We start from the raw sequence: 71,167 nt of genomic DNA on the forward strand, positions 1-71,167 counted from the left end.
AAATGGCAATTCAGGAGTCGGGATGGGGAGAGGCTTAGAGGGCTCGGGAGCAAGTCCTTGATGAAATGTTGAGTTTTTCTCCATTCTGACACCCTAGAAGGAGCTTCCCTGGGGCAGATTCAGGATATTGGCAGACTCGGCATGTGTGGAATTACGACTCCTTCCCCCCGCAAATGCAGGGAGTACGAGTCTTGTGGTGCAAGGGCCGGCTTTGGCTTCACCTGCCCAGCACGTGCAGCCGGTCTGGGAGCCGCCGGCCCACAGGCCCCTGCTCGGGCTCCGACAGCACCAGGCACTGTGTGCCGCGAAAGCCTGGCATGCTGCGGGAACCGGCTCTGCCTCCAGAAGGTGAGCTTGATCAGAGCCGCTCTCTGCGCCAGGGCCTTGTCTGGCAGCAGGGTGTTGCGGCTCAGGCTGATTCTGGCGATGGCACGCAGATCGCTTCCCCCAACTCCTGCCGCTGACAGCCGGCCAAGCAGATTGATGGCGCTGGCTCAAGTGGTGAGGAGGGGAAGAGCTCGTGTGCTGGTTCTGTCATGGAAACTGCCTAAAGATTCCCCCAGACTTTGATGCATGGTACACACCGGGTGAGAAAGGGTGCTGCGGCACAGCGTGGCACGACAGTTAGGGACAAGCCTTGCCTCTTGGGCAGATGTGGGGCTGGCGGGAGCCTTGCTGCAGCCGCCCCACTGTGGGGCTGCGGCTCAGCCCAGGGATGCGGCAGGAGCAGGACGGTGGAAGCTGTTGATGGTATCGGGGCCTGGAAGAAACAATTCATGATAAGGCAAGTCCTGACCTGAACTTGTGCCCAGCAGTTTCAATGAGAAGGCAGCAAACCTGCTCGGTGGTGTGAGAAACCTTGGCTAACTTCCTTGTTTAGTTTTCCCACAGCCTTGTGCTTCCTGCTTGCCCCAGCGCTGGAAGTACCAAGATAGTATCGGGGGGGTTGTGCTGGTGGGATTTCTGTCCAGGCAGGAGCAGGAAGTGCCAGCCATCCCCTGGGGGGCCTGGGGGGCCATGGCAGCCCCACGAGCATGGGAAGGGCTTGGGGAGGCTGCTCTGGAGCTGGGGAGGCCACCTGCTCCCTGGGGTTCTGTTGAGGATCAGATCCCATCCAGATGATAAATCTGAGTGAGGGGCACAGGATACCTGGGGGGGGGGAGGACTGCTATTCTGGATATAGGAGTTAATTTTCAGGATGATGCTCCCTGCCCAGTGGGAGGGCATGCAGTGCCTCCATGGACTGAGATTACTGGAGGGGAAAAGGGTGGGATGCAAGTCTGGCTCTTCCTCCCCCTCCCCAGGTCACTGGCTGTAAATTGGCGCAGCCTTTCTGGGCATAAGGAAAAATACCAGTAGCTTGCCAAGCAAAACAATAGGTCTTTCCACTGTTGAGCCACGTCCAGACAGTCTGGGCCTGTGTCCAGCTCCAAGCTGGCGCTCGGCTCAGCCTCCCCTTGCTGGAGCTTTAATAGGAGGGAAAGCAGAAGCAGCAGAGAGTAATGAAACGGAGGAATGTCTGTGACATTTTTCTAAAAAGGAAAAATGTGGAGTTTCCAGTCAAACTGAAAGACTTATTGGGTTCGCTGGGAGGCTAAGTCCAGCTCCTTAGGACAAACTGCTAGATAAGGAAAACAATTTAGTCCCAAGTAATATTCACTTCAGGATGGCGCAGGCTCCACCAGAATCTGTTTTGACTGCACCGTGTTCATTTATTTTCTTCCCAGCCCTTCAGCAAATGTGGTCCTGCCGGCCCCCTCGGGAGAGCTGGGACAGGCGACTGCGCCCTGCACCACAGCTGCCGGCACGGGACCCCCGGGAGCCGCTGCAGACCCGTGCCAGCGCAGGTGGGTGCCACCGCAGCCCAGCTCTGCCCCCAGCGCAGGCACCCCGCAAAACCCAGCCCGACGGTGGTGTAGCCTCAGCTGGGTGAGGGAGGGGAGGCAGGAGGTGGCCCAGACCCTCTGCCAAAAGCACCAGCCTGGCACGGTTTGGTCTGTGCACCATGGACCAACAGAAGCCGTTGGGGAGAGCGACTGAATGACACCGGGTGTCCAGGTGCTGCCGGAGGCAGGGCAGGGAAAATGAGCCCATGTCATGCTGGAGGCCAGAAAGGTGACAGCTTAGACCCTGGCAATTGACAGCAAATGTATGTAGGAAATTCTGGAAGAAAAGCCAATTCTTCCTGTTAAAATGCGAGTCACTTGTATGGTGCAAAATTTCACCTTTTCCCCCTGAAGTGGAGAATGTGGGGTCACCCCCCATTCCCAGGAGCTGCAGCTGTCCCCACCTGCCAGAGTCGGTGTTTGGAGTAATGGTAATTAATTTACTGAGTGTGGTGTTTGCTGGCTCCCTGTACATCAGCATGGGGCAGTGGTTCGATGCTCCTGGACAGCCAGCAGCACCTCAGCACTTACCCACCCTGTGCTGGGGGAAAGGGGAGAGAAAGCTATGCCTTCATAAGAAATGGGGAAAGCTGTACTAGAGGTATCAGTGCAGATGAAAACAGGAGTTTTGGCAGAGTGAACAACTACATCTTCAGGACAGAGAAGAGCCTCAGGAATTTTGGGGTAAAGAGCTTATATCCCTTTTGCCAGGCTGCCCCGCTGCTCCCCTCTGCATGGCTTCTGGCCTTCCCTGGGACCACTGGCAGCGATGCTGCTGGTGGGGAGCTAAGGGTGAGAGGAACAGGATTTGATCCAGCCCAATAGTTTCTATAGAGGTTATATTCTTGAAATGGTTCTCCATCCATACTGTTAACCTCATCTGCGCTGGCTGAAGTAGTACAGTGGGGCTCTGGGAAGGCAAAAAGGCTTGAGCTGTGTTAGACCTGTGAGTGAGTAAGAAGACCTCTAAATCTGGGGGTTTATGAGTGCAAAATGCTGTCTGCTGCTCAGACCCTGCTGCCTTCACACCACAGGGTCCCCTGCGTGTCTCCTCTTTCCGGGTTGCTTGCTGCAGTCGCGTAGCATCTCCGTGGCATGCTGGAGAGGGTTTGCCCAGCATTTGCCCATGCTCCTGGGCTTGGCGCTGCCTGAGGTGTCCTGTGATCTCAGACCTGGCAGCCACGGGCAGCTGCTGCCTCGGCTGGCCAAAAGCCACAGGTGTCTGGGAAGACTATTGATTTCCTATGTTTGACTAATAAGTAGGATTTTATAGCACACTCACCAGGTTAGTGCAAGGCTCACTGTGGTTCTATATATTTTATTTAGGATCTGGCTGCTGGCAAGTTTTCCCTGCCATTGGCAATTCTGGGGCTATTTTACACAACTGTTTTCCAGCCATGGCTGGCACACTGTGCTGCACCGGCGGGGGGGGGGCACACAGAGTGAACAAGTCCCATGCCCTAGGGAGATTCCGTCTGCTTGGGAAAGCAGAGGGCAGCCCAGGAGAAGAAACTCGGTGATCCTTGCAGGAGCAAACAGTTAATTACAACAACGGCCAAACATCATGTGCACTTTCCCTTGCTGATCTGACAGTGCCGTGCAAAGCAAGGACAGGTAGCTCTTGATGGGGAAAAACATATCAATAGTCCAGTATGATCAAATTGTGGACCTGGTTAGGAAGCGTAATGCAGTTGGTGTTGTGTATTTCAATTTATTTGAAGGTGTTTGACATTTTGCCCAGAGAACCTGTAGCTAATGGCACATATTATGTGGATTAAAAATTGGCTTAATGACAGATTTCAAAGTATGGTCATAAATGGCAGCATCGCTTCCCGTGGCATTCCCAAGGAGCATTCTGACGTGATTTAATATGTGATTTAACAACAGTGATGATAAAAACCTTGGCTGGTAGTATCTGCAGATGACATGCAGATTGGTATTGTTGTAAGCAGCGAGGGCAGAGCTGTGAATCTTCTAGTTCAATGGTCACAAGCCAACGTGATGCATCACCAAGGAGCTAAATGTGAGGTAACCTGCCGAGAAAGCACGGTGGGGATCCCCAACCCCTGGGGACGGGGTGCTCCCGCAAAGCTCTGAGTCACCAAAAGGTGTGGGTAATGTCAGCTGCTTGCCTGTGGGCACTCGCTGTGGGGCTGCCTCCCAGTGCAGGCAGAAGGGTGACACCGGAGAGGTGGCAGGCAGGGGTGCAGGCAGGGGCTCGGCAGTGCTGGGCCACTGCCACAACTCTGTGCTGGGTCCAGTTGCCATTGGTGGGGCCTCGGGCTGGACCCTGGTATTGCTGCTGTGGGGGCCAGGTGCTGCTCCCCTCTGCTTTTGCTCTCAGGCGGCATTGCTGCTCATTTTGCTGTGCTGGGTCTCCCCATGGGAACTGGAGCTGGGGACTGGTATCTGGCCTTGTGGGCATCCCTCTCAAACTGGGGGGTCTCAGAATGAACAACCCTCCTGCAGCCTGGCTATGGAGGCAGGCTGCGGCTGCAGGGTCCCATGGGGCTCCCTGAACACATTTCTGGCTGCTGGGTCCCCCTGCCTCCCAGGGCATTGGTGCTTTTGGTTTCTCAGTTCCAAGGCAGCCCCCTTTCCTGCAGGCTCCTGGCTACATGAGTCTTGCCACGCTCCCCCAAGGCAGGGCTCTGCTCTTGCCTGTGCCAGCAGCCCGAGCTGTCGGTAGCAAGAGAGGACTCAGGTTCAGGCCAAGGATGTGTCTGAGGAGAGCCTGTGTCTTCATTTGTTATCGCTTTTGTTCATGATTCCTTCTTGCCAGCACTTGTATTTGCAAATCATTTTCTCGCTGACAAATGGATGCACATCACCAGCACCCCGCAAACAAGACACGGATGTAGATAAGAGCCAGTACCCTGTGCAGAGACACTGATCCCCTGATACCAGCCTCTCCATGCATCAGACCCCATCCTTTTCACAAGGCAATCGCTCAAGCCAATGATTACTCCATCCACATCACTCCTTCCTACATCAGCACTTGTTTCAGGAGAAAATCCAGCATGAGAAATGGTACTTGTACCACAGGAAGAATTGAAGCTGGGGTAGTGCTGGCATTGCAGGCTTTGGTTTCCATAAAGACTGGCTGTGTGGGTGCTGTGCCTTGACCAAATTCAGCTCTGGGCAGTTTGGTATATACTTTCCCACCTCTCACAATCGTCCCTCCCTGTCTTGGGCTATACTGTGGATTTGTACAGTATTTAGATGAAGCTTCCCAACATTTGGCTGAATTTTGGATTTTATTCCTCTACAAACCCAAGCACTCGTGTGACTCCTTTGCCAGTCAGGGTTGGTGAAATTCTCAGTGTTTCCAAAGCCTGGACCATGTACATGGGCAGAACACTTGCCTTTTGCAGTGTGAGCTCCCTAGTGCAGGGGGAAGTGTTCTCTCTGCATTCCACTCATGCCCCTCAGCTGGAGAAGAGGGTCCGAAGCTGGATCCCTGCCTCCATCTGAGGTGTCCCTTGTTGCGGGCAGCAGAGTGGAGCAGGGCTAGCTTCACAGCCTCCATCAGCTGGGGGGCCAGAGAGGAGGATCTAAGCATGAACAATATTCCCTCTGAGGGCAATTACTCTCCACAGGCAACAGCTACAGCACAGATTCTGGCACCTCAGACCCTGCTCTTCCTCCCTGGGTTGCTTGGAGAGTTTGTCTGAAGCAGAAAGTGAACTCCCTTGCTGGAAGCCCATGTAGCCTCAGTGATAGCTACAGGGATCTCATCAAGCAGGAATTTCTTGGCAGGGGATAGGACCTGTCTGCCATATGGTTTCCATGTTCAGAGCAGAAGGTGATCTGTGGAAGTGGAAGGAAAAAAAATCTGAACTTCTGTGGTTGATTTTCACTTGAGACTAATTGTTCAGTGCAGCTCTAGGGAGGGACCGGGGACAGGTCTGACCCTCAGCCTGCTGCAACTCCCAGGGCGTTTCACACAGGAATGCCTCAGGAGCTCGTCTGCAAAGTATTTTTATCATCAGGAGATTTTATATTTTGACAGCTCCGATATCTGTTTGAAGGGCTAGACAATAAAAAGTAAAACCCTCCAGAGCGTAGAATGTACAAATAATTGTCATGTCCTGCCTGGCTCCAGCCTCCCACTGCCCTCCCTGCCTGCACCGGCTGCGGGAGAAGTTCATCCATTGACAGCGTGTCAATGGTGAGAGCACTGGCTGGGAGAACATTGTCTGGTCATTGGTGGGATGTCATCTTCAGGGCTGCGTCTAAAGATAGACACAAAAGAAAAACCTGTTTTTTTCCCCTGGTATAGGAAAGCAGGGTAAAGCCTATTGGGATGAGATGCCTTGTAAGATGGCCTGATCTGCCACCTCTGTCTTTCTAGCATCCTGTTCTCCAGCCTGAGGAGGTGGAACACATGCAGTGACCATATCAGAGGATTTTTGCACTCTCCCACCTTTCTCCTGAACATGGTTGTAAGCCTCTAGAGCATGTTCCTGGGAACATAATACTACTTTCAAATACTACGACTATCTAACTAGATAGATGAACAAATCTGATCTGTCTCCCTTAACGGTTTGTCACAGTGAAATGCCCATTTACTTAAAATTTGAGCCAGGAGTGAAGCTTATATTATGCACTCAAAATGCTGGAAGCATGGAAATTGCTCAGCTGAAATGCCAGGAGTGTTCTGCAGCAGTCGTCAGTGCAGAGGAATGGCTTTGTTCCTCGGAGGGGGAGCAGAGCGTCCCCTCTGCTTGTGGAGGACAGCAGCAGATCCCCAGGGAGGGCATGGTGCATCAGGAGCTCTGGAGAGCACAGGCTCTGAGCTGAGTTCAGCGTGTGAACCTGCCTTGCCATCAAGGTATGCTGGGGGAGAGAGCGGTGAGCAGCATGTATCGTAAAACCGAATCAGAGGGCTTGGGCTCGGCAACACACTCCTCTGCCTGAATTAAGATTCATTCTGCTCTGGGAGGGCCTGGTTTGCAAACTGCAACTTCCAACTGGCAGCAACAAAGAAGTATAAATGGCTAAGCAGACGCAGAAGAAAAGTCTCTCTGTGCCTGACAGACAAAGACACTCACTACTCCTGAACAAATATTTAGGCCGTTTCTGTTGCCAAAATCATCACAAGTGTCCAGGACACATGTTTGCAATAGAGCCATGACCCACAGTGTCCTCAGATCTAAAGCCCTTGGAGGGTGGCTCAAAGCCTTGCTGAGGCCAGGGGACCAGCCAAGCCATGTGCCCAGCGGGGAAGGAACACAGACCCCTGCGCAGCAGTGATGGCACTGGAAATGGTGTGTCATGGATAAGATTTTATGTGTGAGCCTGGGAGTGACTGCTGAGGGGGCACTGCTGTCAGTCTCCCAGCGGTCCATTGCCTGCATCCGTGGGGAAGGTCAGGCTGCTGCTGCCACGGCGGTATCACCCCCGTCCCCCGCAGGGCATTACTGCACGGCTAACCTGGCGAGCCGGAGTGAGTGCAGCAGGCTGCCCGTGGGTATCCAAAGTCAGCAGCAGAAGCCAGCGATAGCTTGCATGGGGCAGCTGCTCTGGGCAAGTGCCGGCTACTGCTCAGTGCCTTGAAGAGTGCACTTGGACCTTTGAACCCACTTTGGTAAGGAGGCAGCGGCCATGCTGCGTCTCTCCTTCCCAGCATCCCACAAGCCAGCGACAGCTGATCTGTCTCATACCGCTTCCATGGAAAATGAGTCACCGTTCAGTTGGGAAGTTCATGCTTGTTCTCATACACAAAACATTGTGCCCCAGCGTGTTGCTGCCGTGCTCTGAGGTACCTGCCTCCAACGTGGGGCACGGTGCCCTGCTGTGATGTGAAGCCACAGCTGGAAGCTGCTGCACCTTCTGCGAGAGGAGGAAGACTCCCCTGTCCTTCATGTGGGCTGTGTAACAAGCAAAGTGGCATCCTGAGTCTGTCTTTAAATGTCTCATTCCCATTCTGATGAAAATGTTGCTAATCACAAATAACTAAGGGGAGCCAAATAAAGAGCAGTTGGTGTATGTGAATTCTTTCGACGTCTTCGTAGTGTTTCTGTAAAGGCACAGAGTGTTTTAAAACATGAAATGTAACATCAAAACAGTGAAAGTAGATCAGAATGTTCTGTCTTGAATTTCAAACAATACCCTGGAAATTTCCAAGTCTTTCCTGTTTGTCCCACTGCTCACTGGACTCCTCGGTTTGCCATCCTTCTGCTGTTTACGATGGCAAAGCTATTTGATTTTTCCTACTCACAGGCATCGATCTGGAGGCACTTAGCATATTTTGCTAAAATAGTCTCTCTCCAATAGTTTCCTAGTGTGCTCAGGCAAAGTGGAAACATTCTGGTGGCTGCAGTCGGCCCCCTCTGTCCCGGAGGAGGCAGGAGCCCTCCTGCCGTCCCCTCCCGGGCGCTGGGGAGGCAGAGCCCAGCTGAGCTCTCCTCCTGAGGAGCTCTGGGCTCCTGCCAGAGCTCAGCTCCGGTAGTTCAAGCCGGGGACCCAGAACCTCTCATGACTCGAGGTCAGACGAAAGCAGAGCTCCCTCCTCCTGCTCTAGTTCTGGCAGGCAAATTCCATCACTGCACAAATATTTTGGCAATCAGCGATAATGGGAAAGGAAATGCAGAAACGTCCAGTCTGTCAGGAATTCTCTAAACTAGGACACTCTGAGCAGAGCAAGCCGGCGAGCGGTAGGGCTCAGCTCAGCCCTTGCTGTCCCTGTGGCAGTGGCTTTTCCCATGCCATCCCACAGAAAGCCTTGCTCCGGCCTGGCTGCTCGCTCCTGGGTGTTTATTGCCTCGGAAGTGCAGCAGTGTGTGATTTGTACCAACAGGCTGCTCTTTATGGAAGTGTTTTATGCTCTAAGTGGTTACAGCAGTGTGGGATGGTGTGTGTATTTTGGTATCTATAAACAAAGCAGCTCAAGAATGCCTTGATACCAAAGGTTGTTTTTGGCTTTCGATCAAATACTTAATGTCTAGTTTTTTGCTTTTTCTTTTCTTTTCTTTTTTTTTTTTTTTAAGAAAGAGTTCAGCTGCTGAAAGTAGAATAAAAGAAAAGAAAACTGTGAAGCTTCTCACTCATGTGATTCTTTGAGTTAAGAGGAGTAATTTCCAGGTCTTTGGAAGCACTGAGGCTGGCAGCTTGCAGAGGTGGGGGGAACCAGCCACAGGTGGGGGCTGCAGGGGAAGGCAGCCCCCCAGACACAAGGAGAGCTCAAGCTCCCTGCGAGCTCCCAGCCCACCTGCAGGGAGAAGTGGGGTTCCTCGTGGTGGTTCTGAAGCCGGGACAGTTTCAGAGCGAACCCCCTGGTCTGAGGACTAACACGCTCATTGCTGCAGCGTGTCCAACCCGCCAGCTGAGCTGGTCTGAGGAGCACTGTGCTGCTGGTGCTGGTCCCACCATCATTCGAGGCCCCGGGGACAGCCAGTTTTCTCCCGCTGCTGCCGGCACATGGTGGGCAGGGCTGGGCAGTGGGGTCGACCGGAGCTGGGGGGGGAGGTGGGGGTGGCAGGGAGGAGGGTGACACCCTGTGCCCTGCAGGTTTCCTCCCTGAGGAGCAGAGGACAGCCTGGACCTACCCCAGTGAGCAAGGTGGCATCCCCAGTGGTGCTTGGTTTGTCTCTTGAAATGGATATTGTGACACCACACAATAATACCCATTACCCTGGTTTGAGGAGCTGGATTCTTGTGTTTCATGCTATTTTGGTATTCATTTCAGTTTTTATCATTTTAAGGTTCATGCGTTTCTAATTGTTATGAATACCATGCTAAAATTAATAGTTCTATGCTTGGTTTATTACATTTAGTAAAATTATGTGCATGTAATGTTTGCCAAGAAAAGACACAGCACAGACTTTAATCATGGGAAGATGATAATTTAGTTGTTACACTTGTTGAAATGATGGGATTAATTTTTTAAAAGTTTGCAAACTAGAGCAGAAATGTAAAACATTAATTTAGTTAGACAAGCAAGCCAGCAAGTGACTGATCTTCCCAGGCCAGTGGAGGAACACTGCCATCATGGCAGGGGGCAAAAGTGGCACTGGTCAGTTTTATATTTGTGGGAGTTTTTATTTTTCAGGCCAGATAGTCCATGACTTTTTCTGATGAAGTCAGAAAATTTTAAAACTGCAGTGCACTTTGTGTCTCACTCCTGCCTTTATGGTTTCTACCAAAGAGATCATGGGTTTATCTTCTGCACGGAGAACAAAAAATGATTCACAAATCAAAAACTGCATCTAGAGCAAATGTTTTTGGTACCAAAAGAAACCAACTGACATTCTAATCCCCGCCCTTCGTCTCCAGGCTGGATGCCTGTGGCTGTCCAGATGTGTGCTGGGGGTTGTCGCTGCTTTACCTGTGGCTGGCAGGCAGGATGCGGCGACAGTGCTGGTGCCACCGTTACAGGGTGCCATTTCACACCATTGAGACACCTCCCCTGAAATCCTGCACTGAAACACCGCCCATAGCCTTATGTTTTTGTTTGATTTTTTTCTCTCCTGAAGCCCATCTGCCCTTCTGAGGTGGGAGATCAAAGCGCTCAGCAGATCAGCCAGCACTCAGGGCTGCTCCCTTACGTGGAATTGGGACTCCCGCGGGTGGGTGCCCGAGGTGTGCCGGCCAGAGGTGCTGGCTGATCCGCTCCCTGAATTGCGAGGGTGGCTGTGCTAACTTATGCAACAAGAATCTTGCTTGCTGGGGTGAAGCAGGGTACTGCTGAGAATAATTGCAAATTATTGCAGAGACCGTGAGAGCCGGCCCCCAGCAGAACTCACCGCCCTGACAGAGAATCTCAGGAAACCAAGACTTTGGCCACATAGAATCCTGACTTTTCTCTTTTAGTTTCCAGTTGTCCTTCTTTGTCTCACAGAGAAACCCCTTTTTGCCAGGAGAACTACCTGCCAGTAAGGGAGGGATCCCGTCCTTTCCTCCAAACCTTCAGGCCTTTGTGCTTGTACCAGATGCTTTTTTTTTGAGAGAAAAGGAGATGGAGGGAGGGAGGGAGTACAGGGAACTTCGCACAAGGTCTTGCAGCAGAGCTTAAAGCTTCTAGCTTTGCACAGGTTTGCCTTTACTATACTGGGTATAGGTACTATTTCACACTTGCTGGAGAAAATCTGGTCATAACTTTGGCATTAATTCTGCAGCGCGTTTTGTAGCAGATTGTCAGGAAAGAAAAGAGAAATGTAAAATAAGTCTTGTTTACTATAGATGATGATGGGGCAAAATAACTCAACAGCCAGTTCTCAGGAGTTTATGACAATAATCATGAATATGTTTTATAAATGTGTAGCAATGTGAGTGGACTCAATTCTGGCTGAATTTAAATAATATGGCTTTGTGCAGCAAAGCCTAAATCAAATGGCTATAATTTATGCTGAAATGTACTACAGGATGCATTTATTCACAAGTATGTGCTGATTGTAGCATTGTGCCTGATTTATGGTGTTTTACTTTTTCATATGAAAATCCCTACCAAAAATAATATTTAGAGTCTCCTTTTATTTACTGAGCCCCAGCAGTTTTCTGTAGGCACCATGGCAGAGGATTGCTTATCTTTCTCCTCTGGTTCCTCAGCAGCCGGTTTGGGGCTGATGGCTGGATGTGGCTCGCAGCGCAGCATGGCCGTGAAATGAGAGGAGTGATGCATGCACTGTGGGAGCAGCTCTGGAGCCTGCATCACGGTCCTGCTTTAATGCAATAAGTGGGCATCACATTTGGAGCCTGATTAAGATTAGTAAGAGCAAAGTCAATTAAAACCATTCCCCCTCCATCTCTGGGGCATCAGCAAGCAATGGTGGGTATCAAAAGTAGGTCAGGGGAGAGCAGACTTTATCCCTCACCCCTGTGATTTGGTTGGCAACTGATGGTAATTCGGATGTGGAAGGCATATGGGTGTATTTAGACTACAGAGCTGTAAACTCGAAGGATTCACGTCTGCAAGCTCTTTTCTGACATGCGAGCGGGTTGAGATCCAATCGCCTCTGACATCTTTGCTGATTTCCCATACAGCAGACTGGCCGGCGATCCTGCAAGACCAACGTGCGGGTCCTGCAGCTTTCAGATCTCATTAAACTGGATCCTTCATGGTTCCTGCCGCAGGGTCGGGGCTGGTCCCAGAGAAGGCACCCATCAGGGCCACGCTCCCGCCTTCACCCTGGGCCGCCGTGGTGTGCAGCTCCCTCCCAGTGGGACCCCTGCGAGGGTCTCCATGGTGGTGCTGAGCCCATAGGTGCTCCTCTGCCCTGTGCCAGCTCCCGGCAGCCCTCCGGGGCACACGCAGAGGGTCAGGTGTAAAGAGAAAAATGGAACCGGGCACCAGCTGGGGATCCCCGCTATGGGATCGGCGCACAGCTGACAGCTGGGAGAGTGCCCTGTGCCTCTGCAGGAGGAGCCCAGGCCTGTGTCCCTCCTCTGGTGAGGGGCCAAAGGCTAAACCGTAATGCTGCCTCAGGACATGCAGAGGGCCAGCTGGGGTGTCTCAGGGTGTCAGTGGATCCCCAGCTACGCGGACCGGCATCTCCAGTGTGGGTGTCCCCTTGTCGGCAGTTTATATCTTTAATTACAGAGGCTAAAGCAGCTGCTGGTTGTGCTGGGCCGTACAGAGTTGCGACAGCAGAATTGGTGCCAGTGCTGTCATGATGCTCCCCAAGTGACTCGGGTTGGTGCTGGGCACTGGGGCGCTGTCCTGGTTTTGGCTGGGATAGAGTTAATTGTCTTCCTAGTAGCTGGTATAGTGCTATGTTTTGCGTTCAGTATGAGAAGAATGTTGATAACACACTGATGTTTTCAGTGGTTGCTAAGTAGTGTTTAGACCAAGTCAAGGATTTTTCAGCTTCTCATGCTCAGCCAGCAAGAAGGCTGGAGGGGCACAAGAAGTTGGGAGGGGACCCAGCCGGGACAGCTGACCCAAACTGGCCAAAGGGATATTCCGTACCATGTGACGTCATGCCCAGTATATAAACTGGGGGGAGTTGGCCTGGGGGGGATCGCTGCTCGGGAACTAACTGGGCATCAGTCGGCAAGTGGTGAGCAATTGCATTGTGCATCGCTTGTTTTGTGTATTTCGTTTATTTTATTATTATTATCATAATTTTATTATTGCTATTATAATCATTATTAGTTTCTTCCTTTCTGTTCTATTAAACTATTCTTATCTCAGCCCAAGAGTTTAACTACTTTTTTCCCCAATTCTCTCCCCCATCCCACTGGTTGTGGGGGAAGTGAGTGAGCGGCTGTGTGGTGCTTAGTTGCTGGCTGGGGTTAAACCACAACGGGACCTGATGGCAACTGCCACCTCCATGTCCAGGCTTGTCACCCCACCAGCCAACCTGCCCCGTGTAAGGTCTTTGGTAGCCGTTTGTTAATAATGACAGGCCTGTGTACGACCCCCTCTCCCCACATCTCACATTCGGTGTGCGGGCAGTGCTTGGGAGCTGGGGTAAGGCTCGAACAGGCAGCTGTGAAGTGACGTTTCCTCATGCGGGACAGCATGACCCTGTGGCCCAAGCAGCGTTCCTTCAGCAAGCGTTGTGCCTGCAATGTTTTGATTGGGTGTGACAATGCCCCCTGGCACAATTAAACTGAGAAGCTTCATTTATCATCGCTACCGAAGGCGAATGTCAGCCCCTGAGCACCCTTTTCTGTGCTTAATTTTTTGGAAGTCACAGAAGAAGTTTCTATCATCAGATGAATGGAAAGGTTTGGGTAATCCTGGCCTTGTAGAATTACCTCGAGAAAGCGTCATATCTCTGGCTCTGCTAGAAAAAGACATAATTCAGAGACTAAAAGAAAGATTTATTTAAAGCATTTGAAATCTCCAAATAAATCATTTCATCTCATAATAGGTCCCAAACCATCCTGGGAGTGTGCACATCCATTAGGAGAGAGTTAAGATCCAGCAGTACTTCTTCCTGGGTTAAAATTAGTTGTGCTGAAAGTTTATCAGTGATTTATTCTGCAGAGTGACTCCATTTGTAATTCTCCTTCCTGAAAGTTTCAGCACCATTGTTTTTAATGATAAGAACTTGTTGTAGCAACCTCTGTCCCTAAACATTTGGAAATTCTTTTTTAAATAAACATGCAACTTGCAAGCAACATGCAGCTTAAATGTGTATCTTACTAGAAGCTGGCAGGACCAGAGCCTCCCGGCTCTCTTGCCAATGTTTGGAATACAGTAGCATTTCTACTCGTAGTAATGAATTTCTGTAGAATGAAGGGCCACAATATTTGCTGTTTTTTAGGGGAAACTCTGCTTAGTTAGGCAGAGAGATGGAAAATGTTCCTAATAAATAGGACACAGAATGAAGCAGGTAAATATTTAGGTTGTTAACATTGCGTCTGCCTTACACAAGGCTAAAGCTCTCACCCTTATTTTGAAGGAGGGAAGGAGACATTTCCCAGTGCTTCCAAAGACAGGCTTCATGGCGAGTCATTCAAAGAGCAATTGATTTTAAACTTGCTCAAAACGAGACTGAGAATTTCCTCTCGCCCCTTGTGCATACCCATCAGTACAGGACGGACTTGGAGAAACATCTGCGGTTTTTTTATTGCACAACTGCAACAGGGAGATTTCAATCAAATATTCTACTTGAAGTGTTTTGCTGAATTTTGGTGTTGAGCTCAGTCCAGCTTTGTATTTGCAAGGAAGGAAGCTTGGTGAGAAGAACAAAGCATGGAGGGTGGGAGGGAGGGAGGCAGAGAAAACCTAGGCTGCAGAAACAAAAAGTGGCAGGTGAAGAGGTCTTGTACCTCTTGTAGCTCACACAGAAGGCGGCGACTGTTATGGTATTCAAGTACAGAAGAGAAGTGGCGGGTCCTGCTGGTCCCTGTAATATACCTCTACCGAAAGACTGGGCTGGTCTCCTCGGGGTGTTTCTGATGGCAGACCCCCAGAGCAAGGTCTGCACTGCTGTGGTGGTTGGTCACTGGGGTGCAGCTGGGAGTGCTGGTGCCTGAGGGACTTGAAAGTGACCCTCACCTTCTGAGTGGAGAGCCTGACTTTGTGAGGGTGCCCCCCAGCACACCCACGGGTGACAGGATGACCCTCATCTTCTGCATGTGTCCTGCAGCTGCCTTGTGCCTTCTGCACCAGGAGGGCTTGTGGCTGCCTTGCTCCGACCGGTCTTTCGTTATGAAAGGAACTTCTACTGCTGTCTTTAAGTTAGTGTTTTCTAATTAGTTCACTATTAATTAAGGAGTTCTGATGTTATGATGTGAAAATTAGCTGGCAAACCAGACTGCCATTATCCAGAATTTGCGGAATTAAACTCTGAATTCCAAAATAACTTCTTCATTAATAATTTTGATTTTCCAGACATTACACAGAAACACTGGTGATTAGCAGAAGTGTGATGTGTTCTCATTCATAGTATCCCTAATTAGCAGTAATTTAGTTATTAACTCTTTGGTGCAAATGAGCAGGGATAGAACTGGGGAGCGTTGACTTCTTTTTGCATGGGAGTGTTTTGCCCGCTGCTTTTAGGTCTTGTGCCCCAGGGAAGCTTCGTCTGCCCAGACCCTCAGTTTGCTGTGGCAGTTTGCAGGAAAGCCCCTCTCCTTGTGCAGGCAGAGGGTCAGAAGGACAAGCTGCTTGCAAGGTGACATTTCCTTATGCTGGGGGAATCCTACATGGGGCCCCCCATACCTCCCAAGATGCGAGTGGGGAAGCGTGGGGAAGGCGAAGCGCCAGACATGGCCAGTGCCGCTCGTTAGCTCCAGCCCGGCAGCTGGGGCTGAGGCATTACCTGCTTCATTCATAACTCAGTGAGAGTTCAAGTGGGCAGGAAGCTGGCCCTCTGCCTGGAAGAATTTGTCACAAGATTAAAGAATTAATGAGAAAATACAATATATTAAAGAATGAGAGATTTTGCTAACCTCTTACCTTGTCTTAGCCTTAATTGCCTTTAAAAATCATAGGATACAATGAATTATCATTGATTTTTCTCAATACCTTTTATTTCTGCAGAAGCCAGATAAATTGCAGAGAGAGGTGATGGTTCAAAGGGACTCAGGAGATCTATGAGGTGGGCAGGATCACAGACATCACCCCAGGGCCCCGGCTCCCTCTGTGATACCACAGAGTGTGTGGCAGAGCTTTGTTCCTCCTCTCTGCCTGCCCCGGCGCTTGGCTGGACCCGCTCCTGCGGGGTTTGGCACCAAGCAGCCGCGGTGGCACCTCACTCGTGGTGGTGTGAAGTGCTGACAGCAAGTGGGCTGCTGCCGCCACGATCTGGGTGGGGAAGACGGTGTGGGGGGCCAAGGATGATGCTTTCTGTGCAGATTTACGTCTCCTCCTTTGGCTGGTCCGACAATTCAGGCAGCCCTCTCCAGGCCAGTGTCTTCCTTTTAAAGTGCATTGTCTCGGCTTTGTTTTTCATCCTCAATCTGATACTTTGGGCAGCATGACTTCTCCTGGAGCTGGTGTAGGACAGAGCTGGAAGCTCTGTGTTACCCCCACAGCCCATGTGTACTGTGCGCTTCCACAACCGTGGCCCCATGGGCAGGACGGGAACCCACACTCGCAGCCTGGCCTTGGCTGCCACGAGACCCGAAAGCTGCCAGGGCAGGGTGTTCCCTCCAGCTCTGGCTGCCTTAGGGCCAGGGGAGCAGGGCCTGGAGCTCGGGGCCCTCCTGGCCTGGCCTGGCCTGGGCCCTGTTTGCCGCTATTGCGGCCCTCCCCAGGCCCTCATGTCAATGCAGGCCGGGTTTCTGTGGCAGAGCCCCAGAGGATCTCATGGGGACCGCACAGGGACAGCGTGGGGACGGCGTGGGGATGGCGTGGGGATGGCATGTGCAGTGACCTGGCCTGGCCTGGATGTGCCAGGGCAGGGGATCTGGCAGCCGGCCGTGTCCAACTCTGCGAGGGTGTCCTGCTGGTGGCTCCACCAAACATCGTCGCTGTGCAGCGTCCCCACTCCAGGGTTTGGTTTTATCGATCCAGAAAGGAACACTGCTGCTATGGCAATGCAATTATCATCCTGGGGTTTTCCAGTTGTGGCTGGTGATAAGTCACCCCGCTGCAGAGGCTCAGCCCAGTCCTGTCCTCTGCTCTCCAGAGGACCCCTCCTGTGTGGGGCCTGAGTCAAAGTCACCCTGTAAACCCACCACATGGCACCCAAAAATGCGGGGCCTGCCTTGGTGAGACTGCCCCGGGGCTGCTCCCATCCAAACCGGCACCAAGACGCATGGTGGGGCAGGCAGTGGCTGGGCGTGGTGGCTCTGCATTTCAGGCACAAGGAAAGGCACCAGCAGTGATCTGGCTGGAGCAAGTTCCACCGTGGGGTGAAAAGGAGAGAGGGGATTTCTTCAAGCCACTGGTCCATATTAACAAATTTTTAGTTGAGGTTCACCTTAGAAACAAGCAGTGTTGGGAAATTCAGTGGGGCAGGTCCAGATGGATAGAGAGCATGAAAGATTTATAAAGACTTTTTTGTGGCAATCAATACTGCTTCTTATTACAGCTGCGTCCTTCCAAACTCTTCCTTGTTCATTTTTCTACCTCTGCTAATTTGACCAAAATTTAATGGATGAAGTACCAGGGAGGGACCTGGTTATTTTAGAGATGCTGTGCCCCATTTCAAGGGCTAAGCCTCGTAATTAATCTTTTCATCTGATTCCTTTCACTGGTGATGGGATTTTATTGCTGAACCGTAGCATCTAGCAGTATCAGTATTTATCTGTATTGTTCATGCGCCTGCAGAGCACAGCCATGGGGTACCTCGGCTGTGCTCACACACACCACTACAGTGGTCCTCGTTTGGAGAGCTGACTTTGTAGGGACAAGGGATGTGTAGTGGAAATGGCAGAGAGAGAGTAGAAAGTGCAAGGAAGCATGGGAATATGGGTCATGGTGTCAGGCTGTGTGCTCAGTCTTGCTGCTACGGTTCCGGTGAATTTCACAAAAAAATTGCAGAAATCAAAGAAGAATGTTCCCATGGCTTTTCCAGTGGTAACAAGGAGGTTCTGCCTGCAGGAAAAACAGTATGGGAAAATGCAGGGAGGCATCTGAAAATATACCAAGCGGTGAGAAGAGCTGGCACCGCTGGCTCCTGGGGGATGAGTGAAGATCTTGCAGGGAGAGATCATTTGGCTGTGAACAGCCTTGGAAGTGTTCAGTAAATGTTTCTCATTTTCACTGTAGTTTTGAAAAATATTTCATTACCATACACACAAAATATGACCTTGCTGAGGAGGATGTTCACTGGCAGACCTTGGGAAGGCCACTGATATTGGACCTTTAAAGAGCCAGCTAACATAGGCACCCAAGCATGTTAAAAGAGCAGGATGAGATCCTTCCTGGACTGTTAACGGTAACTTTGCATACTTCTTGGTGCACTGAGGACATTCCAGGGGAGAAAAGTTTGTGCAAGAATTGGCAAAAGATGAGGAGGGTGAGCTGAACTGCTAGAGGTTTGTCAGCTGACAGTCTCGGACAAAATTATTGACAGGCTGAATGAAAGGTGTTAAAAAAAGCTCTTGAGAAAGCAGCCTGAATTTCACATTTCAATGAGGGTTTACGTCTGGCTGGTAGACAACGGAGCCATCGTGGTGATGGAGAACAGGGCAGGAACAGGACTGCTGAGGGATGAGCACGGCAGTACCGAGCAGGTTGGAAAGTGCCTGGGCAGAGAACTGGGCATGGGGCCGGTGTCCTTACATCAAGATGCTGCAGGAAGCTCAGCAGGGTCCACAGAAGAGGCACTGAATTGAATTCAGGCTGCAGCAGATGTGTGCAATAAGGAGCTCCGTCTTGTTAGATTATTTGGAAAAAGGCATGCAGGGGCAGGTGAGGAGTCTCCAGGTTGCTTCCTGGTGAACAGAGCCCTTATCACAGAGGAGTCCTGTTGAAACTTCAGGCACAGACACGGGATTTATATCAGGAACTGACACAGAAAAGCCCTCAGGTCTGATCTCCTGCTTAACACAGGCCAGATGAGCATGAGGATCCCTCTGGCCTTATATGTATGATCTGTTACTAGAAAACACCTGGCAGCTTGACTGGCATCACTGGGAAGGGATGGGGGTAGGAGCGTTTCTGAACTGAAGCTCTGCTCCCAGTGCCGTGCACAGAGGTAGCCCCAGGCAAAGAGTAACCTCGGAGTTTACTAACCTCACAGAGAGAGGCACGTACTCTGCCCAGAGCATGGCTTTTTGAGGGATGAATAGCAACAGGGTAAGCTCACAGTTTCAGTTCCAGCCAGCATGAACTTGTGGCTGCCCACCTGATGGCTTACCTGGCTCCTGACCGGGGAAATCTTGCAGTGACGTGCCTGGGCAGCCTTCCAGGTGGGACTGCACTCCCCACAGGCCAGCAGCATCTCCAGAAGTGCCTTGTTTGCTATGCTGTCCGTGGCCCTCCCCGCATCAGAACCTCTGCTTCCTGCTAGATATTCATGGTGGCTGCTTGGAAAGCCTCAGTCATAATGGGATCACTTTCCTGCAAGCTGTTTCAGAAGACATCATCCAGCCAGTCATATTTCTGTGCAGCATCTGTCAGGCTTCTGCACTTCAGCAAGCTTCAGACAGGACCATTTATAGTTTCAATAACGCTTTATTCAGAGACAGGTTATGATAACTTCCATCTCTCTGTTTTGCAGATATGATGTAATTTGAACATGCCTATGGAAGTTTGAATGAAGGAATTGTCTTGTGTATATGATGAATATTCTAATTGAGAATAATATTCAATAAAGGCCAAGACAGGTGCTTTCTCCTCCTTGGGATTCCTAATTGCTGATGTGTGACTGGAATGTGTATGTCCTCTTAAACATCTTTCCAGTGGTTTCCCAGATTTATTACTGTTCCATCCTACTGAACATTTGCATAAAAAGAATTTAAATTAGCCATTGCATTGGTATTTGATATAAGAGGGATCTTGCTGCCACTTGCAAATTCCATATGCAAAGAAGGCACCAGTCAGAGGGTAACTTAAATTTTACTCTGGCTTTGGAAATACCTTAGGTCCCTGCATCTGAGTGGTTCAGAGTTGTCCTGATGTAGTGGTTACTCCTGACACCTTTCTGGCTTGCACAGATAGTTAGATGGTTGCAGAAATCCTTCCATGGTCCCCAGACTTAGTCACCAGAGGCAAGTGAAATTGTTTTGGAATGGAAAAAGGAGATTCAGAGCTCTGGCTAATGGTGTTGCCTGCCTCCAGCAGATGTTGGAGAAGAGACAGACCCCACTTCAGCTTCCATCCTCAGAAGTGTTGACCCAAAAGCCTGTCCTGGAAATGTCTATCACCATACTGGAAACAGCTGGAACATGGCGGTTGATTTTAGCAGTCTGGATTTTGCCTGCCTGTGACTCTGTTTCCCTCAGCTTTTCATCCTTTCCTGCTAACCTCTGTTCTTTGGGAAATGTAGCCATGAAAAGACAGCAGAGAGGGAGATGAAAGTAACCCTGTCCTGTTTGTCCTCCTCATGGCCCCAGCACCCTCCTCCAGGCTGCTTCTTGCTTGCACTGTATAAAAGCATGGACTGGAGCCTCTTGTCCTCCTAGTTTCTTGGCCTCCTTTTTCTCCACCCTCTTGGTTTCCCTCATTTTTCTGGCTGTTTTCTTCATTTGCAAAGCTCAGTTTTGTAGTTTTTCCCAGCACTCTTCCAGTTTGCCTGGCAATTCTGCTGACTGTGCAGGCGAGCTCAGGTCTCCCAGTAGACCACCTGGGAAACAGGAAGCGCTCTGAAGCTCTGGATTAACTGAAAGACCATACTTAGTTCCCCCTTGACTTCTCCATTTCCATCTCCTGGTCTGATTTTGGGCCTTTAATCCTAGCAGTCATAATCGTGCTCACACATGAAAGTGGCTCGAGGCGAGCTGGAGAGCCCTGCACGCCAAAGAGTAAGTGTATCTTCCTCTGGAAAAGCCTGGGATGTACATTCAGGCTCTCATACAAATCTTCCCACTTTGCTGATGGCTGATTTGCCAAAAGCTCAGCTTTCTGAGGCCCTGCAGAGCAGGGTTAGTGCTCATGAGGCAGCTCCTCGGTAGCCTCGAACCTGCTCTGGGGCTGGCACCGTCTGGCCCCTCGCTCCTCAAAGTCACAAGCTACGTCTCTGATTTACGTGCAATGTTTTGCTCAGCTGGCTAAGGAGCGAAGTCCTGCACAAACACAAGCAGTGTGCTTGTAGACCTGTGAAAGTCTCCCAAGTCCCGAGTGAGAAATGGATATTGCATCAACAACCTCTTCACAAAATCGAAATAGAAACCCAGGATTTTGCATATGCTGAGGATCTGACAAAACACTTCTGGTGCCACATCATTCTATAGAGAGGAGCTGCTGGCCTGAGAGACGGATGGCGTGAACACCAGCCAGTGGCCACCAGCCTGTGAGACCTCCTTGTAGCTGCTTGTTCCCCGACCTGAGTGCTGAGTGCTGGCCACTCAGTCACTGTGCATCCCTGTCCCCGTCCCCGGCACGTGTATGCACCGCTGTCACAGCTGCCTGAGCTGCAAGAGTAAAGTCTCTTCCTCTGCATGGCTGAGAGGTATCGCAGAATTGCCTTTGTGTCTGCAACACGGAGCTGGTTGCGCTGCTTTTGAAATACTACCCTCCCTGAGCAGTGGCTGGAAGTGCACAGCTCCAGCCTACAAGCAGCTTACAAAATGAAGTGTAATTTAAACTAAAAGTGAGGAACCGGGAGGAATGCACGGGCCATATACAGGCGTCTCTGCAGTAAAAGCGCCTTCTTTTCCTGTGCGGTTCTGGATGTGATCCTAACAAATATGTGCTCCCACTGTTTTCATATTTTCTCCTTTCTCAGCCCCATTTCTGTCCCTGGCCAGCAGCACGTGGTTGCAAAGCACCCAGGTGTGCCGTGGAAGTGGCCCCGGTACAGGGCCTGTCCCAGCCACCCAGGAGGTCCAGCGCAGCAACTACAGGATTTCTCAAAGTGGGTCACCCAGAAAATGCATCCAAGAATAGCTCTCAGGAAATAAATACCCCTGTCCCCCTGACCTCCCGATTCCTTGGCTCAGCTGAGGACTCTCCTTTCAGACTTTTGGACCTGTGCCTTGTGACTTTACGCAGCCATTGCTGCCCGCACCCAGCCTTCCTGCCCTCTTCCAGCTACGCCGCCAGACCAGGCAAGAAAGGCAAAGACTCAAACACACACAGATAGGGGTTTCTCGCTGAGATGGGGAAAAAATTCAAGCTGTAGAATGGGGAGGAGAGGGGTAAGATATCTGTAGCTCCTGCTGTGGCACATATCCTCTGGGTGTACATCACTGATGTGTTTCTGCTGATCGTTATGTGATGGAGCGGGCTGCTGCCGCTAGTCACTGAGGCTTTGGGAGGCTCAGTTACAGTGCTCTGCCTTGGTGGGCACTGTGCAGGAAGGCAGCAGGGAGACAGGGGGACCAGGAATTAAGGTCAAGAAAACGGGACTAGGATGTTACAGCTCACGGACGTCCCTGCGGCCAGCGGTGGGGAAAGTGTCTGCACACGGAAGCCCGGGCCCCAGCCGTCCCTATGCTGCAGCCCAGCTGCTTGCCCAGTGCCTGGGCAGAGGCCGATACACCCTGGACAGGGTGTCACGGCTCAGCCGGGGTGGGAAACCCACGGTTCTAAGTCAAGAGCAGGAGACTTTCCAAGAACCCTCTCCAGCCTGAAGCTTCTGGCTGGCTGCAGGAAGGAGCAGGGAGCATGTGCCCGGCATGCCCTGCTGGGCCAGGGTGCCCGTTCCCTCCTAGTGCCTGCAGCCCCAGAAACAAGTTAATGAGCAGTAATTAGAGCATTCAAAGGAGTAGGATTTCTTGATCATGTATGCATTAAAGGGAAATGAAGCAGAGCACAAATCAAATCAAACATGTTGCTGTCCTGCGAGAAGTGTGCAAAGGCTAAAGGGTGCCGAGGCGCCGGCTCCGGTGAGAGGAGATGGCCCTCTTTCCCATTCATGTATTTTGTATTATAAAATGACTGCGGTTGTCATAGCAACATAAAGGGAGCAGATCTCATTACTGAGGTCTGGCCACATTATTTTCTCCAAGGAATTTCTTCTTTTCATTATTTTTCTCCAAAGGTCAGTTATCCTCTGAGGCAGGGTGGGAGATTCTGCGAAAGGTGAAGCATATTCATGGCAGAATTCCCCTGGTGGAATTTACAATCATTTTGCTTTTTTTATACTTGTAGAAAGATTTCTTTTAGTATAACATTTTCTTTTAACCCTTTCTGTGTGAAGCCTGGGTGCTCTGCACATCAAACCAGGCTAGTGACTAAGAAGCTTTGCACAGGGATTTTCTACAGAAAGCATTGATTAATGTCAAATCATGCTTTTATTATAATATAAACCGAAGTGTGTCATACTGCATGCGAGCATTTCTCTGACTTTTTGTTTGCCTTTAGCAGCTGCACAAACTGTAAGAACTATTTCAAACTTTGTTCTGAATCTGTTTCTCTTCTTTTTGTAAAGCTGTCGCTGTCAGCTGTGATCTAGCCTGCATCCCGGGGAGCAGGCTCTGACCATCACACCCGTCTGGGAGACGGAGACTCTGTTCGTAAATCACATGTTCTTATTTAATTTGTCACTTTGAATATTCGGGTGCTCAGGTCAGCTGGAGATGCAGGAAAATGTAAGGACAAACATGGTGTTACGCGCTGGTTGCATGTGTTGGTGTGACCCCCCCAAGAGCAGGCAAGTACCCCACAGTCCTGCCAGCAGGGACTGAGTGGCAGCTGGCGTCCCTCGCCCTCCAGTTGCTGTTGTCACCTGCAGTAAGCAACCCTAGTGTGCAAGTCAACACCATTGCTATAATCCTGTATGTAAATGTAACATGACCAATTTTGACTGCTGCATTTCATCAATTCCAGAATTTCACACAAACAGCCCCAGTTCCTTTTCAAAGAAATATTTCCCATTACCTTGTCATTAAAGCTTTTAAACAAGCATTCCAAGTCTAACTGCCAACACATATTTTCTAAATATAATCTAAAAGAGGAATGATAATACCTAGCCAAAGAGAGAGGAATGCAAATTGTACCTCTGTGGTATTATATCCATGAGGTAAGATAAAAGACCTCTCTGGCTCTCCAAGACATTACTTATGAGGTTGCCAAGGTTAAAGAAGTTTTTCCAGCTTTGCAGAGTTTTCAAGGATCGCTTGTCCTGAGATATGAGAGAGACAAAATCAGATGCACTAAAGGAGAGAGTAGTTCTGTATTTTCTTATAGGATGCAGAGAGCTGCAATATCTCCAAAAGTTTTGTAAGAGGATGTATGTATTTTTGTGCATATAACTGTACAGAAAGTGTTTTGTATTTCTGTTCACATGTATTTGTAAATAATTGTGTGATATTACATATATAAAGGGTCTTGAGTTTCACTCATACCTGCGTCATGTGCACAACTGCCATGCAGTTGGAGGGAAGGGATCTCTGGTCTCCAGTGTGCCGGAGGATGGCCCATCAAGCTATACAGCACAGTCTTAAAGAAGTAATTAAGTTTGATATCCTGCTGTTATTTTTAATTTCTTTTATTTAACGTGGGTAAGCTTAACAGTCCTAATATAATACTGAAACAGCACAGAAATTTATCATGTCTCTTCCCCATTATGAAGAAGAAAGTGGAAGGAACTAGCAGTAAGCAGGAGAGGCTGTGGAGAGCATATGGTCGTCAAGTCTTTACTCATTAGTGGAAATCTGCCTGAAAATGGGATCACTTTTTGCTATAAACCTCAGTCATGCCAAAAGCCAGGATTTCCCAGAATGACTTCTTTGTATGCAGCAGAGCACCATAGCGTGTGTTCAGCAGGCTGCCCAAGAGTTAAGCAGAAGATGAGGTCTGGGAAGGCAGGAAAGTCTCGTGGTGGAGGTGTGGGATGTACAGAGCTGTCTTCCAGGAGCACAGGCTGGACACAACCCAGGTGTGGGGCTGCTGGCATCGGTGGGGAGGTTCACTGGTCTTATGGGCTCTGCCTTCAGCTGCTCGGGGCAAGAAGTCCTCTGCTTCCAGCCTGGAGGGCTCATCTGTCACCTGTTTGCTGTCTTCACAAAGAGGTGCTAAGTACTTGCCAGCCCCCCGATCCACAGAGCACCGATGGCATGGCTGCACTAATGCCGTCATCCCGGCGGCAGCCGGGACAGCACGCACAGCGAGAGGGGCTGTGGGCGATGCCATGCGTGGAGGCTCAGTGACGCTCGGAGAGTCTTTGCCAAACACATTGACTGTTGGAAGCTCCCAGGGTCTCTCATGAAGTCAGTGTTAGAGATAGCGTCCTCATAATCCTCTTAAAAGGTATCCTTGGCATTGCTCTGAGCAGGGTGGACGTGTCGGAAATCAGCTGTTCTGCAAGGTGAAAGGGAAGGGGGGCATTTCTGACGCCTCACAGACTCTCCTCGGCTGTAGTGCCAGGCAGACTGCGTATTCCTGCTATACAGAGTGGAGGCCAGGGCAGAGGAGTTAATAATACTGACCGACTCCAAAGGTGTCTTTTAAAAATTAATGAATGCTAATGAATCCCCCTAGCTGTAAAAATAATAATAATGCCTGGCCATTTTACAGCACTTTTTATCAACAGTACTCATAATAATTTAGCGTATATGTCAATATTGTCTGCAGCAGTGTCAAAGACATTACCATGGCCAGTGCTAGTACATGCATGGTGACTTCGATTTAGATGTCCATTTCCTGTAAATCACATTTTGCATGCAAAATGAGTATTTGCATATGCAAATTAGTAGGCATCTAAGTGGCCACGTGTGCCTGCTAATATCTACTTTGCATGTTCGCTTATGGTAACTGTGCTTGGTGAACAAGAGCATGTGAATTTGTGCATAACAACCATGGCACGCTCTTTATGATGGTAGAAGAAAACCAAGTAAATCAAAATGTGCCTTTATTTTAAAACGATTTAGGAAGCCCTAAGTATTATGTTAAAAAAAGATCAGCTGAGAGCTGTACCGGCACCAGCAAGCTTCAGTTAGTGCATGAGAGCACAACGCCCTGTCAGAAATCCCAGCAAAGCCAGGGTTTGTAATGAACGCATATATTCCAGCTGAACTCTGGCATTGCAGATGCCATGACAATTAGGTTGATCTGCCAGGTGATATTGCTGTGCAGCGTTTCACTTCGTATTCATCACAGGCTGAACTGCTTCTTAATTTTAATTGCATGCTGCAGCAGGTAGATGGTGTCATATCACATGCACTTCAGAGCAAGGCAGAATGCTTGGAATATATTATGAACACAGGTTATTATAGGGCTTTTAACTGTGCATTTAGCAGTAGTAGATGTAAAGCTTTTAGCTTGCACTCCTGTTTATTAATTAATAAAGGGCTCTGTTCTGACATTACTTACGTCCTCCTGTGTCTCTCATTTTAGATGCAGGTCTCATTTAAAATGATAAGTAGCCCAATGCACTTCTCACAGAATTCACTTAAAGCTGGCGGCCTTCCTTTCAGACGCGTGCCAGGATTCACACTGCTGTCTCCTCTTTGGCAGTCGCTCCTCCAGGACCCCTTGTCAGCTCAACTTTTGCAGTTGGCACAGGGTGAGAGGGATGCCGCACCACGGGCAGCTGGGCAAAGCCAAAGCCACAGCCCCGCTTGGCACAAAGAAAGCCCTTCTTTCGAGGACTGTTCTGTGGACAGCAAGGCTGAGGCTCTTCTGAGCGGTCGTTATTTGTCTCCTTCACGGTAGATCCACCTTCCTGGAGGGATGGAAGATTTAAAACTGGCGCAGAGCATCCTACAGCTGTACGGTGCAGGGTGCACGTGCCAAAGTGGGCCACGAATCGGAGGTGGGCATAAGAGCGGGGCAGCGCCTGGGAGCCGACACAGCAGGCTGAGTGCCGTGCCAGGGCAGAGCTGGCAGAGCTGGTGTTGTGTAAACCCTGTGGCCCACCATCCCCTGGGTGGGAGAGTCACCGGAGCAGGAGGGTAGAAACAGCAGGAAAGGAAGAGAATCCCTGAACTCTGGATGAAGTGCTGCCGAGTCCCAGCTTGTTTAATAGTGTTATTTTTATATGCCATTTCCTATCCAGTCCGTACCCACCTCCGTTGGTTTGGCCTGTTCCTCAAGGACTGTGCTTTGGGACTGCAGCATCTCTCCATGTTGAGGACAGGCACCTATGCTGGTGCTGGTGTCTGTGGGGTCTGGCCCCCAAGGACATGGCACGGTACGTAGCTGCGGTGAATGCTGGCCTCAGTGCTGTACTTTGCACCACATGGCTCCTGTCCAGATTTTTAATGTGCCCCAAGTTTGTGGTGTTGGGGTCTTGAGTTTTGTGTCCTCCCTCACAGCGAGGGGTGCCTCTCTGTGTCTCCTTCAGCAGCAGACGTTGCCCATGTTGGCTGTGGTTGGAACTTGCCTCTGACTTGCTTTAGGCACAGGCTGCTCTGCTGGTGCCTGTCTTCTTTACAGCCTTTTCTTTTTCTTTTTTTTTTTTTTCCTACTGGCTTGTGGTGGGCCAATAACTCGCAACAGAAACAGCTTCTTCTGATTAGGATCTATTCAGGTATTTTCGTATCTTCAGCTCTAATTTGGATGACAAATCCCCAATAGCTGTGATAGCGAAAAGGGAAATGTGTACCAATAGTTAAGGCAGAATAAAGTGGTGTGATAATGTGGTGTTTGTACTTATTGCAAACATGTGCTGAACGGAGAGAGCCTTTTTGCATCCAAGCAACCCCAGGCTGCTCTCTGCTCCTCTTGCTGGAGTATTTGCAAGTGAGAATGGGGTGAACCCAGCTGGAGCTTGAGCTGCTGCTACGGGTGTTATCCCAGTGCCCCGTCCTCCCATTGCGTTGCGTGGAAAAGCCTGGAGGTACGTTTTCCTTTTAAAAAGTTGCAGGAAAAGTGTTCAGGGCTTGGCTGTGCCTCCTGTGCACCTTGCACCTCCAGCCTGCAAGGGAGCTTGAGGGAGCTCCGGGCCAGCAAGCTTGTTTCTGACCCCTCGGTGCCAGGGGCAGGTACCTTGGAGCAGAGTTGGGTATTGGCAGTGCCATGCACCGAGCAGGTTGGCCGGGGCAAAACTGCGGTGTCTCGGCTTCAGTTGCTTTCTATTCCTCTTCTCTGGCTGCCACCACTCCAGCTTGTGCAGGCTGGGGAGAAAATTCCTGGTGCTAAATCACTGGTCCTGGAATCAGTGGCTCAACCTAATTTGGCAGTTTATGCGTCAATCCAGCCCAGGATTAGCATTCCTCCAAGGTGCAGCAAACGTTAAGCAGGTGTATCAATAGTAAGAATATTTTTTTCATGGATGTTGAAGGTTTGTTTTCATTAAGCATTCTGGAAACGTTGCTCTTTGTGCCTGAGTATTTGGGTTATGGAGCATACTGCAAGCTCTGAAATTTGCTTTTTTTATTTAAGTTTTTTCTGACTTGAAAGGCTGGTTTTTATAACAGGTCAATTTCAGACCATTTGATATTGATATATGAAGATCCTCAGGGATTATTGTAATGCATTTTTCATCCTGCTGTGATAGTATCATATAAGGAAAATGGGACTGACTGTTAAGTACAAATTGAAAAAGACATGGTCATTTAAGATAACTCCTTATCTGTATACAAGGAAATGGTATCAGGGAAATAGACCACCAGTTGACAGAAATAAATTTTGCCTCAGGCTCCTCCTCTCTTCCCCAGCTGCTCAGGCTTTCCCTTCCTCCCTTCCTTTCCCTTCCCTTCCCTTCCCTTATTCAATTACATTTATCGCCATGTCTCAGCGGGCTGGATGTGAACTTGGCTGGCCAAGACTCTCGGGCGGACAGCCCTACCCGGGCTGGGGGCAGCTCCGCAGCCCCATGGACCCTGGGGACCCCCTGGTGCAGCTGCAGACTGTGCCTCCCGCCAGCCTGCCCCTGCCCCTGTGGCACGGCTGCAGCTGATGGGCTCCCTTCTTAAGATGAGCTCCTAAAAGGGACACTCGGAATTTATTTGCCTGAGTCTGGATGTGCCGGAGCAAGTGGAGGAACTTAATGAATGATTTCTTTAGTCAAGTGAGAGCTGTTTGTTTTTATAGCCCTTATAAAAAGATAGGAAACAAACTCAATAAGCCAAGTCACACTCAATCCAGTCATATTTTTTTTATTCCTGGCATTTTATCTCAACTCACTCTATTTTAATAAGCTATAAATCAGGGCTTATTATGATAGTGTGAACCATGTCAATGGGCCCTCTTAGTGCTCCCAGGAATGACACTGCACTGCCAGTACCTTTCTGCAGACGGTCTGGCGTTTCACTGGCTGGTGGAGTTTGCTGGAGAATCTTCCTCACAGAAAGCTGCAAAACCCATTTGAATTTATGATCATTTTGGAGTCTGAACAGGAAACGTGTGTTTTTCCAGATCCTGTGAGGTAATCACAGTGCGATGACATATGTTGCAATTCCCTATATACTGCCACATGCTATGCTGCGCATAATCTCTGAAGTGCGCTTTCTCCTCCTCAGTGATTATTATATCCCGTTTGGACTCTAAGCGTTTTGACCATTAGTAGAATGAGGGCGATTACAATTTGGCATAAGGCACTGCAATCAGAAGCCAATGTGTAGAGACAGTGGTGTAAGAGAAGTCCCATAATTGGAGCTGTAGGGCTGAGTTTGCCAGAGTATCTATTGCTGGCACCAAATCCTTCTTGGCACCACACCTATTGTAGCTGCACTTTGGCCCACACCTTGTTTCATACTGAGCCTGCAATTAAAATACAATCAGTTGTCCCTGTCCAGCCCCTGGATAGAAGCTGTGCAGCCCAGATTCCTATACGTGCCCAAATGGCATTTGAGGCGTCCACGATTTAACGCTGCACGCTTGCTGCTGGCGCCTTTGCTAGGGTTCACGTACAAATTCCGACGAGACCTTCTCAAACTTTGATTTAGTGTCAAGCCAGTCCCGAAGCAAAATCCCTACACTGCAGCACGGCATTCCTGTCTAATCTCCCAGGACTTTGGGACTCCATGTCTTCAGCTCTCAGGTTCCCTTTACATTATCCCTGGGCTCTCAGCATCTATTGCATTTAGCAATAATCGATTTTTTTATTATTTCCTTGTTGAATTCGTATTTCTGTGTTCTATTTCCCAGTAGTGATACCGAGGGACACAACAGCCTTTCAATGCTGCTCAGCCCTTCTTGTCCGAGGTACCACAGCTCTGCAACCAGAGCAATCACTGGTGCTTGTGGAAAGGCTATGAGAGAGGCACACATGATGATACTTGGGGAGGCAGGATGGATGGCACAGAGGGGCTGAGGAATTGGGGACATAGGAGATATCCCAGAAGATGGAAAAGTCATCAGAAAATTCTGGCCAAATACAGGTTTGCAGCAGTGAAGCAGGAACCGCTTCTGCCTCCAGACAGAGTCTGTGGATGCTTCAGCTGCCCTTTGCCCAAGAGACTCTGTCTGCTGGAGACGCTGCAGATCCTCGTCTGCTGCATTTCACGGGCTTTCCCAGAAGATGTGAGGTGGCTGTGTCTGCTGCAAAAAGCTTTGTTCCTGGGCAGAAATAGTGGCACCATGTCTGGAGTCAGCACAGCAATGCAGCTAGCTGTGGCGGGGAAGTTCTGCACTTGGCTGTGGGGAGGAGACCATTTGATTTTTGGAGAAACATTATCCTAGCATCCCATTTAGAGCCCACACCTGGTGGCACTGGGCCTTTCACTGAGCCGGTCTCTTCATATAACTGACTCAACAGCATGTATTATAATTAAAATTAAATAGCTGGAAATGTTGACTATCTTCCAAATATGCCAGGAGGCTTCTGTTTGCACGGCTTGAAGCATAAGCTGGCAGCGAAGGCTGGTGCGGAGCAAAGACAAATGCATTTATGTTGGGCTGTGTATTGTCTCCCGCTCTAACATCTCTCTAATTCACAGAGTGGTGCTGTTGCTTGCGTAGCCTGTAATTTCCTTCACACCTAATTGAACTTTGTTTTAAAGTCTTCCATCTGACTAATGTCCAGAGAGTGCTCTAACATGGGCTCTTTGGCCTTTCATTTTGGTTCTCCATCAGTATTTACAATGTGAGGCTTTGGGGAAGCCACCGCTGACTGCTGCGTGGAGAGGGCTGGGAGCAGGATGAGCCTCAGCTTGAGAAAATGGCTGCTGTGTGCCTGAGCATGAGCGCACAGCTTCGATGTGGAGGGCAGGCAGAGTGGCACTCTGAAACCCTGCTGAGACAGCCAGAATCAGAGGCCGAATCCTGCAGAAAGCATGCCTGACAGCCCCTGCCATGGTGCTCATGCGGCCACGGCTCATGGAGTGAGCCAGTGCCATGGAGGTCCCCTGGCCAGCAGCAGCCACCGGTGGTCCCGGCTGGTGCCTGGTGGTGGCAACGCTCCCACAGCATGTGTGCTGTGAGGTTGCCTGAGGACAGGGGCCTGGTGCAGGGTGAGTGTTTTGGGGGGGTCCCCTGTGCTGTCACCCAGTGCCTCTGCTGTGACCTGAACATCAGCTGGAAACAAAAGTGTTTGCAAGGGAACAGCCCATCTCTTTCTTCGGGGGCTGCTTAAGACTGTACAAGGAGATAAGCAAATTATATAGCCTTAAATATCTGTGGGATCTGTGATTCTCAAGACAGCCATCAAGGCAGGGCTAACAAGGGCACTTTAAACACCGAGTCAGGCATTTCTATTGCAGAGATCCTTGTCTCAGCCTTTCCCCTGGGAGAAGAGCAGACAGCAGGTTTGTTAAAGAACAGTGGTGTTTTTTTTTTTTTTAAAGTTTTTCAAAGTGAAATTCTTGTTTTTCTGCTATTGCTAAGGAAACTGAACATTTTGTCCTTGCCGGCCCCTGAGCTCCAGCTCTTATTGCTGTGGTGGAAAAGGCTCCACATATGGCTTGGCATCAGTGTGGGAGGTCAGGGATGCTGACAAATGCACTCTGGAGCACAGTTCACAGCATGCAGCGGAAGGGTCAGGACAGCCCTGCAGACACCTGGAGTAACAAAAGCTCCCACGGAGCCCTGGGAGGGGGACAGTAAAAAGTGACCTGCAAACTGGTGGCGCAAAAAAAAGAATAGGCCAAGCATCCTTCCCTGTGCATGCACGGGAGAGGTGGGATGCCTGAGTGCGATGCTGGGCGATGCTTTGCCAGCCCGGCACGTTCGGTTTCAGGAGCCATGCTGGCTGGGATGAGGAGGATCTGGCCAGGCAAAGTGGTGGCGATGGCAGGATCTCTGCCTGGTGTGTGGGGCTGTGTGGTGCGGGTGGACCCCCGCTCTCCACCCCATGGCCAGTGTCCTCATGAGCACACCCGCTTGCTGGGGGGACACTCATTGTGCCTCTCCCACTGCCGCTGCTGCACACCTCGCCAGGTCCTGCAGACCAGGGAGATGGGGAGGAGCGCTTGTATGATGGGTCTATTGATTTATCAGCTGTTCCTTGGGGCTGGCAGGAAGGATAATCCTCATTAACACACCCATTATTGCTGCAGCTTCTCAGGAAAGAGTTCTGATTTAATTCTAGCTGTTGAAAAGAAAAGTGCTTTTGAATTAGTAATGTTTATCTAACACAGAAAACTCCAGGTCACCTGGGATAGTTCACAAGTGGCTTCTCTTGTTTTGGAGGAAGGGGAAAAAAGTGGTTTTAAGAGGCAAAACCCTCCCCCCAGCTGGGTCAGAGGCTACAAGCTACAGCGCTGAGCACTGGGCAGCGATCTTCTAAACAGTATCCCAAATTGCAAGCACGGATTTTTTCTGAACACGTGGGCTGTTGATGTGGCAGGAGAGGCCCCACGCAGAACAAGAGGTGGGAGCAGCCCCAGGGGGATGTCTGGGGGCAGCTCCCTGCCTGCCACCCACCCGGGCTGGGACCCGTGGCTGAAGCCTGTGCCCCACCGAAGGGGCTGGCCGGGGCTCTCAGCTGCCCCAGCATCTCTGGCCACCGCTGCCGGCCCCAGCGGTGTGTCAGCTGGGGCTGCCCTGAATTGCCTGTCCCAGAGGCTGTTGCGGAAGAGGAAAGCAGGAGGTGATGTGCTGGGTGCCGGTCCCAGGGAAGTGGTCCAGCACCCATGCGGGAACTGGGATCCAGCCAGGATCCCTTGGAGCTGGTGATGGTGCGTGCTGGTGCAGAGCCCCGGCCAGCACTGGTGACACACGGGGCACTGACCTGCACCGGGGAGCTTGTCCTGCCCCTCTCCAGCACCAGGGACCACCTAAAACAGCTGCCTGGCACCCTCCTGCTTGCTGCCAGCCCTCTCCTCCTTGCTGTAGCGACTGTTTCAGGAGGATCCCAGTCTTGCTCCAGATGATTTTCAGAGGGCTGAAGGATATTATTCTCTCTGGCAGACTCATCAATACTTTTAATTAGCTTTTTTTACCCTGCTTCCATTCCCTTCATAGATATCAGCCTCTTAACAGATCTGAGTATGTTTTGAACTGCCATACTCAATGCCATTTAAATCACTTCTCAAGGGCACTGGGCCAGGGATGTGCAGTGGCAGTTTAAAAGGATTAGAGCCCTTTGTTTTTTCACAAGTGGTTCAATTTACAAAAGATCAGGGTTCAAGACCTGCACACTATAAAGTGACTTAAAGCCATGAAATCTATTTCTCACTAATTCTAGATTACTCTCTACTTAGGAGCCCAGGGTGCCAAAAATGGTGGTTTTTGTTAAAATGATATGAAATCCTAATGCAAGTCCTTTTAACCACTATTGCATAGTATACAGTGTCATGCAAATTCTGGACCTATGCGAGCAATTATGTAGCAATGAACATGATCATTTTGATCAACACATGTTTTCAAAGATTTTATTTAAAGCAGATAACCGTAAAACTTTGTCACTTAGCTTCTCCTCTCGGGCATACGCACAATGCATTAAACACCCCACGTATCTCTTTTGTAAAGTCTGAGCATTAATTGCCCACTGCTTATTCAAGCAAAGCCCCCATTGAGGTAAATGGGATTTTGTCTGAATAAAGACTGCAAAACTGGACCACTTGTCTGTAGGGGAGAGATAGGAGACCTATTTGTATTTTAGGGTCTCCTGCTGCAAAATTGGAGCATTAAGGAAGATGGGCTTTCTGTTAAAAAAGTTTTATCTTACTCAGCATCGTACTTGTAATTTGAAATGGAGAGAACCGGTGGCCCACGCCATCATGAATAAAGAACAGTGGTAGAAACTGGGTCAGGCTGGCAAGAAGGTAGGAGCTGCCCCGATTGTTTTTCTCCCAGCCATTAGCTTCACAAGAGAATCCTTTCTCTCACTGGACGACTGTACTTTATTTTTCTAAAGCAGTATCCCTCTGACAACCAAAAAGGAATACAGCATCTGCAAATGAATGGTGCCTGCAAAGAGACAACATGAAATTTTTAAAAAGCATGGTAATAAACGCTATTCAAAAAAACACAATCTCTGAAAAACACGGCCTATTGAAATGACAAGCCGAAAATCATTTGCTAAGCACTGAAATGGCCCCTTTTGTCACCCCAATCCTTCTGTTGACAGTTACCTTTCAATCCTACAATTGTGCAGTAAGTACTGATTTTTATTCAATGTTCTATTCACCCTGCGTATTAATGAAAAGAAAAAAAACTTGTAAGAATAGCCTTTAATAGGCTGATAGACAAGGCTCCCCTATTCTCCTGCTAGAGCTCCTCTTATCAGCTTCTCACAGTATAGCTTGCTTGCTCAATTCTTTCCCTTTTCTAAACTTTGCTCACCCATCTGGGCTTTTTCTCAACTGAGATGGAAACATTTTTATTTCAAAAGTCTCACTGACCTTTTCTTCTCCTCAAGACAGCGTGTTAGGTAAAGCACTAACCTCAGACGAGCTTCTTTTTAGGCTCAAAGGGTATGACGAGCAGATCTGGTCTCAGCTCATCCGAAACGAGCACTGATCTGAAGGCCCAGGCCAGAGGGGTTGTTCCCCGACCACTTCAGAGCTCTCCAGGGCCAGGGATGAGAGAGCAGCAGCTAGAATAAGGGCAGAGACACCATCCTCAGAGCAGGAGTGGAGCTCGCCCTTGCTCCCACTGCCCTTCCCAGCACTCTATGCCTGTGGGAGCTGTGCTCCCGATTTGGGGGTGGCTGTTCCTGGGGCAGGGAAAGGCTTGTCACAGCTGTTCAGTCTCACAGGTGCCATCATCAGCGTGACCGTTCCCATTCCTTGGCCAGAGCAATGACTTTTATGTAGTTGTTGCAATTAGAAAGTGTATAATGAAAACCGGACAGCGTTATCCTTGGCTGAGAGTATCAAACGATAGTTGTCCCAAAGTTCCTGAAGCAGTGATGAGTAGCTTTGCCCAAACCTAGCAATTACATTTATTACAGTTAGAAATCAACTTTGTAGCCCCTGTCCCCAATCCGTGACAGCAGACACATCCTCATTCACGATGGAGCCGGTGGTCACGGTGGCGGGGCTCCGTGCGGAGCGTTGCAGGGGGCTGCCCCTCTGTCTGGCTTCGGAGGCACAGCAGCCTCGGGCTGACGCTGGCGACAGGCTCTGCAGCGCTGGAGTGCGGCTGGAGCGGGGGTCCCAGCTGTGACCCGAGCAAGGACCCCACCTTTGCATGTCTGCCCGCGTGGCATCAGCCCTGCGGCTTCCCATAGTGACTTGCCAGCCTCTTTGCTGGCACGGGCAGCCAGAAGTCTTGAGCAGTCCCACCGCCCGGGCTGCCCGGCACGACAGCCACGGGCTGCAGACCACCTTGGCCAAGCAGGGACATGAGGGGCCCCTCGGCCCAGGGCAGCGAGGGTGTGTGTCCGCTCCCGAGCCCGCTCCCAGATGCGATGCATCCCCCTTGCTCCGGAGGCGAGAAGCCTCTTCCTTCTCTGCATTCCCCACTCATGCAGTTTTTCTTTCCAGTAGGGAAATTCAGCACATAACTATCCAGGATTGCAAAAATGTAAACAGTCTGTGTTACATGTCTTCAAATTACAGCCCCGCTGCTCTACACATGTGCAGCTAATAGAAGCCCTCTGTTATCGGAGGCCCCAGTCCAGGCGAGTGCCAGCGGCTGCCCGGTGCTCCCTGCCCTGGCTGCCCCTGGCCCCGGCGCCGCTCCGGGTCCCCCCCGCCACGGGGGTGCCCTCCCGCACCCCGCCGGCACCTCTGCCATCACCGAGGGCAGCCCAGAGCTGGCCGAGCTGCCCAGTGAATATTAAATAGGAGAAGTCTACTTAGAGGTTGTTTGAATAGAGGAAATTGTTTTACATTGTGATGCAATATTTCCACACCGGGGTCTCATTTATGCAGCATATTAAAGTCAACACACTGCACATCTATCTCCATAAGGAGCCGGGCCCATTATCCCCAGTTACTTTTAAGCAGTCTTTGGCTTAGTTCTGACATGCCTGCCAGTGCCATATATCACGGGGAATGCAGTTCTTTAAACTGCAGTTCGTGATTGATAGTTTAACCTTTTTCTCTGAGGTTAATTCGATATATGCTGGTGTAAACTATAAACCAAAGCTCCAGCCTGTCGGGAGGAGGTAATCTACATGGCACTCTTTATGAGATCTCAGGTGCTGCAGTAATTACACCGTCTTCTCCTCCTCCTCCTCCTCCCTCTGCTACTTCTCCTTCCTGGTGAGAGGAGGAGGAGGCTACTTGCTGCCCGCCAGCACCTGAGGGGTCCAGCTCTGACCCTGCTGTGGCAGAAGAAGCTGGTGTCCAGCTTGAGGGACCACCTGAGGTTCCTGCTCTCGCCAGCTTCCGCAGCCGTGCTAAAGTTTCCCTGGCTAGGGCGGGATTTTGGGGTGGCTGGGCCCTCGAGCTGCTCCCGAGTGTGCTCCTTCCCAGAATCCTAGTACCGTTCCTGGAAATCGAGGTGGAAGTGGCAGGGTGGCGAGTGCCTGTCTCAGCACAACGTGGTCCCTTCACGGAGCTGGCGGGGATGCGAGGCCACACCGGGTGCAGAGATGCTCCTTCTCCTGCCACATCTTTGCGGGGTGTTTCTAAGCCCCTGGCTCCTTGCTGCTCTCACGCATCACAACCAGACATCCCGGATAGTGCTGGCTCACGCTGCGGCGGCCTCACTGCCTACACCCAGGGCAAGACCCTCGCTGCTCTTCCCACCCCAGCCTCCCCTGCAGGAGGGGAGCTAAATCCCGTGCTGGAGCTTGAACCTCACTTGGTTTCTTTATTTTCCTCTTCTCTCTTTCATTTGTTGCTTTAGTTCCTCAGGTGGAAAGCAGAGGGTTTGGAGGGATGTGCTCCCTTCCAATCGCTCTTCTGTGGCATCTTTGCCCAAAGCAAAGAGAAGGGGAGTGATGGGGGACGGGTGCGTGACGTCGGAGGGTGCTGCACCTCTGCAGGCAGCTGGGGCCTGCCCAAGCCACCCCCAAGGCCAGGGCATGCCCTGAAGCAGCACAGGGGTGCAGGGTGAGAGGTGTTCTCTGGACTCCTGGGCAGAGGTACAGGCTACAGGTGTCAGGACAAGGGATATTTTCCTCTTCAAGCCGAGGTGGGGGCTTTGTCTTGGGGAGGAACATTTAGGAGATGGCAGGCTTCCCTTGGAGCTCTGAGAATCTCACTGAATTCATAGACTGGGGAAGGAGATGGGCTGACCAGGTGGGGTCAAGGGACAGCTGCAACTTGTGGGGATGTGGAAGGGCCATTGTTCCAGGCAGAGTGCCAGCATTTATATTTGCAATTTTTCAGACAGCTGGCCTGCCTGCAGCATCTTAATAAATGGAAGTGGAGGATACCTCCAGTCCCAGAGCAGCCCACACCATGGAGCCTCATGCTGTGGCCTGTTAATATCAGAGTTCTATGTAATATCAGATGCCAGCTCTTCCCAGGCACTCTTTCCTCCGATCTGGGATCTCTTTACAGATGTAGCCCAGAGCTGGGAGGCCACCCAGCTCAACTACTCTTGCAGGGACGCTGGAGCAAGTGTTTGCACCGCCTTCAGTCCCCTGCCTTTGCTGATGGCACCCAGGGAACCCTGTCGCTGCTCCCAAGCTGGAGTGAGGCTTGGTGGCAGCAGCGTCTGCAGTGGGCTTGCCATCAACCTCAAGCCCTCCCTGGCGTGGAGGGTGTCGGTGCAGGTTGTCTGGTGGCAAATTGTGTGCGGCACAGCTGTGACCTGCTAACACTCTTTAGGAATGGCTGCGGTTCATGTATCTTTTTGGTCTCTGTCCCCAAAGGGTCATTATTTCCATAGGAAATAACCATTTCTGCTCAAGATCAATAAGATTTTGTGGAGAAAAAGGAAGAATTTTAAAGGCTTGGTTTAATTTAATCTATTTCTTTGCAGGACGCTCCCTTTGGTAACAATAGGAATTTGATTCCTGCCAGAGCAGACTCCTTAATTAGACCCCACAAAATGAAAAGTAACGTGTCTCTGGGCTGAAATTCTCCCTTTCTGGAGCTTGCAGAAAGGAGGGAGTTTCTAACTCATAATTGCTTCTGAATGCAAATGGCTGTGCCAATGTGAATATATTAAAAGCAGCAGCGTCAGCAATCACTGTGAAAAAAAATACATACAAATGAGGCACTAGCTTATTGCTCCATTTGGATGCTGTGAAATGGCACCTTATTGTGTTATTATAAGATTTCTTGCTTAGTTAACAGAAAATGCTTACAATTAAGTCTGAACTCATTTAGTGCTCAGACTAATTCACATTAGAAAAAGGATGTGACCTCGGCTACAGATCCCTTTTCTATGGCTCTTGCTCTACGCGGAGGTGGTGCGTCTCGTGGTGGTGGGGTTAGGGAGGCAGCCGTGCTGCATCCCCTGTCCTAGCAGCAAGCAGTGCAGGGAAACACAGCTCAAGGTCCTAGGGACATGGCTCACACTGGTCCTCACACAAGATGCCAGCCATTCCCTGTGCCGTGCACGATGCCCGTTCGCCCCTGCCAGCCGCTCAGCCGCTGCCCCGGGCTGCCCATGCTGGCCGAGCAGGGCGAGTGTGTCTGGAAAACGTGGAGGATTAGGGCAGGCCGAGCATCGTCTTTTCCAGAGTCTGGGGCTGGGGGTGCCCAGCAAAGTCAGCTCCTGTCTCTTTGGCTGCCCCCAGGTATCTGGAGAGCTGCGGAGGAGAGTCCTGCCCCTTTCTGCTGCCGGCTCCACAGGTCACACGAGCAACAGCCACTGGGGCAGTAGCTGCAGGTCTGGGCATTACAGTAATCCCTGTCCTGCCGATGAACCAGGGAGGGGGTGAAATGATGCCACATGATGGGCTTTCTGTTCTTTCTACTTCTCTTAATTCCCTACACTAATGTGGTTTGGCCCTGATGCTTCGTGCACTGTTCAACCACCTGGAGACCTGCCCATTTCTGTCCGAGCCCCTTGTGCACAGCCCCGGGCTGGTCCTGCTCTCAGGGCTGACGCTGCCCAAGGAGGAGGCTGCAGCCCACAGGAACCTGGCTTTGCTTGCCAGACGGTAGGAAGGGACAAAGCAAGGATAACAGACGCAAAAAGGGGGGCTGACGTTTCGGGGGTGCAACACGTCTCAGGAGACATAACTGCTCCGTCTCCAACCCGTCCTCGGAGACAGGCTGTGCGCAGGCGGCTGCTGTTGGGGCCACGGGCTGCGACTGCCGGGAGCTGACAGCAAATGGCCAAAGTCAGCCTGGATCCTCCCCTTGATCGTGAGTAAAAAGGATGCTGTGAATGCTCAGTGTTTGGAAAAAACAGGCGCTACTTACTGGATATCCAAAATTAGTGGAAACCATTGATTTTAATCTTCTTGCATCTCTGCCCTTTTTTATGACATTGTGAAATATCATCCCTGGTACCTTGTAAGAAGGCTGTGAGATAAATGAAGATAAGTTTGTGTGTATATCAAATACTGTGATGATGTGCCTTGTAGAAAAGCCTCCCTGGTGTATCAAATAAACACTCTGTCTTCCAAGCACGGTTTTAAACATGGTAACTCTGGCAGGGGCCATGTACTGAAGAATGAGAATAAGATAAATATTGAAAAAGAGTTGCACTGTAGAAAGTTCAGCATGCATCACAGAGTTAGGAGTTCTATCTTAGTGCATCTGAGCAAAACAATCAGAATTAAGATTGCAATAGCCACCTTAATTTTAACATTTCCTAACTCTGAGTGCTTGGCTTTGAAACAATAACATCATTTAATGATACAACTTCTATGTGATTTTAATTATGCTGCATTTTGTGCATTTCAAAGGGACAGCTTATTCTCAAGGGCTGTGCGGGCTTTTGCCCAGGTGGGCCAGGGAAAGATAAGCACAGAGTGATTTTTGCCACGGTGCTGCTTGCCCCAGGACGCTGACCAGAGGGTGGCTGGAAGTGTTGGAAGGGAGCCCGGTGCAAAGGGGGTGTCTATGGCAGGCGAACAATTGCTCAACACAGCTCCGTCCTGTCATCAAAGCTGGCTCCCTGCCCTCTTCCCAAGGGCTTTGATTGATCCTTATGCTTCAGCACCAGGGAGACGTGAATCATACCCAAGGCTGGTGGACTCTGCTCCGGAAAAGTATCATACGTAGCATGGAGAGAGGAACTGCCACATCTGCCTCTTGCCGTGGCTCTTCCCATGAAGAAATACAAGCGTGCACTATTCACCCATGTTTGTACACGTGGGCATACTCCCACAGTCTGCAAAACAACTTGAGATTCAGACCCCTTGTTGCTAATTAAGGCACACGGTAAATCTGCAGACCTGTGAAGTGAGGCCTGCGGAGAGCAGCTCCAGGCGTCCCTGCAGGACTGTGCCGGGGGCTCCCCAGCGCACCGCACGCTGGGGGCTGGCCTGCAATGGGGAAGACATCTGAATGCCAGCTCTTTGCACAGCACTCACTGTGTTTTACCAGAGGGTGAAAAGAACCAAAAGAAACGCTGCTCCTGCAGCCTCAGATCCAGAAGACCCCTGAGCTGTTTCCCTGGGCTCCTGCCGCCTTGCCTGGCTCAGCAAGCTGCAGCACCCACTTCTGTGCTGAGGGCAGGACGAGGTGAGCATGGAGAAGTGCTGGACCTGCGGCCAGGCATGCCTTGAACCAGAGAGCCTGGGGTGCTCCGAAGCAAAGAGCTGCAGGACGCAGGCAGTTTTCAGTGCCCGTCCATCCTCTGTGGCTGCTGGTGGCTCTCGGGAGCTGAGCCGGGGGTGCCCAGGCGGCACATCCATGGCGTGCTGATGGCTGGGCTACTCGCGGAGCCGTGGGTCCCTGAAGGGTGGTGGGTGTGGGAGTTTTGGCACCCTCTGTGTGGCCTTGGCAAGCTGTGCTGGTTACATGGGATGAGCCATGCCGATTGAATGGGCTGGAGAGCATGGTGAGGTTCTGGTTACAAGGAGGTGATTTCCCAGTCCAGGTCTCTGGTCAGCTTAACCCTTCCTGGGGCATTATGTCCCATCTAGTCTCTTGTTGACTGTGACTTCTCATTATGGCACTGAGGAACATAAGATGCCTGCTTGTGCCAGGGATGAAGTAATTAATTATAAAGGGATGTCAGACAGATTCCTGGAGACTGACAAATGTAGCGTCCTGCAGTTCAGGTGGTATCCGACTGTGTGTGCATCAGCCTGTGCCGAGGTGAGAGGACAGGTACCTCACCAAGCCTCAACAAGAATAATTTTTCTCCCCACGTGCATGTGGTCTTCAGAGCCTGTCCATGGGCTTCAGTGCAGCGATGCCCCTGCCTGGCAGCTCTGCCAAAGCCAGAGACACAGTGACTGGACCCCATCAACAGCAAACAGCATGGTTAGCTGTGCAAGTCCTGCAGATCACAGTGCTCTTTCCCCAGCGATGTGCATTGAGATTATTCCAAGGAAACAAACATGGCTGGATGCTGACGTGGCTGTGCTCCTTCCCTCGGCGGTCTGGCTCTGCCTCAGGAGTCCTCTCCCAGCCACCCAAGTATCAACACTTCTCTTGTACAAATAGTAATTGTAGAAAGAGGCCTGTGGATAAATTATTATCGTGACCCTCATTCTGGTGTGAAAAACTTTCTCCAGCTGCCAAGTGAAAAGTCAAAATTTGCATTTAAATAGAAAACTGTTCGGCAGCGTGTAACACATCGGGACCTGTGTGCAGCAGGGGTCCCTGGGCCGTGGTGAAAACACCAGCGGCAGCAATGCCGGGGTCCCGGGAAGCAGACCTCCAGGCAGCAGGATGGGCTGCACCAGCCTGTGCCGCACCAGAGCCTTGTCTGCCACTGCTGTGCCCGCCGGGCTGCAGGGCCCACCCAGCGCCTCCGCTCGCCGCAGGCTGCGCACCCGGCTTGGGGCTCCCTGGCCACCCTCTGCCCCTCTTCAGGCTGGTAATGTGCACCTAAGTTATACACTGACTTTTAACAGCCTGTCTCCATAAACGTGCATGGGGAGTCCCAGACCCCCTGGCGCTGGGTGCTCACCTGGCGCCTCTGTCCCTGGCCAGCGCTGGCTGTGCTTTGCTGGCCCCTGTGTCTGCCCCGTTTTGCATTTAATAACCTCTTCCAAGAGCTGCTTTCTGGACATGCTCAGCAGGCAGCGCTCCCAGGGCTGTGCAGCAGACTGGCCAAGACAGCAAGGGCTGTGCACCAGAGGGAGAAGTGCAAAGCTTTTTAGGAGGTAGATAAATTAATTAACATCCTTTTAAAGGTTAACAAGGTCCTCTCTGTCTGTCATTAAAGTAACTTCATGCATTTAAATTTTAACAGTCAAACCAATTAGCAATAAAAATGTTGTATGAACTGCATTTTATTGGATTCTGGTCAAGTCAGAATTGGTTAGATGTATGATGTTCAGAGGGCTGGAGCACCTCTCCCATGAAGACAAGCTGAAAGAGTTGGGGTTGTTCAGCCTGGAGAAGAGAAGGCTCCAGGCAGACCTTAGAGCAGCCTTCCAGTACTTAAAGGGGGCCTACAGGAAAGCCGGAGAGGGACTTTTTACAAGGGCATGTAGTAGTAGGACAAGGGGTAATGGCTTTAAACTGAAAGAGGGTAGATTTAGATTAGCTGTAAGGAAGAAGTTCTTCACTGAAACAAGTTGCCCAGAGAGGTTGTGGATGCCCCATCCCTGGAATTGTTCAAGGCCAGGTTGGATGGGGCTTTGAGCAACCTGGTCTAGTGGAAGGTGTCCCTACTCATGGCAGGGGGGTTGGAACTAGATGATCTTTAAGGTCCCTTTCAACCCAAACCATTCTATGATTCATTCTAATAGATTTTTTTTTCCTTTTCTCCCTTCATTTTAAACACAACCTGTATTTCCCAGTCCAGTGGAAGACAGTGGTGCCCGTGGAGAGGACTGAGCACAGGGCATGTCACCCGTCACAGCAGCCACCCCTCTGAACCGTGTGGGCAGGGAGACCCAAAAGCCCTTTCCTGAGAGAGGAGTGGGCAGCAAAGAGCATCCTCTGGTTGGCAAGAGAAATTAATGTACCAGTGAAATAGTAACCTTGCTGCTGGGTCAGGGCTTGCTGAGAGGTGGAGCAGTCGCTTTCTTTACAAAAGTTGTAATTATCTGACTGGTTTTTTTTGCTGAGGCAGCTCCCAGGTTGTGGCAGGCTCACTGTGCACATCGCTCTGACCCAGCTGTTGGCACAGCCGTGCAAGCACGCAGGGAAACACGAGTGTGTGCCGCACACCTGGCACATCCCTTGGCCCGACTGCAACGTCCCCACTGCTGGCAGCAAGGTACGCCTGGACCAGCGGGTCACAGGAGCACCCAAGAGCTCGGGAGGTGGGATGGTGGGACGGTGGGAGCGGCAGCCAGGGCCACTCTGACTGAGGCTCCCACCTCACTCACTGCAGGCAGCCTGGCATGCTCACCCCACGCTGACCATCGTCAGGAAAATGCTTGGGACTCTTGGTGACACCTTTCTAAACTCACCCACTGCCCTGTTGCTGCAGGGACCCCTCAGAGCCCCTTCCCACTTAAAAGGGCAGTAAAGGAAAATCATCTGCACAAGGGGCCCAAAAAGCTGATGCAGCAAGTTCGAGGTCTTGGCAAAAATCACAGGATTACGGCATATCTTCTGTCCTTAATAAGGACCATGTGAATCGGGATGTTTGCATAATTGCAGGCTGTCAGATGGCCAAGCAGCCATTGGAGCGTATTGCAAAGGAATCAGTTCAGAGGAGATGTAGATGGTACCTGATTAGTTAAATTGCCAGCACCTGTTCTTCTTTTATTGCAAACATAAACATGAAGAGTTTCAAACAACTCAAGCAGTGTTCAGTGCGTCCAGCATTTTCCAGTTTGGGGTGGGAGAGGGATGCTGCCCAGGGCAACCTGGAACAGACCTTGGACCTGCTCTTGTCTTACTCCTGGAGAAACCCAAGGAGAGATTTTGTGCCCAACTGTGCAGACACTTCAGGGGACTTCTTCGGAGGAAGGTGGAAGCAACAAGTGGCACACAGAGCAAACAAGATGCTCCAATCAGAAATCTTGTTCTGGCTCGGTGTGACAGCAGGTCGATCCAAACCAAAAGACTCAGTGGAAGGACGGCAGATAAATTCTCTGCATATGGGCATGGCAGTATTTTATTTCCCCCAGAGCCCTGCAGCCAGCAGGCTGCACAGGTACTCTAAAAACAGAATTTGAAACGGCAAATGGGGATGGCAAAAGGACATCAGGACAGAGCTGGGATGGAGGGGGTTTGCTGCAGGATGGGGCAGATTTGGTCCCTCTGAAGGGCTGCTGGACTGTCTCTGTGCTGCCAGGATACCTGGGATGAGCCCGTTGGGAACAGTGAGCTGGGGAATTAAAACCTGCTTGATGTTGATCACCAATCAAAATGAAAAATTCTGGGGAGGAAGGGAGGGAAGGGGGAGAGGAGATTAATTCTCAGCAGAGCTGCTCTGAGGGTCTGCACGCCGAATCTGTGGCTCCGAGCACACCCGAGAGCTGTTGTGGAAACCAGATGTTGAGGGGCAGTCACAAGGGGGAGGGAGAGAGAGGGGCTGGTATCTGTTCATAATTACTCTTGATTTTGTGCGATGACATTGAGATTGTAGGCAAACATGAAAGAACACTTGTGGGGACAGCAACGTTCATGCTGGCCAATGGATTAATAAAGCATGACTGACATGCAGGGAGCAGGAAGGCGCACATGGAAGTGTTTTGTAGGGGGTTTGATGTTCCACAGGCCCAAGGAGACCCTCACCAATGCTGCCGATTGCCCCCCCCTCCCCCCAGCACAACGATCAGAGCACCATAACTGGAAAGCTCCCAACCCTTCCTGTGCCGTGCTCTAACACCTACGCGACCAGTAAATACTTGCTTTGCTATGCCAAGAGGAGTCCTTGGGCCACGCAAGGAGCCTGGTTCAGGAACAAGCACTCAGGTGCAGGACATGGGCCCACTTGTCCCTGCCAAATGCACAGCAGTCCTGCAGCAAAATGGACCCAAGGGTGCTCACAGCGGGACTGGCAGGGTGCAGGCACAGGACCAGCACCCACCAAGGCCAGGCATCACACTGGCCCTTCACCTTGGGGATGCGATGGTGTTAACAGGAACCCCAGCATCTGCTGGTGGCTCCTCCAGTGCAAAGGGGTTAGACAAACCCAGCAGAGCAGGCATTGTCCAGCTCAGCAGCTGGAGGCCCTGGCCACACAGAGTGCTGAGTGAATGCCACTGTCACAGAAGTCTGGTCTTGAAGCCTTTCTCCCCTTGGACATGAGGGAAATTGTAGCTCATTGCAACGAGCAATCAGCCAGGTCTGTCAGGAGTGGGGAAGATTCCCACGGACTCCAGTGGCAACATTAAAAATGAGCTTAATCAAGTTTCTTCACTCTTTGAGGAAGCAATAAAGATAAAGGGTGATCATACAAGCACTATGCTTTCCAGTTTTAGTAATAGCATCGCATGTCAGCAGCTGGAATGCATTCTTCATAGAAACGTACCATTTTTTTCAAGAAGCAGCTTGTACAAAGAGCCCAGTGTAGAGCTGCCCCCCAGGTCTGTGTCCCCAGTGTTTGTCCGTGGGTAACGTGGTAAATGCTCATTCAGAGCCTGAACTTGAAGATGGTGAATTCCACCAGCCCCAGCACCCAGGGCTGTTGTGGGAGAAGATATGTTTCTCTGGGCTTTGTTGACCCCGGCAGAGTGTTCAGGGGTACAGTGATGGGCCAGCGTCCAGGAAGGCCGAATGAACCTCCTATGAAAGCAAGTCACTGATTCAATAACAGCATATCAATGGTTAAAACTTAAAGGCTACCCACTTTCAGTAAAATTGGAGCAATTAACAAGTAATCAGATTTAAAAAAAATACTGTATTCTGGATAAAAGGATTTTTCCTTTAGTAATTGCCCTGTGGCATGCACAAAGCCTGCCATTTAGGAAATGGGATCAGAACTGCAGGCTGGTGAGCGGGTGCTCACCCTGGCCAGCCCACCTGCACAGCAGGGTGCAGGTAGTGCCTCTCACTGCACCATCACACATGGCCCCAAGATCATCTCTGCAGCCTCTAGAGTTTAAAGCAATGTTCCTTCCTTTCCTAGAGAGGTACCGGACTGCTGTCAGCTCCCAGGTGGACCCTGGCATCCAAATATGACCCATTCTGAAGGAGGATCTGGACCAGCCTTGAATCCTATGCTTAGCAAGGTTTCACCCAGCAGGTAGGTTCATTCACATTTCTGGTGAGAGACAACCTCCCAAGGGCAATGAATCGGGCTGGGTGAGAGAAGTGGGAAGCAAAAATCCTGCTCTGTTCAGAGCAAAGGGGACTCACTTCAGTCACCAGCTGCCTCCATGCACTCACTTCAAATCTGGAGAGAACTGTTGCAGTTTTTAATTTGTAAAATAGTGAGAGGTGGAGTGTGTGAATGGAGAGACCCAAAGAGCAGATGGGCAGCAGGGGCTGCCCAGCTTCACAAGCAAATTCCAGACGCTTCTGGGATTCCTTGCACCAGCAGGGTTTGTTTTGTCAGCGGTTTGGCATCCTTCCTTTCTTAACCTTCATGTTTTGTAGAAGCAGTCTTGCTGGGTGCATGACGGAAAGCACAGAGCAGCACTTCGTATCTCACCAGCTAGTGCCAGCAGCTGCCAGACTCTCCAGCACGCTCACGAATTATTTTGCTCCTTCTTCCGCATTCAAACCACTATCACCAGCCCTGTTCTTAATCATTGCAGGTCAAACCAAGCTGAAGCCTGTGGTTTGGCTGCCTGTTTGTTTAACTCTGTGTGGCAGGGAAGGGGTCACCTCTCTTTGCAGGCTGGGGCAGAGCTGCCTGGCCCTGCAGGACCTGGTCTGGCAGCCAGCCAGCACAGGGGTGCTCGCTGCCTCGTTCTCTGCTGCCAGAAAACATCCAGTCTCTGCCTCACCACCCACCAAGGCGAGAAAGCGTCCACTGCAGTTCTTGTAGCCCTGCACTTTGTCCTGCCCATCCTGGCTCAGCACCTTTCCCGCCGGGGCACAGCGACTTGTATTGGTGTATCAGTGCAGAGGTGTCACAGGTACACAGGATGCCACCCAGCTCAAGGGAAAACCCAGTATAAACCATTAGCAAATCCAGTATCTGCTTGCACTTCTGGAGGAAAACTACTGCCAGTCAAGTGGGTGGATGTCTCCGAGATACCCCCTGCCCCCAGCACAGACAGGAGCACCACTACTTATCTCTTGCCAGAGGAACTTTTGCTGCATGCTTATTGCATTTAGTAGAAACGATCCCAGGGAGGTCAGAGTTCCAGCAAGTCTGGAGGAATACATAGAAGATGAGCAAACAGCCAGGTGGAAACCCTCTGGCACTGCCACCCAGGAAGCACAGCCACCACGATGGCCCAGCCAGGGAACAGGACTGGCCTGGCTCCACCTGCAGCAGAGCCGGGTCTCACAGGCCGGCAGCAGGGTGCTGCTGAAGGCAAGCCGAAACGAGGTGGTACTATTTGCTCCTGCCAGCGCGCAGGGAGATAGTGAGGTGCTCGTCATCAAGTCTCGGGAAGCTCTCTGCTAGCTGGCAGCTGCTCACCAGGGAGCACCATGCTAGTCTCCAGAACCAAGTGGAACTGTAAAGTTCCTGGCATCCCTATGGGCAGGAGCTCCATTCCTCCCACCAGCTTTAGCACTGCAGTCGAGGATCTCTCTGTTGGCTGCACTTCAGTCCCTGGTCAAACAAGACAACAAGAACAGCTCCAAGGACACAAAGCGGCATGCAGAGGTGTCCAAGTCACACTGCTTTCCGGACCCCTCTGCAGTGAGTCCGGCTGTCTTGCTGGCCACCAGCCATGCTGGACAAGCGAGGGGAGCAACACGGGAGGCCCAGCTGCGAGCTCAGGTCTCCCAGTACCAGTGTCCTGGGCTCTCCCAGGGAACCTGGGCTGGCTGCTTCACCTGTGGGGACAGAGAAACCTCTCAAGGGACTGAGAAGTACTGCCTCTTGGATCCCAGACTCATCACTGCTTGCCCTGAGCCTAAGGAACTGGTAACTTTCCAGGAGGAATAAACAAAAATCCTCAACAGTTCCTGAGGACTTTCACTTTATACCCTGGTCTTTGCTCCTAAGAGCGCTGCCTTTGAGTGGCAGCCCTGAAGGAGGTGGTTTGCACCTGGAAGGTCCTGCTGCCTGCAGTCAAGATCTAGGCTTCTAGGGACACATCTACAGACCATGCTCAGCGCTCCCCTCACCTCTGCTGTAGCCAACAGTCCCAGTCCAGAGAGCACCATGAACACCAAAGTCCCTTATCAGCCCTCACGCAGAAAGCTGAAGTCTACTTAGCCCCACTCTCAAATACTCCCTGTCAGGAAAGAAATGCTTCCAGAGCTTTTATCCCCTGCAGCTGGGTCCAGGTGCAGCTGGTCCCTGATTGCCACCCAGCTTAACTCCTTCCATGCAACCAACTCAGCCCTACTGCACAGGCACTGGGTGCTCAGCGCCGCAGCAGTGCCCAGCCACAGCCTCTGCCACGGAGAGCCCACGGTGCCTGTGCTATGCAGGTCCACGTGTCCCCAGCAGCAGACAGCGGTGGTTTTGGCATGTGCATACTACCACACAGCATCCCCTGCTAACTAGGAGCAATGGGGCAGAACCGTGCCTGAGGTTTTCCAGCAAGTCAGGACTCGGTGGGGGGATCCAGACCTCTGTTTTGCTGAATACTTGTGGCATTCGTGGGCAGTTAGAGGATTAAGTGCTAACCCCAGCGTGTTTGTGTATATGTGTGTGCGTGTGCCTGCAGCAGAGGCGGCTGGGCCAGCTGGGGAATGGACTCTCCAGAGCAGTAATGCTTAGTGCAGAATTGTTTTCTCTAGGCCAGGATTATCGTAATGATCTGGGTAGCTAGCCGCAGCTCCAATCCTATTACTCCATTAGCATGGGCGTTATAAGGTGACACTTTGCATCTGCTTGACAAAACGCAGCTTCAGACTTTGCGCTGAGCATTTTAACCGAAAGGAATTTAGTTTTCACTTGAAGAGGATTCTCTATTATTATTGGCTTATAGCTGCTTAGAAATAAACAGCAATAAATACTCTGCCAATTTACTTTCAGAATGTTCTCATTTGAAACACTCCATGCAGAAAAATATTAACAAAATAAACTCTTAGCTTATAAAAGGCTAAAGAGAGCTTTTTTTCTGGAGTGTCAATGTTTGTGGAAGTATTTTCTGAAGAAGCTGCAATTTGAATTAAGCAGCCATTGGTAACATGTTCTCTCAGGGCAAGCCACCGGAGATTGCTGTATACATTTGCAGTGTGCTAGCAGTTGTGAAATCTAAGAGCAGACTTGGCGGTACAGAGGGGTGGCAGAGCATTGCTGCATTTTGAAGTCAGGGAAAACTGGTGAGCCGCCAGGTTTAGGAAAGGTCTATACCTTGCTGCTAAACTCACAGAAAGACCCTGCCAGTCCCCCCCAGGTGATCCTCCAGCAGCCATCTCCTTTTACACCTCCTCATTGTTTACTGAAAATTGCAAGCTGTGTCTTCCAGCTCTTAGGTATCAGTGTGCAAGCTAAGAAGGACACCGATGCCTTGACACTGAACATAACGGAGTTGTATTGTTCTTGTAATGAGCCCCAGCTCTTGGATGTGAGACACAATGCTTACACAATTACATTACAACACAATAGGATTGCATTAGTTAATGGAGATGACCTCTGAAGAGGAATGTTCTCCTCTTATTAATTTAAGATAATTACATTAAGTTCCCTTCTCAAACTCAGTCTATGAGTGTGTTTTTCCATGATCTACAGCACATCAATTCCCATGCAGTTTTTTTAGATTCCTGGTCAATGGCTATTGTTGACATAAGCATGGGGGTTACACGTGTCTCCGGAGGGAGATGTGGGGCTTCCAGTGGGGCTGGTTCTGTTGGCAGGGCAGGAAGCGCACAGGGGGATCTGCCTAGTACGGTGATCATCAGAACACAGAGCCCAGAATATCCAGCTTTTCCTGAATGTGCAAGGCCTCCCACAGCCACAGAAGTTAAGGCCTGGATATACCTGCAAGAACAGATGCTGTCCAGGATAGGGCATTTACTGAAGAACTGCATTTTGGGGGAAAATGATTAAGGATTATATGGCCAAAATTCTCCATCAAGAGGCATTCATTTGGGAAGGGGACACAAAGCCCACTCTGCAAGCTGGGTGCCTATGAAAGTGCAGTTTTTCCTGGCTGGAAGACTTTCAGTCACAGAGACAAGCCCCACTTCATTACTCCCCTTTCTCAACTTGGCATGCGTTAGTCCAGTGCCAGCCCGGGAGGTGCTAACATGATAAAGTGTGAAAGCCTGAAATAAAGCTTAACACAGAGTTTGGAATGGAGTTGTTCAGCATTATTGGCTTGTAAATTGTTCCTGTGATGAGATTTAGTAAAAGACTGAAGAGGTCTTTTGGCAGTGGGAGAGTATTTATGATGCTTTTGTACTGGTACACGAACACTTTCTTGTTTTGCCTGTGTTTGTGGCTGCCCTGGAGGCTATGTCCTTGTTTATTAGTACTTTATATACACAGGTGCCAGGGAGGTTTGGGGCCTTTTCCAGCCCTCCTGTCCTCAGGCACTTTACTGCAAAGGTGACAGTCAGGAAAACTGCCGGTTAGGAGTCCCTGGCCTGGCAAAGCGAAGCAGGGGTCCATGATCCATCCTCCGGGCAGGGAGTGCCCTGCATAAGGTTTGGGGAGGACTGGCATCTCCCTTGGTGGCTGAAGGTAAGCTTTCTTGTGCTTGCTTTCCAGCACTGCAGGAGTGGTGCCGAGTCCCTGCTTTTCAGGGCAGGATCCCATGAAATGCCCTGGTCCTAATACCTCGCTGCCAGAGGAGCCCACGATGCCCAGTCCTGGCCCTGGGGACCGTGTCCTGGCCTTGGTGACCAGCAGCATCAGGGATGGCTGGGCAGGGTGATCCCCCACCACCTGCCCTCTTGTTGCATGTCGTCGTACTAAGGTTGCCCTCGCTTACATAGCTGAGGATGCCACTTTGCTGCTGCCACCAAAGCAAATTCCACACCCGGAGGAGCTGAGGTCCAGCGAGCGGCCAGCAGGTCAGTTGCTGTGGGCATTTCTAACAACAAACTTCAGCTCCAACAAACACTCATGAGGATGGAGAGAGTAGGAAGAACTCGGTGAGCGGAAGCTTAGTTTTGAATTTGCCCAGGCGTTGCCCTTTGTGTCAGGACAGAGGTCATCAGGAAAGGGGGATATTCAGGCCAGTGTTTTCACAGCAGCAACAGAGACATCTTCCTTTAACACTCATGTCACGTATACAGCCATCACGCTGTTGCTGGCAGTAGAGTGCCTTTGTGTCCCTGTGCCCATGCTGCTGAGTGTCAGAGTGATTGTTAATGCCATGGTTCCCACCCTGCATGCTTTGGAGGGGCTTCTCTCCTCTTGGTGGTGCTGTATTTGGAAAGCACAGTTAGGTACCCTCAAGTGGGAATTTATGGATGTACGAGTCCACAAAAGGCACAGTCTTCCTCCAAAGAATAATGCTGTGCATGGCTACCTAGATGAGCAGAGGCACAGTAGACCTGCCACCTTCTCTGTTAAAGCTTTCTAAGGCAGGAAGCAAAACCTGTGTCTAAGCACAGACTGACATACTTTTCAGGAAAGATGGCACCCCTGGGATTTCTGGAATAAGCAGTGTAGCAGGTTGCAGCATTTATGCACTGGTCATGTCAGGCCAAATGGGACACACTGCCCCTGCTGACTGCTGGGCTGGTTGCCATTGGGAATCTCGCATTCGGGTTGCAGACACGCTTGGGACTCCCCTGTTTGTACTAACAACAAAATGAAAGCTGAGCTAAAGCCTGGCGATGTGCACAAACACTCTTGAAGGGGCTGGAAGGGGAACAGCCAGAGGCTCGCAGCAGCTCTTCCCATTGCGCCTGCTGGCACGTCGTGCAGGTGTGCAAGGACAACCTGCCTGTGTGTCTGGTGCAGACAGTCTCTTGGTCCTGCCCTTGCTTTTTCCTTGTATACTGGAGTTTTTGAGCCTAAAAGCAGCAAGCCACAGAACCATGGCCTGTTTGTAGGATCGGGATGCAGAGACTGGGTTGCTGCAAGGTCTGGAGGAATCAGGACTTTGCACAGTCAGGCAGCATTGCTTCTCACGGGAATATTGTGATAGCACAGACAGGACCCCCACTCCAGCTGTGAGGGTGAGGAGCCACTGCAGAGCTGGCAGTGCTGGGTCATTTCCAGGGCTGATCCTGGCTGCTGCTGGAGTGCTGAGAGGGTGTAGGAAAACAAGTCAGCCAAAGGCATGTCCCTGTAGTTGTGGGGGTGGGTTCTTGGCTGAGGGGTCCTGGAGGGCAGGGACAGTGAGTGGGCTGTCTCAGGAGCTTGGCTCCAGCACATGGCTCTGCTCTAGTTATTAGGCTCTGGTGTATGGGGGGAAGCCTCGGGCACAGGCTCAGTCCTGCCCTCGCATCCTGAGGACAAACACAATGCCCGCGGGAAGGGACCACAGACACTGCCCAGCTGCTCCAGCTACCCACCAGCTCTTGCTGCCGATGTGATCGAGACTGGTGCATCACACCAGGAAAGCCATGGAAATCCCACATTACCTTACCACACTGACTGCAGGCACTCGAGTCCCAGGGGAACGGAGGTGCCATCCACCCTTTCGCTTCAGGATCTGGAGGCTGGGCTGCTGCAAGCCTCTCGGCCCCGGCAGGCTCCGCAGCGGCGGGGGCTGCTGCACTGCGCTCCCCCAGGACGTGTGGGTGCTGAGCTGAGGCAGGTGGGAAGGGATCGAGAGACAACACGTCTCCAACGTGCAGGACAGAGGCACTGCCCCACAGCTGCTCCGCTTGGCTAAACTCTCCTGGGAGCCTTAAACTGCGTGGAGATGCCTCGAACTATTCCTGGCTCCATGGACGGGCTGTTACATGGTCTCCTCCCATCTTAGGCATCATCAGGGTGGGACTTACGTGCTGTCACTAGGTTCATATAAAACATGATGGATCTTATTGTAATCCTTGGAGCCCACGTAAAAAGATACTCTCTAGACATCTATAAAACATGCTGGGATTTGCAATTAAAATACCTGGGTGGTGACTGTGTGCCCGCAACCAGCTTTCCCTCCCTCCCTCTTCAGTTTAGAGCAGCTCCATGTAAACGTTGTTTTGCAATAGTTGTTTAAATAACAAGCTGCCTTCAAAGGAATATATTTAGAACAGAGGGTCGTCCCCCCCATAAGCACGCTCTGAATGTTTGAATGATTTCAGCTGGTTTGGCGAGAGTTGCCTGTGATATCATGATCCGACCATTTCTTTGTGGATTTGGTGTGCTCAGGCACCGAAAGGCTCGCAGCTATCGCAGCCCCCGTCGCTGAAGTCCTACAAACAGCATTTCCAGATGCACGTGGGCCTGGTAGAGTGCAATGAATGTGGGGGCATATGACATGCCAGTCCAAAGCAGGCTGTCACAAGCTGCTGGGGGAACAATTTCCTATGCTGGTCACCCACCAGCGTTTCCCGGTTGGGATTACTGTTTTCAGTGGCTGCTGTGGCAGAGGAGGCCACACTCGCATTGGCCTTAGGTGGACAGTTACCATGGGCCCAGACCTGGTATTTTCCCTGTTAACGCACATGTGTGACTGACACTTAAATATTAACAAGGATTCTCTGTGAGGCAGGAGGTAGGTAGGCTTATTTAAAAAACCAAAGTCTTCCATAGAGAAGTGCATTCACAGTGCTCACATAAGCAATTGCTCTAATTTGTAACTGCAGCAGGCAGAGGTTGGGAGAATTTTCTGAATGTCAAACAAATATTGATCTTTTCATTTTGTAGAGAACTCCCCTCCACCCTGCCAGCCAGGTAACTCATGGCAAACCAGCCAGCTGCCCTCGCCTTGGGAACTGCCGCCTCCCTGGCTCTCTCTTGATGGTACAAAGCCAGTTCCTCTTATTATCTGCAGGTTGCAGATGTTCATAAAGCTGTGAATCAGCCACTCTGGAGTTGATAGTTTTTAGGCTAGGTCATGTTCAGATTTCTGTGAATTTTTCAGCAAAAGTGAAGCAGCAATTTATGGGCAAAAGGACAACAGAAACATTTGCTTTCCCGTTACAAACATCCCCTTTCTGACTGGGGCCCCAGCCCTACGGGCTGAGCGGTGGCGGCTGCACGGTAGGAGGCAGAGAGGAACTCTGCACAGCCTTGCCTGAGAGCGCAGGGGAGAGCTGCCGAGGAACCTGGGGTCCTACACACCTGAGGAGGACCACATGCCGAGCATGCTCCTTACAAGGGCTCCTTTGTTCCCACGAAGGGCTCACCTGAGGAGTCGTAGGGCTTCGGGTGTGTGTAATTAGCAACGGGAGCTTGGCCGTGCTCATCCTCCCTAAGGCAGCTCTGATCATGTCTCTGCAGCTCTCCAAGTTTTTTGCCCAGGTGGTGAAGCTGAGGGGGCTGGTACAGAAGGATGAGCTCCCTCCTCGCCTTCAGGAACGTCTGCTGCTCAGGGCCTGGCTGCACAGGGACAGCCCAGCATGTCAGAGCAGCCTTGACTTTACACTGGGAGGAAAGACGCAGAAAGATCTAAAATAAGCCCTGAATTACTCTTCAGAGCCTCCTTGCACACCCACCCAAAAGGAATTTGACCATAGTGGAGACCTGGGTTGCTGAAGTTGCAGACCCATTTTTCAGCCACTGTTGCAGTGTCTGGAAAGAAAGGCAACCCCCATGGGGTAGTTTTGGCGGGGGCTGACACGTATTACTACTCCTGTAGCCAACATCTGAAGAAAACTCAGACCACTGTGGTCTACTGTTGGAGACTTATTTTTGACTCGATATTGGTTAGGTCATTCTACCTCCCCTATTTTCTCAAACTAAACAAGATGCTGCCTTCCACAGCAGGTATCTAGGTAAAGAACATGTCACGCACAAGGTGAAAAACTAAGCTTTGCATTAACTACCAAAATGCAAGCACTGGTACAGTGAACTGTATATATTTTCAGCGCAAGATTCCCCTTGATATTTCTGCAAGAATTTTAAAGACTGTATTTTAATCAAGAAGAGCAAAGGCTGCTCCCCGGCTGTGGAAGAGCCTGCTGCATGTCCTCTGTGCCCAACATTGCTCCTTGGACTGAACTACAGGCTCAAGGTCTTTCATCCACTTGAGAGAAATGCATGACTAAACAGTTTTTTGTACTTTAAAATGCTGTCCTATTGGAGTAGTAGATTTAGAAGTCCTGCGGCCCGGGATTTTTAGTATGTGTTAGGACCCTGTTTTCCCATATGAGATGCACTGGCATGTGGGCAGTGGTCCCTGAAGTGGCCAAGCGGAGCTGAGCTGGGATGTCAGCACCCATGTCTGGAGGGCAGTGGATGGGTCAGGACTCTGCAGATGGCTCTCCTTTGACTTTGAAGGACATTTCATGTCATGCTGGGCACTGACTGAGTGCACCCATGCCCATTCCAGGGCACATCTAGCTGTTCTCTTTGTTCTGGGCCCCCAAAAGACACTTACTGCATTAAGTCTAATTGCAACAAGACTTACTCCAGCCAGGCTCTCCACTTACTGCTCTGAACTGGTGGAAGCGATGCCATCCCCCCGGCCGGCCAGGGACAGTGCCAGTTCCACAGGTCCTCCTGTGACATGGCTGCAGCCACTGGTTTGAGTGGGTCTGTCCACAGGGCTGCTCCCACCCAGCCCAGCTTTCGGAGGCGTGCGCTGCCGCCGGCGCAGGGAGCTGGGAGGAGGCAGCTGCCTGGAGGCTCCAGCATATGCTAGCCAAGGCTTTTCCTCCGAATGCTGCTCACCAGAGAAACAAAGGGAAGCGAGAGAGCAGAGACGTGCAGCAAACGCCTGAAAGCAAGCCTTCAGCTTGTTGGGGCTGTGTTTGTCTCTGTCTCTGGTGTTAATTTGAGTCAGTATGCTTGCCCAGATCCTTTCCATCGTGGCTGTTGTGGGGCAGGGGCAGAATGTAGCACTGACTTGAAGCTGCTGTGCAATACGCACCTCATACACTTCCTCCCTGTGTGAGATACTGTGGGATTTTCACAAGCCTTTTGGGACAAAAGATAAAATCAACAAGGAGGAAAACATATTAGTAACAGAAAATAGGATTCAGAGACGGGTGAGGTTCTGCCAGGTCGTGCTTCTCTCCCCAGCTGAGCTCAGGCCCCCCGGCTTGCTCTGAAAATGCTGGGAATTGGGTTTGGGGGGGGGGGGGAGTTAGCTGGGGGAGGGGGGATGTGTTCTTGGAAATGCCCAGGAGAACTTTCTCATCACAGTTCTCCAGGTAAAACCCTGTAACTTTATCATCCTCAAATAATTTGAAAAGAAGCCCCCTGTCCTCTAGGTACACAAAGAATAGCTTGATATGTTGCTAACAAAGCCTCTTAAAAGATAAAGAGCAAAATACAAGGCAAGGAGAGCATGCCTGGCAGGCAGACAGGAGCTGGCCAGTATAGGCCAAATTCTTTAGGAGTTGAGTTTCCGTTTGGGCTCAGCTTTCCCGCGGATTCTATACACCTAAAGAAAACAAACCGTAATCCTATCTGGGGCCCAGCACTCTATTTATTTCACCTGGTGAAAAGATCTTGCCAATTCCTCCATGCTGAAACCCAGCAGCTGCCTGGCAAGGGACCTGGGCCATAAGTATGTTCTGCATTACAGAAAACTTGATATTAAAATACAAATGTGGTCTTGCAAGGACGTATTTGCACTCGTACTGTGTGAGACATTCTTCCAGGTTTCTCTCCTGTTTCGCTGTGTGATTTGGATCCTGCTCGCTGCCGCTCCTCAGCCTCCAGTAATCCCGTTATACAAACTATAATCCGCAGATTACAAGCGGGGGAGGTGGATAGCTTCCTCTCACCCCCTCGCAGTCGCCTTGTTTTAGGTGAGGAACGCGCTGCCCAAGTGGAAATGTCGATTGCTCCTTTAAATGCCTCAGAAATAGGGTCCCCTCCTCTCCCTTTGCCTTCCCCTCGGCTTTATCGCTTCCTTCCTCTGATTTCTGTGACTCCGGAGCAGGCGCAGGCCAGCGGCTGTGCCGGGTCGGGGTGCAGCTCCCCAGCCAGCCCCTGGAGCCGGAGGTTGCACCCATCTGCTCGCCGGGCCGCTGCTCACACTGCCAGGCAGGGCAGGCAGGGCAGGCTCCTGCCCTGCAAGCGGGGCTGCCCCGTGCTGGGGTGCAGGGTCGAAGGTGGTGGGCGAAGCGACCCGAGCTGTTCACCCATGGGCGCAGGCTCAGTGCGGTTACAGCCGTCGTGCGGGGTCCTGCGGGGACGGGACGCCCCACCCGCGCCCTGCGCCCAACGGGGTGAGCTGCAGCCCGCGGCGGCGGGGGCATCGCCTCGGAGCAATGCTCCCACCAGCAAAACAAGAGCAGTTGTGTTTCTAGCGGGTAAGGAGACAAAAAGCCAAGCATTTTCCACTCTCATTTCTCTTTCCTGCGTTTTGTTACTGATACCTCCCCATGGGCATTGGAGCTCTGACAGACGAGCTCTGCAACGGATTAAAGGGTTACTGTGCTCAGCTGTCAGAGGTTGCCGTCCCTTAGTGGGCTGCTGCAATCAGATACTGCCCGTGCCCTGTCCCTGCTCCCCCAGCCCCTGCACCAGCCCCTGTCACCGCTGGTGCAGGGCAGGGACGGAGCAGGCACCGAGGCTACAAGCTCGACATTCCCGAGCCTCCCCCTTCACGGCCAGGTTTGCCCTGAGTTGAACTTGCCCTTTTAGACGTGCAGGGAGGTGGCCCTAAAATCAACACCCCCAAGCGTGTGCAGGCACAGCCCCGCTGCTCTCACTTTCTGGCCAGGCAGAGGTGAAAGCTGTGGTCTGTCTGCCCGGGTGCCATGGGAGCGGGAAGGGCTGTTGGAAGCTCCAGCATCATTTTAGGCTTGCACAGAATTGCTGCTCAGACCGAAGGGCTGGGCCACTGATGCTCCCCTGGTGCAATGCCACCTCACGGACCGTACAGCACCGGGGAAAAACCTAATGCTCGTGGCAACCTGCTCCTGTCTGCCCCAGCACCACCTAAATCCCATTCTCTGCGCAAGCTGAGGTTCTTAGCTGAGAGTCTTCTGTATCCCCTGTAATTAGTAATGCTCAAAAAATAAAAGCCCTACGTACTTGCAGTATTATCACAATCATTTCAGGCTTTCTTTGGAGACGGATGCTGCTGACAACATCTCCTTAGCTGCTTCCCAGGCTGATAAGTCACACAAGTATGCAAGGAAGAATGGTGAGGAGATACAATCAGCATTTCCACGATGCATTAATTCTTAAATATGACCAAAGGGAAAGGACCGTTTTCCAGAACTCCCACTTGCTGCAGCTTTGAGCAGAGTCACGTTAAGAGCTGTTAGGACAGTTTGTGCTTGGGTTCACTTTGTGGGCTCACCAACAACCATCGCAAGCCAGATCTGCTCACTGCTAGCCTCAAGGTGCAGCAGAACAGGGTCTGTGGGGCTGTGCAGTGTGTCGGTGTTAGCGCTGCACCATGGCTCCTCTTCCTCGAGGAGACCCAAATGCAGTGTGGATCTGGGGAGAAGTCAGCTCTTTGCCATCCTGAGGATAGCTGAGCTTAGCTGGTATCGTTCTAGTAACAGGAGTCTCCAATACTGAGAGAGGAAAATAAATTGTTGGATGTGAACGCTTGATCTGTTCTTACGTGGCTGGAAGGTGGATTTTTTTACTTCTCTGATGAGCTGCTGCCCAAGCCTCTATCGTGCATCCAGAAGCTGCTCGCTTCTGGAGACACCCGAAGACAAGTGTCCCCTCTGGAGATGGCTCCGGCCAGGCGAGCAGAGGGAGGTCCTGCGTTCCCACAGGGAAACCTCCCAAACCATCCCATGAAACGTTATCTCCACGCAGTGTGTTTCTTACCTCTGCTTTGGCCGCTCCGGCAGCGTGAGGACGCTGCTGTCGGGTGGTGCCGGTGCCCACTCCAGATGGGAGCTGGATGGGATGGCCCTTCCAGCCGCCCACGTGCCAGCACGTGCCAGGCGAGCTCTGGCGAGCTCGGGGGCACGGTGCAGAGCTCTGCACCTCCCAGCCCTTGCGCCAAGCTAGGGCTGGCTGTGCCGTGTGTCGGCTATGTGGGGCTGCCAGTGAGGGGGCAGAGGAGTGCCTGGAGCCTGCAGCCCAAACCCCCCTTCCTCGCTGGGGCCCGGGGTGGGATTTCCCATGCAGGAGCTGCAGACTCAGTGGAGGGGCAGGCTGCCTGCTGTACAGCTAAGCTGGGGTGAAACCTGGTACAAATGGCCTGGAAAGGGGCAGCGAGGGGTGGCACCCCCAAAGGACCCGAGGAGCTGCAGAGGGAATGCCAGCACATGTTGTCACACACCGTTGCCAGCTTAAACAGCGTCGGGGCCAAGCGATGACTTTTTGAGAAGCAGGCACAGCTCACCAGCTGTTTAAATCTTGATGGCTCTCAAATAACAAGATTAGGCAATTGTAGGCTACAGGAAGGATACCAGTAATTACCGCCTGATTGGTAAGAGCTGTAATTAAAGTGCAGTGTATTTCAAACTCTTGGAACACTAGTCCGGTCCACTCCATGTAGCCATCCTTCCATTTGGTTCTCATTTATTTGCCTCTCCAAACACAATCTCTTCTGGCCCTTGCCAGGCATCTTTAGCAGCTGGTGCTGGATGTGGGCATCTGCCGTGGGCAGCTCCTGCGGCAGCTCCCGTGTGTGGGGGCTGGATGAAGCTGTTGCTTCCCAGCCTGGTGGGCACAGAGGATCCAGGCATGGAGGCTGCTGTCTCCTGGACATCCTCAGGGTCCGCCTTTGGTTGCAGACAGGCTCTGTCCACCACTGCCCATGTCTGCCCTCAGTCTGGGAGCTCGCTGGCTTGACTTGCCTGCTTGGAGAGCACAGTGTGCTGCCAGATCCTGACGGTAATACCAGATGTTTTAGCTCCCTTTGGGCAGGCTTTCCTTCCTCTCATCGCGCTGGTGGCTGCTCTAGTGCCCTGGTGTGAGGGTGAGCTCAAGGGAAAGAGGAAGACAGAAAACAGTGACTTCTGTCTCCATAACCCCATCCTTCCTTGCTGAGATGAGACAATGCCCCTGCCTGTGAGCTGCCTGCAAACACTGCCTCTTGGCTTCCAGAGCACTGAGGAGAGAAATCTGTGAGATCATAAATGCTCATATGCTTGTAGGTTTGTTCATCTTCTATCTTTGGTGATTCGGTTTATGTTTTAAAATGTAAAAAGACTTCCTACGTACATGATGTCTCTATTGTATAAAAATATCAGCCATGGTATTTTCAAAATATCTCCCCTTTCCAACAGTAACTACACCCAGACAGCGCTTCAGCCACCATTTCGACTGCTGCTCAGCGAGTCATCTCCGGACCAGCTGGAGCACCACAAATATGTGGAGACAATGAGAAGTGCTGCTGTCCTTCAGCTGTAAATGAATGTTTACTACAATAAGGGCATGTTGTCTACCAGATGATGGTTAATAGCAGTCCCCTAAACTGGTTGAGTTAAACTCAGCTATGATTGAAGGCAGCTGCTGGGATTGATGCACACTCTGCCTTGCTAAATGTGCTACAGCCAAGTGATTAGTGTTTTCCAAAGGGAACCATCGATCACCTCTTGTGTTTGTTTATTCTCCAGCAGACGAGCTGGCCTGCTCTTGGGGTGTGGGATCCGTGGTCTGGTGGGCTGCCTGTGCCAAGCATTGCTGTGCATCTTCACTCCCAAGGACTCCCTGTGCCTGTGCCTGGGTCAGGATCTGGCCAGCAGCCGAGTGGCAGGATCTGCTCCCTGGGCTGCACAGCGGGGATGCTCTGGTAAGTCCACATCTGTGGGCTGTCCCACGACTGGAGCCAGGACTTCTGGACAGGCTGACTTGTCCCTGGCAGGCAGACTGGTGACCACGCTGCTACTACTCCTCTGTGGTTGCTCCGGCTGGGACCTTGACGTATGTGGTCCTTTCCGCACAGGTACCCCTGCAGCTCAAAAGGGAGTCTGCAGCCCAGAGTACTGGTATAGAGATGACTTGTTATTGTTAATCCTGAGCGGTGGTGAAATTCCCTCTCTCTCTGGCCAAACGTCATTCACTGCAGCTGCTCCTGCACAGGGGGAGGGATGGTTGTTAGAGGCACTCAAAGCCACGTTGCTTGGTAAATGGTTCTCCCTGCCTGGGACTGTCAGGCAAGGTCTGGGGTCCAAGAGTCTCTGCTCTTTCCTCTTGGTTGGTGCACCAGCACATCTCCAGCTGAAGCTGGCCTTGCCATTCTGGTGTACGGTCAGCTAAGCAAAAGTTGGATGCTCTCTGCTAAAAGTGATGAGTATTTCTAGAGGAATGTTGTGAGGAAGGAGTGGGGGGAAGAAAGGAGCTTTATCTTTCTTAGCTTAAATTTTCAGGATCAACTCAGCAACAGTGCTGTGTAGCTGGAAGGGGACATGGTGGATCTGCCATGTGGTCACAGAGTTACTGCTCTGCCAAGGAGATATTTAGCTTGCTTGCTTTTTCTGGGGATGTTTGCTCAGACGGTAGCTCACATCACCAGGCAGAGAGGACGCGCTTCAGCCTTCCCTGCAATGGTCCCGCAGTGGCTAGTTAAGTACAGTGAAATTAGTCTCTTGGTGGTTCAGTTGTTTCTGATTAACTTAAATATATACACTGAGTCCAGGCTGCTAAGCAAAGCTGAATTTGCGGCCTGTGTGCATTCCTGTGTGGTCCCAGGCACAGTGGCTGCCAAGCCCCATCACCGCGGGCCTGGGATCCCTGCCTGCCTGGGATCCCTGACTGCCCGGGGTCCCTGCCTGCCCAGCCAGTGCAGGCGATGGCAGCCGGCAGTGAGCCTTGGCAGGGGAACCGACATGCGGAGAAGAGTCTCAGCCAATGCTCAGTGCTTTCAAGGGGCTGGGTGCAGATTTTTTTTCAAGATCATATTTTCTCATGCCAATACTTGTAGCTGTCTTTGGGAAAGCTGATGACAGCCAGCAGCGTGGAGGAGGGTGCTGCATAATGGTTCAATGCCATATAGCGACCCCTATAGTTAAGGTTACATGAGAATTTCTATAGGCTAAAAATTTTCCCAAACATTCACCTGCTGGGCTTAAATTTTCCATGCTTGTTGTTTGCCTGAAGGTGAATTGTTTTCAAGCTTGAGAAAAATTCCTTTGGCTGTGTCTGAGTTATGGGAGAAGAGAAAATACTCTCTTCCCACTGGAAAATCTTTAGCTACTTTTTTTTCTTCCTTCTTCTTCAGACAGGACTACAGAAAAAAGTCTGGAGTCTGAAAAGCCTCAAAACTTGGCCTGAACCTAGCTTTTCTCCAAGCCACGTACCTCAGTGGGAAGATTAAAGTGAAGGAAAAAAAGGGATAAGAAAATGGGAGACTGGGCAAAAGGGGCTGGGGGAGGGCGTAACTCCATTTGAGCATGCTCTACGTTTCCATCATTTCTCTCTTTTCTTTTTTTTTTGGTGTTGCCTAATACAGCTTTATGCACTCTGCAATCGCAGCGCCAGTGTGGACGGGGGTGTGGGTTCTCCTCTGGCACTGAGAGGCCGGAGGTGCGTTTGGGCAGGGTGAGCAGACAGGGCTGGTGTCCAGTGCTACGGTGGGGCAGCAGCCCGAGTCTGAGATTGGGGAGAAACACCCCGTGCAGCAAAGTCGAGAGGTGTGTGCTTTGATACACACTCAGCAAACCAAGGATCTGTTTCTCTAACCATCTTTCCATGCTGTAAAGCTTTATTAAAAGGCACCAGTAAGAATGATAAAAACACAGGGTGGGAACTTCTCACTTCTCTAAAACATATAGTTAATTGGAAGAAGAACTCTAAGTCTGATGAGCACTCTGAAAACTTTCATGCTAAGAAACTTGAGCAGCTACTTGTAAAGTTTTGTTTGTTTTTATTTTTATTTTTATTTTTTTTTAAGTAAGCAAGTTACAAGCAGGATCTTTGTAGATGATCTTGCACCTTTAAATGAAGGAAATATGAAAAAGGTGGATCCCCACATTGACTTTCTCCTCTGTGGTGCTCATAAAGTTTAAACAAAAAATATCTTTTTCTGGTTAAGTGTGCAGTAAACTGGACCAGAAAGAAAATCAAGTATTAACATGCACGTCCTTGTACGTGTTTCCTAGTCTTTGGAAATCTGAAAGATGCATTTGAGATGAAAGACCTGCTGGATGTGTGTGGCCAGCCTGGCTGCGGGTATGTGATTAGAGCAAACACGTACACGCAGCACGCACAAGTGTGTTATTTTGTGGATGCAAACACATGTGTCAAAAGGCTTGGATTTACCCTTATCTAGCACAAGCTGTTAAAATACTCATTACACAATGTTCACAAGCTGTTGCTGAGTATGATGTGTGAGTATTGACTGCTGTGTTTCTTGACTTTTTTGAAGTTACGCAACCAGAGCATCACATTCCTGTAATTTTTGCATCTCGTGCAGGCTCCTGCCTTTGGCTGGCAGGTCTTTTCTTGAAGGATAGGTGATTTCTGCCTTCCCCCCAGCCCTCCCTGCTCCAGCAGCCGCACACCCTGCTCTGCCCCTCACTGCAGGTGCGGTGGCCGGGAGAGCTCGTCCTGTGCAGGGGGGTTCTGCAGACGTGCCCGATCCTGCCGTGCTCTGATCTGAGCTGCTTGGGCAACACCTCCGGTGAGCGGGCTGTAGGAGTGTGAGGCAGCTGGGACCCTGCTGGGCTGCCCAGCCTGGCCGTATCCTCCACGGGCAGCCCCATCAGGTCATCCTCTCACAGAGTGGGGATGCTTCTTCCCACCCCCGATCCAGCTGGAGGGCTGATCCTGCTTGTGGCACTCGGGAAGGGTCAAGCTCTGTGTCTCCAGTGCGTCCTCCCCACGAGGAAGGGGGTGCTTTTGTGCTGCGCTAATCCCACTTTCAGTGATGAGTTTGTTTCCAGAAGATCTTGCTCTGGTATTCCATGCTTTTTAATTTATTTAATGCCTCTCTTCCAGCTGCTCCAAGCATCACAGAGAAAATGAAACAAAATCTGAGAAGTGCCCCCTTGTCCATCCAGAAGCTCTGGTAAGAGAGACAGTATTTGCATTGTGCACCGGTTTCTCTTCACTGTCTGCTCTTGGGAGAGGCGATCCGGCTCTTGAAGTGGTTTGGGGTGGAACAGAATGCGCTTGTGCTGAAAACAGCAGAGGGATTTTAGTCACTTCTTGAAATGGGGAAAATTGCCTCATTTTTCAGCATTTGGCCTGCGATCCCACACTTCCCTAGCTCTATGTAGGGATTAGTTCATACTTTTTTGGTGTTTTTGGCCCAAAATGAACGCTCCCAGCCAGAGGATAGATAATTCCACTTGTGCTGATCCCCCGGGGCACATGCAGGGCTGCAGAAACAGGAAATAGGAAACGTATTACATACCTTTTCCCCTCAATTTTATTTTCATAATGCATGGAAAATAGCAGAGCTCTGAATTATTTGAAATTTTAGAGTTATTTAATATTTATTTTTGAGAAACAATCTCTCTTTTCAGAGAGGCTTCGTGGTGTCAGACCAGCCGTCTGGCCAGCTCCAGCGAGAGCCGGAGCGTGAGGGGGCCGAGGGTCTGAGCGGCCCCGTGTGGGGGTCCCCGCTCCCCAGGGCGCCGGGCTGGCGCGATGCGCTGCCACGGGTGTGCGGGGACCTGCAGCCCCCAGGCATCGCCAGCCCCAGCTCCTCGGGGAGGGAGGACTCACAGCTCTGCAGCCTGGGTGGCTGCTGGCCCCCCCAGCTCTGGTGCAAGCCCGCAGTTCTGCCCTGGGGTGAGGGGGATGATGCTCGGGACTGCACAGGCGTGCACCCAGCAGCGGGCATGAGCTGGCATCGACGTTAACCAGTTCCACCATGGCCCCGCCATTACAGTAGCTGCTTTTCAGCATTTAACAGTCTTGACTTTTCGGCTATATCCCAGCAGAGGGGCTGGAAGTGGCTGGAGGGGGACAAGCAGCCACCACAGGCATTACAAACCAGCCCTGTGCCACAGGGCTCCGCCACCAGCCAGCAAGGGGAGGAAGACGGTGCTCTCCTGGCAGCAGCTGCACACACATTCACTGTCTTGGATTTCTCCTCCTTCAAGTGTACCATCAACGCAAAGCAGATCCTCGGGCCCTCTGCAGTCTGGCTCAGTACAAGTCTCCCCAAATTAGTTTTCTTAACAAAATCAGTGCAAAGCCATCTGCAAAGGAGATCGAGCTCTGCTCTTGGGTGGGCACTGGGAAGGACTGGGCTGAGAGGTCTCAGCATGACCCAGTTGTTCCACCAGATGTGGAGTAACAGACCCAAACAAATCCACACTCTTGCAGTTGTGCATCCTCAGCACCCGCTGGCTCAATGGCTCCCGGGGAAGGTTACCCTGAGGACCGCTGCCAGCGGGGAGCGGCTGCGTTGGGGCAAGAGGAGCCCAGGGTGCCCGCGGACCCGGCAGCATGCAGCGAGCGCTGGAGCGTGGTTGTGTGTCTCCACAAAGTCTGGTGATGGATTTTGCTTTTTTGGGGAGGGGGAAGGGAGGAGATTTAATTTCAGAGTTTTATTTTCAATGCTGATTTAAAACCCCAGCCTAACAGTCGGTCTTCTTGGTATACTGCAGTGCTTCGCAATGAGGCAGTCTGCATCTCATGGTGTATCTGCACATCTCTCCCATTAAAGCAAGGCCAGAGGCAGGCTGTGCACTCAGAGGTGATGCCATGTGCCAGGGGCTGAGAACGAGGACTGCAGCCGTCCTGCTTGTCTGATCCTTTTTTTCCTGTCTGTAGTTATTGCATAAGCCCAGTGGATTCCTGGTTCTTGTTTGCTACAATAGAAATAAAATCAAATGGCATTTGTAGACTATATAAAAAGCAAAAAGCTAAAGAAAAGAATTAATGAAGGACTCATTATTTCAATCTGATGTTTTGGTTTCTAATTTTCTTCTCAAAAAACAACCTCCCAGATGTGACAATCTGTCTAATTATTGCTTGGCCTATGGAGGGGTTTAACTGGCACGTGCTGGGACTTGGACAGTTTCTTATTAGCAGTGGGGTAAAGTTGGGATTGAAAAAGCCTTGCGTTCGGCTTGTGTATTTCTGGGTGTCAGATGCTCCTAAGTGCCTTACATTTTGCCAATCCATTCTGCATCTCTCTAATTTTCAGGGCTTTCAACACTTTCTGGCGAGCAAAGCCTGTGGATAACCCGAGTAAATGACTTTTTCCATGAATAGAGATTGGCCAGGGAAAGCTGAGTGATAAACAGAATAATCCTTTTTGTGCTTTTCCCAGCTCCAATCTTCTTTGCACACCAAATAAACACTCTCAAGCTGCTTAGAGCAAAATCTCTAATAGGCTGTGGTACTTGGGCTGTGCAGGGCTTGGCTCTGTGTCAGATGGAGGGACAGGACAGCAGAATAGAGTCCCAAGATTTTTTTGGGAGTCAGTTTACATACCCCCAAGCATAGTGTATTTTGGCACTTGGGCTGCATTACAATATAATCCACTAGCACTCAAAATAGCCTCAGCCTTAAAAATGGCTTTTTTGCTCATTTCTTTGGCTTTTCCCAGAGCTCTGTGTTAGGACAGAGACCTCTGTGTAGTGAGACCTGGGAAACGTCGGGGTTAGGTGGCCGCAAGTGCCCGTGTCCCTGTCTGCATCTGGCTCTTGGACACCAGCGGGACCTGACAAGCCAAAGGCAATCTGCTCTGCCCTTAGTGCCCCGTGGCTGCAGGGATGCCCATGGCTCCCCGGGGATGACAGCTCGTAGCCCTTCCCTGTGGGACATGGTGCTGGGTGCAGGGTTCGGAGCCTGGGGTGGCTCACACGCTCAGACGTGCTAATTGCCTCCGAAGCTTCATCTCCCTCTGTGCCAGCTTTTGTAATTATCACTATCTGGTCAGCGTGGGGAATGTCTGTAGGGCTCGCAGAGCTGGGGTTAGCTGCTTATGTTTCTTTATGTTTTAGGTAATGGTTTGACACAGTTGTTGAAGAAACTGAAACAATTTGAGGTTTGGGCCATCAGAAACTTTCCCCAGAGGAGCACACAGGTGAGGCTTCTGCCTCAGCAGCAGCAGCACAACAGAGATGCTGTCTGTGCTCCTCAAGTCCAGGGTTTTAGTCCTGCAATTTCTGCTTCTGTGCAAGTCCAATAAAACTCTGCATTTCAAAAGTGACCAACATCCTTGGCTTCTGCAGGAGTGCTCTCTTTATTCATGTATTAAGAACGGCTACGTAGAAATAACTTGTATAAAAATAGAGCATTTCTCACTTTCCCAGGCGGGGAAATGAACAGAGGAGTGAACTGTTTGACCAAAGCACAGGCCAGCCCTAGAACAGGTGGTAGCTGTTATTGTCAAGTAAAGAATGATTTTGCAAGTAATTAGTTAAATTGCTCAGCCAGCATCTCTCCAAAGAAATGCCCTCTTAAATGCATAGAGCAAATTTACTGAGATGCGACTGTTCAGTGTGCACTAACGTGTAGTAAAGCAAGGTAAATCTGTTCTGAAATATCCTTCATGAAGCATTGCTAGAACTGAACTGTCTACACAACTGCTACCTTTGGCTAAAAAAGAAATAATTCCTTTGTTTCTGGCAAATACTCCAGACTGACAAAAATAATAACAATAATAGAAAATGAAAAAAAAAAAAAGTCTTGATCAATACTACCTAAATTAACCAAAGCCTGACAGAGTGTGTTTGTTCCCCGGCTCCTCGGCAGGAAAATGCAGTCAGGAAAGCTGCGGAAATGTTTTTAAAGTGTTTACAGTGGCAGCGAGAAGGACCTTTTCATCTGCTCTCCATGCCCAACCTGCCTGCCCTGCGGCTGCCACTGCCGGGGACTCCTGGCGGGAGGGGGCTCCCCCAGCGGGGCGCCGGGCAGCCTGGGGTGCCAGGGGAGTGGGTGGGGGGCTCCCCTGCTGCCGGGGGGCTGACCCAGAGCCTGGCGGGAGAGCTCGGCGACTGCACAGCAGCGACCCTGCAGCAGCACTCCTCTTTGGGGGGAGTGTGTCCTTTGGTTATATTAATCAGAGAGGTTGGAAGCAAATGCTTTTATTCCATAATAACAACGGTGGCTGGGGACAGGAGCGACCATCGTTAGCAACTCTGCACAAATTGCTCCTGGGTCCTGCCTGCCTGTGCTGGGCAGCAGGGCCCTGGGACCCTGGCTATGGGGGGAAAGTCGGCTGCCCTCTCGCAGACCCAGCCCAGTGTGGCTCCTAATGCAAAAACTGGTTTAATTGCCCCTGTTGTGTATCACCTGAATTCCGTTGCCTGGGCAGGTTACAGGACTGTGTCATGACAGAAGGCAAAATACTTGTGTGCTTCCCATGTCCTCATCTGCATCCCCTTTGGGCGCCTTCAGAAAGAAAATGTTTTGGAACAGAAGTGGGGATGTGTGTTCTGTTGGAAGGGCTTGGGTCCTTTTTCACTGGAGCTCTTCTAGTTTTCTCACAAGTAAAGGTCAGACACCTCATGGCTCAGCTGGGCAAGATAGTCGAAAACCAGCAGATATTCATAAGCTTGAGGTCACTCATGGATTAGATGGAATCAATCTTTGGCCCTAATTATGCTGGAGTTGCCCATCCTTCGCTGGAGGAATCCTGCCCCAGCCTCCCAGGAGCCCCATTCCCTGGCTCGCCCCTGTCACTGCTGGACTGCAACCCTGCACTGTCTGCACTGGCTCCTCCATTAATGGGAAGATCCTTTCTCTGAGCCTGAGCCAGGGAAAGCACTGCAATGAGAGGATGTTAACAGTACCAAGCCAGGTAGTGAGGGATGCTAAAGGGGAAGCAAGGGAGTCCTTTGCTCTTTCAGTGGTTTCAGTGGCTTGCTATGCCTTCAGGCTCGGTCTGGGCAGCCGAAGCCCTGCCTTCCCGGGACCAGCAGGAGGGTGACCAGCAGGCTCTTCCTCTGCTTCCACCTGCCCTCTGAGTTTCAGACCCTTCTGGTGTATCCTGCACACTCTGAAGGTCTGGAGATGCTCCCCCAGCCCCTCTGTGTGCTGGCAGGGGAGTTAAACACACAGGCAAGGAGCACGGGGTTACAACATGTTTCCGTATGACCCCTGGAGGTACAGCGTAGCCACGGAGGCTGCTCTGTGTCACGGAGCCTGGCTGCGGTCTATGGAGCGGCGTGGCTTCGCTGCCGCAGCCCCTCAGTGGCATTTGGACACAGCGGTGCTACGGCGGTACTATGGCTGCAGATGTCGAGGGCAGTGATGGTGAAGGGAGAGGCCGATGCAGCTCATGCTGCTGCCTGGACATCCAGAAGTCCTGAGGAACCCAGCTTTGTGAATGGGGGTGAGAAAAGGTACCCTGCCCCTGCAGATCAATGCAGCCTTTCTTCTGGGAATGGTTTCCTGCAGTCTTCTAGCATAACCTGTCACTTGTTGGGTTAAGCCTGCACTAGGTGGTTCATACCCAAACCCTGCTTGCGGTTATGTGCCGAGAGGGGAGGAAGGGAGATGAATGTGGTCTCTGCTTCTGCAGAATTCAGTGAACACTGTGGTGAGGGCTGTCCTGAGTTATCCATTTCTGCAAGAAACAGCGTCTTGCTGCATTGTGCCTGGAGCCTGCTAATTAGCTGTAAGTGATATAATGTGACTGGGATTTCAGCTCAAGCGTGAATGACCTATTCCCAGCTAGCCGTGGCACTTGGCATGAGTGCTGCTCATGGACAAAGCATGCTGGGAGGCATCCCCCGCCGCTGAGCATCTATAGCCCGACCAGCTGGCACGAAGCCTGACCTCACAAGCTATTTGTTGCTGTGCCCCTTGTTCCTGTGCCCCTGATGCTATGAGCAGTGAGCATGAGATTCCTGTTTGCCAACCAGCCCCCAGGCTGGCACTGCTTTGCTGCCTTCTGGGACTGGGAGGAGCCTGTGAAAATGAGCAGCTTTTAGCTGGGAGCTTCGTTCCCTGCTGGGGCCGGAGGTCGGGGCCCCACGTGTCTCCAGGGAAGGCTTTCGCGCACGCCTCTGCTTGCCTGACGTGCCTGGTCCCACAGGGGCCATGCAAAGTCACAAACTGAAGGACAGGCCCTGGCGGAGCAGTGGGCTGCTCGGTTGCAACGTGCCTCTGCTTGCTGTTGTCCGTGGCATGGTGTTCCTGCAGGCCTTTCCTTGTCACCTCTCAGCAGACTGTGATGTGGCCTGAGGCTTGCAAATGAGTGCCTCAGGGCAGGTGTCTGCAAAAACCCCGGGTTTCTGTGCTGTTGGGGGGGTGGGCAGCCAGTAGCAGGAGCAGCAGCGCTGGTGGCAGTGCTGAGGCTGTCCCAGCCCAGCAGGGTCTTCCCAGGTCTGTGCCCAGAGCCACAGGCAGCTCCACGTCCCCTCTGCACCCGTCACCGATCGCTGCTTTTGCCACCTCGAGTGATACTGGTCTGCAGTGATGGCAAAACAGAACGGGGCTCCCGTGGGGCTGCAGCAGGGCTGCCAAAGCCTCTGGGTGGCGGGTGGGGGACGGCCGGGCACGCAGTGACTGTGCTGAAGAGCAGCCTGGAGGGTTGGGGGGTTTTTGCCTGTGGAGGTGGGCACAGACTCCCCCTCTCCCTCCTTCTGCCACCTGGAAGGACCTGACCATGGGGGTGGTCTTCCACTTAATGAACCTCTGGATGCAGCTGGTTCAACCCAGAGTAGTGCAGGAGGCACCAGTTCCTCCACTGGACTGACAGACCAGGATGAGGCATTCAGATTACACTAAATTTCTTTGCAGCTTCAAAGAGAAAATAGATTCCAGTGGGGGAAAAAAAAAAAGTTTTTACTTGAAGGTAGAAAGGAAAGTTCTGTTTTGTGAAGGCTTTGGTGGGTTCACAGCTGATGCTTGCGGTCCCGGATTAGCAGAGTGGCTGCTGGTGGCCCTGGTGCCTCTGTTGCACCTCGCTGGGAGTTTTCACCCTTGTACCCGAGCCATCCCTGACTGCACGGCTGCCACGTGCAGATGAGGCCATGGGACATCAAGCTTCAGCAGGAAGGTGACAGCAGTAGGTGGATCTTTAAGGTCATTGCAGATAAGGACCACATGGAGCTGGTGGTGCCTTGGGCTCTCTGCTCCAGATCTCAGTGAATCTACCCCAGATCTCCCATCAGCACCGTCGCTCTGGGAAACCCAGGCTGGGTTTGTTAGAGATACCACAAGATATGTCCCTAATGCTGGCTGAATACTAGTGCTGCAACGGTTTGAGTGTTTGACACTTCCACCCTCCGAAAAATAGGACAAAAAT

This window comes from Haliaeetus leucocephalus, unplaced genomic scaffold (assembly GCF_000737465.1).
Source record: "Haliaeetus leucocephalus isolate CR32 unplaced genomic scaffold, Haliaeetus_leucocephalus-4.0 Scaffold840, whole genome shotgun sequence".
Taxonomy (NCBI): Eukaryota; Metazoa; Chordata; class Aves; order Accipitriformes; family Accipitridae; genus Haliaeetus; species Haliaeetus leucocephalus.